This window comes from Quercus suber, unplaced genomic scaffold (assembly GCF_002906115.3).
Source record: "Quercus suber isolate HL8 unplaced genomic scaffold, Cork oak 2.0 scaffold_395, whole genome shotgun sequence".
NCBI lineage: Eukaryota > Viridiplantae > Streptophyta > Magnoliopsida > Fagales > Fagaceae > Quercus > Quercus suber.
This window is the reverse complement of record NW_027069847.1, coordinates 411742-483830: the sequence shown is the minus strand read 5'-3', so window position 1 is coordinate 483830 and position 72089 is coordinate 411742. Positions and strand designations below refer to the sequence as shown.

Below are 72089 nucleotides of genomic sequence, written 5' to 3'. Positions count from 1 at the left end.
GGCGGAGTAGGCTTAGTATTAGCAACAACAGCAGTAGATTTGTTACAACAGTAACAATTTTCAATGGTGTGGCCAGGACGCTTGCAATAATTGCAGAACTTTTTGTTGGTCTACTTGCGACGATTGCTAGAGTCAGAGAAATCACCTGATTGCTGAGGTTGCTCAATGGGAGGAGCAGAGGAGTAATAGCCAAAACATTGAACTTATTCTGGGCTTGAAGGGTTGCAAGCTGAGCTTCTTCTCTAACCAACTCGTTTACAGCAGTATCAAGAGAGGGAGGAGGACTGCGATTAAGAAGCTGACCTCAGATAGGCTCAAAGTCCTTGTGAAGTGACATCAAGAATTCATAGAGACGAAATTCATCTCTAACTGTAGCATATTGCTGAGCATCCTTTGAGCATGCCCAAATTGGATCAGAAAGGTCAATTTGGTCCCAAATGAAGCGAAGCTGATCATAGTAATCATTGATGGATTGCCTTGGTTCTTGTCAAAGTTGATGCAATTCAACTACTAACTGATATTTCATGGATCCGTGAGTAGTAGAGTACCTCTTAGCCAACATATCCCATACTGATTTTGCATCATCAAAGCTGCCCAACAGACGGGAGATGGAGGGAATAGAAGTGTTTTGAATCCATGTGGTTGTGACTATCCCACTCAATCATGCAATTGAGGAAGGTAGCATCTTCTTCACTTGCCCCCTTGACATGAATAGTAATTGCACTAGTACAATAATGCTAGAGCATGCGACCCTTAAGAAAACTGCGCATAGCTTGAGACCAAGATAAGTAATTCTTATTCCCCTCTAATATAGTATTGATGGGGCGAGGAAGAAAAATATACTTTTTATCCATTTAGAGACACAATATGCAAAAATTAACTGCAAAAATGAAATCTACGCAAAAAACTAGGTAAGGAGAACCTGGATTGCAAAAGTCAACCCTGTAAAAAAGTCAACAGTCAAGATCAACGGTGACGTTAGCTTCACGTGGTGGGTGACGTCAGCAGAAGGGTGGATGATGACATCAGCCCTAGGTGATGTGGCAGTATGACGTCACTGATGACGTCAGCAGGATCTGAAGGTGGCGCATGAGGTGCGTGGCTAAAGTGCTACTCCTTTAGGCCATGTGTGAGGGCGTGTGTAGGCTCCGATACTTGCGAGACTTCCACGATTGTTTAGATCGAGGCGAGCCGATCACTGTGGTACCTGCAAAAAAGTTATCGGAGCAAGATGCACAACGGAGACGGTGATTGCAGTGGTCTGTATGGTGCGGGACTCCTCAACGACGGCGGCTACAGGCCCAAAACCCAAGGACAATGGCTTAGAGACGTCGGAGGTTCAACGGTGAGTGGCTGCAGCAGCTGTTGTGACAGTGGAAGCGATAAAGGTGGAGTAACACCAAAAGAGACAAGACTGCTAAGAGAAAGGTCAGAGCAGTAGCTCTGATACCATGTTAGAAATACTAAATGCGAAAGTATTGTATTTCTTGATGAAAAAATGTACATATGTGCCTTTATGTAGGAGGCATATGTGTGCAGTACAAGTAAATATGTGTGCAATACAAGTAAATAAGTATGCTATACAAGTAACCTAACTGGGCTTAAAGCCCACAATATTATACACGTTATCACTTGTAAACAACTAAATTTCGAGTTTGACAAAAAAATCAAATAAGTGAAATAGTTTTGCAAATGTAAATTTGTACTGATGAATGAGTGGTACAATTCTCTGTGATTACAAAAAAGTGATCCTGTAATTCGATCTCCTTGAAAGATTTGTTGATTGGTATTGTAAGAATGTGATTTTGAATCGAATATCAAATATCCTTCAATTTATTTGAGGAATGGATCGAAGATCTTCAAAATAGAATTACAACAAATTTCTGGCTATGAGTTTGTTAGAAATCCTTTGTTCTTTGGATTTTTCTTCTTTGAAGATTTGTGGTGGAAGTTTCTCAGGACTTTAGAGGCTTGAATCCATAGAGTTTCACCGATTTGTAGTTTCTTAAAGTTTCTAAAGGCTTTTGAACTTGATTCTAATGAACTTTGAAATCTAGGAAGATGATTTGGAAGATTTCTCTATAAATGTTCTTCATATTTGAAGGTTGAAGTTCTTGAAGTTCCTAGAGGCTTTAGGGCTTAATTCCATCAGAGCTTTGGTACTTTTGAATCTTCTCGATGCTGCTTGTTGTGTGGATGTCTTCCTTGATATGTTCTTAGATGTGTAAAAATGCTTTAAGAAGGCTTCTATTTATAGGAGTTTAAGGGTGGTTGAGCGACATTCAACGGAATCAAATTGGTGACACATGGCACGATTTGACTGAAGGAGTTTTAAAACTTTTTTCTCCAGGACACATGGCATCATTTGATCGGCCTAAATGTCTTAACTTTCTAGATGACACATGTCAGCACTCGACTAGATTGCTTGGGTTATTTCCAACACGTGTTAACATGTGATTGGCTCTTGCATGCCTTTATGCTTTTGTTTCAGTGACACTAGACAAATTTCTATTGGTCTCTAAATAGTGACAACAGAACCCATTAGTAGTACGTGGCACTTTGTAATTTGCAGTGCTTTGTGAACTTGGTAATATGATGTAATAGCTTGTAATAAATTGAGAATTTACCCTCTTTACAAACCTAACACTAGCAAAATGAGAAGTTAGTGCAGATGAAACATGTTTAGACCCCAAAGTTAATGGCAGGTGTAAAATGATAATCAGAAATATGATATGTGACATTTATTTGATTTTTAAATTATATATATCTTAAATCTAAATAAAAATTTGAGCAAATTAAAAGTGTTTGTTCGTTTCGACCCCTAAAACCAGATTGTTTAACCTATTATATTAACCTGGTGATTACTTAGATTAATTATTCAGATCTAGGTAAATCATATCATGTAAAGATGCAGAAAAGTAAATAACACCACGATATGATAACCTAAAAAAACCAATTAAACAACCTGGAGAGGATTTTAACTAGCTATCCTCATGGTAAAACAAATCTACTATAAGAAAATTGAAGTTTTTACAATCAGATTTAACCCTAAATCTATTGCTACCTCCAGTGGTAACTTACTAACACGACCACGTGCAAGCCCCAAATTCACGGACTCCTTCTCTTCTTGGATTTACACCAACACAAGCTGCCTTGCTTATGACTTGAAGATCCCACTCAAAGATTTTAGATCACCATCAGTAATGATTATGATGCGGCAACTATATTCTACCAACACTTGATTATAGTTTTGGCTCCAGTAGATTCTTGTATAGTTAGAAGGTATAAAATCTCTCAAATCTCACAAAGAGTAACACACAAGTCTTCTAAGCATCTTCAAAATGTGGCTAGGGTTTGCCTTTTATATGTGGAGAAGTTTAGCTGAAAACCTAAACGTTTTCACGAGCTTGGGCTTGTTCAAAAATTTTGTAGAAAAACTATGCCTGTGATTTTCGATCGGTCAAGCCTAATTCTCAATCGGTCGAGCAAGGCTGAACCTCACTTTCTTTTTCTGCAATCAGCTGGACTTGAACCTTGAAACAACCACTTTTAAGCATTGCCTAAAAACCTAGACTAGACATGTTTTGTTTTTGGTTTGCCAACACAATAAAAACATGATTCTAAATATTTAAATCTAAATCTTTAGAACCTAACAATCTCCCACTTTGGCAATCTGTGACAAAACACACATAAACAAAGAAATGCTTAAATTTAAATACCAGCCCAAATACAAGTTATTGCCCTAATACAATCCTTACACAACTACTAACTATTAGTTACTAGTATAGATAGCAGCTGTTGAAAGAATTAACCTGTAAATTCCTGAAACACTGAAAACAAACCATAAACACGTGTGGAAAATACAAGTACCATAATCTAAGTAAAAAAAAACTAAACTTTAATTTGCAAAACATATAAAGAGATAGTGAACACACCAATAATGAATAACCTCATCATCAACAAATATCATAACCAATAAGCACATCAATTTTTGTGAATCAAGAACATAAACACTGAACAGATATAAACAACGAAAATATAAACAACAAAACCAAAGAAAAAAAAAATACATCAAACTCCCCCTGAATACAATAAATCTACTCCCCCTACGAACAAAAAATCCTAAAACTACTTCTCCTTTTTGTTACGAATTGCCAAAGGCAAAATTAGTCCTCAAAGGGTGAAGGAGGTGGAAAGGTACTCCTGTACTCCGTAAAATCTGCTTTTGAGGAAGCAACCTCCGTTAACAACTCATCGAGAAGATACCCATGAGTCGCATGTGTAGTCATGAAAGACTTCATCATAGCACAAAGTGAGAGAGGAGGGCCAACAGTAGGGTTTGCATCGTCAGCACCACCAGAAGGATCCACAGCAGCAATCAGATTCACAAAAGTCTCCTCAGCAGCAGGCATAGCACCAAAGGCAGGAGTTGTAGTAGAAGTTGCTCCTCGTGATCTCTTAGACGACCCAGTGCTTGGCTTAGCACTCTTCATCTGTGTCTGTCGCTGTCTAAGATAAGTGGCTTCTATAGGAGCAGTGATGTGAACTAACTCTAAGGGAGGAAAATCTAACAACCCTAGAAACTTCAAAATCCTATATATGTACATGGGGAAGAACAACTTTTAAGCTATACTAGTACTCCTATAGATATCAACAATGGTTTGAATAAACATAGAGGGAAAACACATAGAACCATTAGTGACAAGAGCATAAAGAAATGCACACCTATCTATGGGAATAGTATGAACATGAGAAATAGGATATATGTTATGACAAGATCAATCCTTAAGTACAAAGAATTAAGCTCAGTGAATTCACAAGAATTGATTCTTGGTTTAGTACCCCAAGAAATAGGACGACCACAAAGAAGTGACATCATGTCATCAATAGCAAGAAAATCAGTGTATGGGTATGTGGGTTTATGAACTACAGGCACTCCTAAAGCTTTAGAAACTGTTTGCTTATTTATGGTAAACTCCTCTGATTCAGGAAGTCAAATAGTGACCACCCGTCATTTCAGGATAGATAGAGAGATTTGAATAAAACTCTCTAATCAAAGTTGCAGAAGGAGGATCAGACACCTCACACAAAGAAAAATAGTTCCTAGACACAAAGTTCCTATGAATGGATGGATCTAGCTCACTTAAGATAATCTCCCTTTCACCCCAAATAGAACTATATTTAGTTAAGGTCTCATAAGTCTCTTCACACTTATCAATGAGAAAACTAACTCAATCAGAATAAGCTAAACCAGAAGAAGATGAACCAGGATTCTTATTTGCTCTAGTTTTGAACTTCCTACAAACCTTAGGAGCCATGACTAAGGACAGAAACAAAGAAAACACAACAAAAACCAAGGGCAGACTGCATTAAGAAGGGTTAGAGACAAGATAACATGCAAATTTGAAAAACTATATGATGCATGATATTAGAATGCATATAATGCATGATCTAATGCTCTAAACAGTCTAAAATCATCATAAGTTTGAAAATTGACCAAGAAATTTAAGAATTATAGAAAATCACCAATTTTGAAAACCTAATTTTTGAAAACAACTTGATTTTGATCAATTAAACAACATAACGAGCACAAAACATGTTATAATCACTCAATCTATCAATCACACAAGTCAATTTTGTCCAATTTAGCTCAATTTCACACAAGTCAATTTTGTCTAATTTAGCTCAATTTCACAAAATCCCCAAATCTCTCAAGAACATTAGAACCCTAATTTCGAAAATTTCAATCAAACATAAAATTTTGAAATTAAAGCATGTGAATCATGTTTATACGATGCATGAACAAAAACCCATGATTTAGTTTTGATCAAAAAGCCCAAAAATATCAAAAACCCCAAATTTTGAAAAGTGCAAAAATCCCAAAAAAAAAATGCATGAAAACATTTAATATGATCAAAAAGAAAGGGCAAAAGTGTCTTACCTTAGGATTAGGAAGAAAACCTTTGATACTTTGACCAAGAAAAAAAAAATTGAGAGAAGGGATCAAGAGAGGAATCGAAGAGATAGATAAAAATAAAAAACTTTTGGAAAAGTTAGATCTAATTCCTATATGTTTTTAAAAATTGAAATCCAATCGGTCGAGAGGAATCAGGCAAGAATTGAAATGTACATGAAGAAAGGTTTGACTGGTTGAAAGAAGTCGGGAAGGAATTGAATGGACCTAAGACTTTAAATCAAAAACCTGTTTTTCTTCTTCACATTTCGATCGGTCGAAAAATAGACTCGATCAATCGTATTCTAAAGGAGCATAAATTTTGAAAAATTCAGGAAATTTTTTTCCTGCAGTATCATTTGAAAAACTGTTTTTGTGATATGACATGCATATTCGTGACTTCAAATGATTTTCAAAACCAAACTTTTCAAAGAAAAATTCAACCTTTATCAAATTTCTTTAATCTTTTCTTTCCTCACTCCCCAAAATGCATTAAACACATCAAGAAGTTTAATTTTTGCTTGTGGTGTGTGCAACTAGTAAGTGTATGAGATACTTACAAGGTGATATGTAAACAAAGAATAAACAAACTTTTTACATTATTCATCACATACGTTTAAAAGTGATTATCACCTAAAGAGTTACATAATATAACTCCCACATCTCCTAGAAAACAAGCTTGCAACCATGCATTTTTTTTTTTTTTGGCTTTTTCTTTTTCTTTTGAAGCAAATATTTCTTTGTTTTTCATTTTTCTTTTTGCCTCTTTTAGCTAATGTACAATAACACCTTAAGTATTTTGTTGTGCAAGTGCTACACCTTACCGAACACGACTTTTATGATTTGTACATAGGTGTTCATAATTGGCAAGTAATAGTGCTGAAATAATTATTTATGCCTTTCTCCTAGAATTTTTTAGCCATTACAATCAAAAGAATGTGACTTCAAAATCAAGAGCATGTATTAAAAACCATAAGCAACTCACACAATATAAGCACTACATAGCACAAACTAGTAAAGTGTAAAAAGAGTAAAGCTCCTCAAAGCTAAACAAGGTACACAGTCATGAAATGTAAATTTCATAGGCCAACTGCAATTACACATCTTGAAGATGTATAATACAAAAACCCTTTTTTTTTGTTTATTTTCTGATTTTTTTTTAATTAAAAAACACAAAAACAAACCTAGAATGCAATGTATGAATGTTATGCAAATGCAAACCTAAAGAAAAACAATTTTGGTCACAGGAAGAAAGAATTAACACAAGGACCATGTCAGACAAACTCACTGAGGCTGAGTCTTTTGCATCCAGACCTTTTTAGATGCAAACTTGGAGTTGGGGTTTCTATTAGAATTGACCCTAATTTCAGCTCCAGTATTGATATAAAGGTTAAGAACCTTTACCAACTTATGAATAAGTGCCATAGGATCTTGTGCTTTTGGCATAAGCACTTCTTGTTTAGAAACTTGCTTTAAAGCTTGCAATTTAAAGCAATTTGGTCTAGTATGCCCAGCTCCACCATAAAAGTGACAAAACCACTGAGGTTTGTAGTTTTTCTTGCTTCCAGATTTATTGGGATTCTTAGGTTTAGAATCTCTCAAATCTACCTTAGTTCTTCTAAAAGCTAGAACTACATCCTTCTGTACCTTACTTCAAAGGGAGTTGGACAAACATTAGAAGATGATGTAGCAGGTACAGACTTAGGAGGATTCACCACAGTAGTAGATCCACTCTCAACAAACCCTAAACCTATCTTATCAGAAACAGACTTTTGAACATGTAACATCTCATCTAGTTTAGAGGTAGAAGTTCTATCTATCTGTTCTCTAGCCACAGATAATTCTAATTCTAAAATTTAACCTTTTTAAGCAAAACATGTTCTCAATCTTAACAGAGTTTAAGAGTTCATTAGCATCAAATAACTTTAGCAGCAAATTCTTCTTTTCTTGTTCACGAGTGTTTATCTTTTTCAACCCTGATTCAACACTCATAGCATCTTTAGCTACTATCTTGTAAAGCTTGTTGTAAGCTTCTTACAAATCTATATTCTTAGAGAGTTCCCCATCAGAAAGGTTCTCATTAACAATCTCAATTTCACTTACTACAATAGTAGCAGTGAAAGTTATGAAGTTTCCTTCTTGATCACTTTTAGACCCATGATCTAAAACTTCATTATCACTCAGAGTGACAGCTATAGGTTTACCTTTTGACCTCATGAAAGTTGGACACTCAGATTTTAGATGACCATAACCCTAACAACCATAAGACTGTTGTCCTAAAGAACTATTTGAAGATTGACCTACTTTAACTTTTAATTTTTCAGAGCTATTGTTTTTGGCAGTGTCATTCTTCTTAACATTCTTAATATCAACATTGTTTCTATTTCTTGCCCTCCTATTATTGTTTCTCAGAAAATTTTTAAAATTCTTGGAAAGATAAACAATCTCAGTAGATGAGAGTTTATCATCAAATCCACAATCATCAACAGATTTCAAAGCCATAGATTTGAATTTATTAGTTTTTGGTAAGTCAAATTCATAGGACTGAAGAGATCCTACAAGTTCATCTACAGGGATAGAATCAACATCTTTACTTTCAGTTATGGCAATTACTTTAAGTCTAAAATCCCCAGTTAATGATCTAAGAATTTTCTTAACAATTTTTGGTTGATCATATTCTTCACCCAAATTAAAAGCAGAATTGACAATATCATTCAACTTAGCATTGAATTCATCAAAAGATTCATCATCAGACATTCTAATACTTTTAAATCTAGAGGTCAACTGCTACAATTTATTGATTTTTACTGCCTTAGTGCCTTCATGAACTATTTGCAAGATGTTCCCAGCGATGTGAGCAATCTCCACATTTAAGATCCTCTTAAATTATTCCATGGAAACAGCATTGAATATCGCATTTATAGCCTTACTATTAAAGTTTGCTGCTTCCTTTTGGGCAGTAGTCCATTCACCAATAGCAGTGGTTGGTCTTTCCTAACCGTTCTCAATAAATAGCCACACTCTCTCATCAATGTATTTCAAGAAAGCTTTCATCCTAATCTTCCAGTGACCATGTTCCACTGCAGCAGGGGTCAAGGATCAACTCTAGGTTAAGAAACCTACAAACAAAAGCTAACCTACTCTGATACCACTTATTTGTTCATTTAGACCCCTAAAACTAAATTGTTTAACCTATTATATTAACCCAGTAATTACTTAGATTAATTATTTAGATCTAGATTAAACACAAATAAATCATATCATGCAGAGATGTGGAAAAGTAAATAACACCGCGATATGGTAATCCAAGAAAACCAATTAAACGAACCGTTTCAAGGTAAAAATCTGGAAAAGATTTGACCTAACTATCATTAAGGTAAAACAAATCCACTATAAGAGAATTGAAGTTTTTACAATCAGATTTAACCCTAAATCTATTGCTACCTCTAGTAGTAACTTACTAACACGACCATGTATAAGCTTCGAATCCACAAACTCCTTCTTTTCTTAGATTTACACCAACACAAGCTGCCTTGCTTGTGACTTTGAGATCTCACTCAAAAGTTTCAAATCACTGTCAATAATGATCTTGATGCAGCAATTATGTTCTACCAACGCTTGATTATAGTTTTGGCACCGGTAGATTCTTGTGTAGTTAGAATGTACAAAACCTCTCAGATCTCACAGAGTAACACACAAGTCTTCTAAGCATCTTCAAAATATGGCTAGGGTTTTCCTTTTATATGTGGAGAAGTTTAGATGAAACCCTAAACATTTTCACGAGCTTGGGCCTGTTCAAAAATTCTACGGAAAAATTGTGCCTACGATTTTCGATCGGTCGAGCCTAATTCTCTATCAGTCAAGTAAGGCAGAACCTCACTTCCTTTTTTTGTAATCAGCTGGACTTGAACCTTGAAACAACCACTTTTAAGCATTGCCTAAAAACCTAGACTAGACATGTTTTGTTCTCGGTTTGCCAACACAATAAAAACATGATTCTAAATATTTAAATTTAAATCTTTAGTACCCAACAAGAAGATTCAATGAGAGGAATCTTATCCTATTGTATTATGTCTTTGCTTACTTCTATCTTTCGCATTTGGATGTTTGAAGAAGCAGAAATTACCTTAAGTTTCCCTGTGAGTAATGAAGAGAATGGCAGCATAAAGGAGAAGCAAAGGAATAAATTCAGACTGTTCGGGGCCATTTTTTGTTTGCCCAACCACATGTGATTTGTTGGAGGGATGACCTTACTAGGCTCAGATTCTTTTTGGGGAGTTGCGCCCGGAACTCAACATTGGGCCACGTGGTCCAACGGCTACTAGTGTATTATTAAGCCTAACAATCATTAAGGCCAAAATCTAAGAATCACGATAATTGTTAAGTAAATATGTAATATGTGTTTGATATGATGGCTTTGATTAGCTGTAATAATAGTTGAAATAAAGTAGTATTTATTTAGAGATAAAGTAATCATGTACTCAATTATGTAAATTTAAAGATATTAAAGTAAAGTCACTTATCTTTGTATGGTTTATAGCCCAGCTGTGTAGTATCAGTGAGCTGATAGGATTCCAGCAGAATGCCAACGATAGAGGCTAGATAAGCTTGCCCCTTCTATCATGCATTTAAATGAATTTAAACCTTGGTTAATAGTTGTAATAGTAGTTGGAATAAAGTACTATGTATTTAAATGTGGAGCAATCATATATCAATAATGTAAATTTAAAGATGAGGAAGCAAAGTCACTTATCTCTGAAGGTTTGCAGTCCCAACTGTACAGTTTCTGTGAGTTGATAATATCCCAGCAGAATGACCCCAGAGGTAGAGAGACAGTTTGCCATGATAATTTCAAGATTGATGGGGGAAAATGGGTGCAACTGGAGGGAGAGAGAGTATGCCCAGCTGTGTGTAGATGCTGGTTAAGCTTGCCCCTCTTATCATGCACTTAAATGAGTTTTTTCCCTTGACAATGCTCTTTTAGTTGTTATAAAGTTATGAATAGTATTGCCTTCCATGAGAAGGGCTTTTGTATGAAATACTTGTGCCTTCTAAGGGAAGGGCTTTATGTAAGAAGTAATTGTGCCTTCTAAGAGAAGGGCTTTTGATATGAGATCTTAGTGTCTTCTAGGAGAAGGGCTTTACGTAAGAAGTAGTGGTGTCTTTTAAGAGAATGGCTTTTGATATGAGATTTTGTTGCCTTTTAGGAAAATGGTTTTATGTAAGAAGTAGTGGTGCCTTCTAAGAGAAGGGCTTTGATATGAGATCTTGGTGCCTTCTAGGAGAAGGACTTTAGTAATAGAAATTCATGCCTTCCATGAGAAGGTCTTGTAGTATGAGTGTTTAGCATCTCTTTAGAAGTATTGAGATGGTAAAATATATAGATGTGTTGTGAGATGTAGTGTTTGTAAGATGTGTGATATATGGAAGTATGAGAGATATAGTGGTTAAAGATAGTAAAAATATGAGTTCATAACTACTGGAGAAGTTGTAAAGATGGCTTTCCAAGATAAAATATTTTTGTAAAAGAAGAGCATGGAGATGTATTTAGGTATTTGGAGATAGGAGCAATGAGATAGGTGTATTTTCTAAGTATGTAGAATAAGAGAATGAGTATAAGAGAAGTAGTGTTGTAGTGTGTTTAGCAAAGCTGCTGGGATTTTCTATTGGGATTGTATGAAGGCTTATGAAGTGCATTTATGAGATAAAGGCTGAAGAGTTTAGTTGCTAATTTGGAAACTAAAAACTCAGAAGTTCAGCACTTCATTGAGAGCTTCCCCCAGGTAATTAGAGGGAGAGAGAAGTTTATGAGTGAGTTCTCCCCCTTTGGTGTCCCCCCTTGAGGTGTTGATGAAATGTCTCTTTTAGTTGAGTTTAAAGCGGTATTTTTGCAAAGAATATCAACCAAAATATATCCCAAATAGCAATGAATTTTCAGAGAATCCATCTTAAGATTTGGCCAAAAATGGTATGTTTAGTTTTAAGGTATTCTTGCTATTTCAGGTAAGAGTTAATGGGGAAAAAGTAGCAGAAAAGGAAAGTATTTTAGTAAGAGAAAGGTAGTTTCAATAGTTGGTTTTGGTTTTAGCCAAAAGTGGAAAAATCAGTAATGCTTAGGCTGCTAGTTCAGCTGTCACAGCTGTTCTGAAAAGGCTATCCCAGCTATCAGGAAAAGTTGTGACAGCTATCATAAAAAAGCTGTTTACTTTGGGCAGAACCAATGAGGTCAGATGGGTCATTTCAGACTGCTAGAGAGGTCATTTCTAGGATTTGGCTGAAAAATGGTAAGATCTCTTTAGAAGGTATCTTGCTATTTTTGGTATAACAGTTGGCTGCTGGGATTTCGGCATTAAATGGCTGATGATATCACTCCCAGCCAGGTGTCAAGTTCTGAACACACTGCTGGGATTTAGCTGGAAATGCTTCCTTCTTTGGGTGTTTATGTTTTTGGTGCAAGGTTCCATTACAATACATTTCTAGTAAATAATAGAAGGATTGGTTGAAAGATAATGAAGCTTTAGAGATTTAGTCAAGGTCTCATTGTGTTATGATATAATCTTGGTGAGCAAGAAGAGTATTTAATGCTCTGCTCTGGCAACTGGCAGAGAAATATATGGTCAGATTGTGGCAGACAACAGCTGGGTATTCAAAGATATCGTGAATATTTTGCGTAGAGAGAGATTAAAGATAACCAATCAGACTAGGCCATGTGTTTGAGCTGGATTTTAGCTAAAAGAAGTAATGAGATTTATGTAGAATAATATAATGAAGTTTCTAAATATGTATAGCAATAGCTGGGGATTGAATGAACAGTAATCTTCCCAGTAGTTAGATGGCTAGAGATATTGAGTATTTGTCATATGATGAATATCAAATTTTTAGGAAAAGAGCAATGGGGAATTTTATCATCTAAAGTACTACATGATAAGAGATGCTTACCATATGTTACCCACTACACATGGACTCGTCAGAGTTTAGGGAGTTGAAGAAGACACGCCAAGCAACATGTTTTTTTTATCAACTTTAAACTGCTGGAGCTTTACTAAATATACCTCTTGGCCCTCCAAACCACGACTCCCAAAGTTTCCCCAAAGAGACTTATGTGCTTGGATCATAAACCAAAGATGAGATGAAGTGCCTCGGGTTTTGTTGTCATTTTGTGTAAATATGGGCTCTTGTTGAAGAAGCCACTTGCCATGAGTGTAAGAGAGGTAATATGGGCCATAAGCTTTGATTCATTGCTTAAGCTCGATCCATATGTTGATGTTGATGATGTCATGGGGTTATGATCCCAATTGATGAAGAGGAAATGTGGACCATGGACCTGTCTCGTGAAGTAAGGATCTCGTGGGCCATGTGAGCCCAATCCATATAGTTGAATGAGATATGAACTTATTTTGGGCTTTAAATAAATTTACCCATAAAATCAATAATATGTTGATGTGGCATGGGTTGCCAATGAAGTAATGCCATGTGGGCTGAAAAAATGGTCCTCAACACAAACCTAAAAGTGTTTTTAACTACTATTCCATAGTACTATTATTCTATACTCAGATATATTATTTCAAAATTACTTGTTGATATTTAAATTTATAAAATGACTTGAATTTAGGTCAAAATCAAATTAATTTTGTTCCTTAAACTATGCATCAGATCTCAATTTCATTCGGTATCATATTCAAGTTCAACTTAGTACTTATTTCTCAATAAAAAGGTTCAACTTAGTACTAGTGAATATTGGACCTGATGGTAAGCCCTATCCCAAATGTACCCAGAAAAAAAATCTCGGTAAGCCTAATAATATGGGCGCCTCTTTTCTTTTTAAAGAATATTGGCATGTAGAAGGTGACATTATTAGTATTATGAAAAATGTATTGTCAACTATTCAACTTGAAGTTTCAAAAAAAAAAAAAAACTATTCAACTTGAACTTTTACGATTCTCTAAAAAATAATAATAATAATTTTAGTCTTTTTTTTTTCCCTAAATAATTTTAGTCATTTGCTTGAAAACAAAAAACGTTACATATATGCTTAATGTATTAGTCAACCAACCCACCCAAAAAAAAAAAAAAACCCTTCCTCATCTTAGCTACTTTTGAGATAATTAATTATATTAAAAACAAGCGTACGAGATCAATAGATCATAAGGCTGTAAAATTTAACAGAGGCAACGTTTATGATAAGATTGAATGGTCCTTTTGCAAATAATAATAATAATAATAAATTGGATTTTCATGATAAATGGACTTCTTTGACTATGTAGAGTGTTTGGATATCATTTATTTGCTAAAAATTGAAAATTTATTACTGAAAATATTGTAGCAAAATAATTTTTAAATATATAAATAATATTGTGAAACTTAAATTTATATTGAAATTTATATTTGAATGATTTGTGTAGTCTGTAAATAGTACCTATAAGTCCCACGGATAAAACAGAGAAAGCAAGGATTAGGCAAAACGCACCATCCAAACTCATGCTGTGCATGCATTAAAATTAGAGGCGTTGACAGGTTAGTCAAACTCGAATTTGGCAACAAAGTGACATCCGACCTGAAAATGGTGATTCTGAAAACTACAAACCTATTGAGTCAAAACTGATAAGGCTTGATCTTTAATGGCACCAACCAGATCTAGTAGAAATCGCACACGAGATTTGACAAAGATCTAACCAAAATCTAACTGAGATCTTGTGGAATCTAGCTTAGATCTCCTCAAAACTCTTAGTCAAAGCGTGAGTAGTGACTCATGGCAACACTGGCGAAGCACCAGCATACTTGAAACGTCACATATATAGGTAAAAGTCATTGGTTCTTCAAGCGAGGAACCCACCACTGGAACTGATATTGCTGGTTTTGATATACAGTGGGGAAACATTGTCAGCCAATTCAACTCCTTGATCCAGTACTGGTTTTTGGTTCGGGTATCACCATGTCGAATGGATTTATTGGGTCTAGGTCTGGTTGGAAACTTCTACTTAGAAGGGTGAGGTACTCCATTTTAATTACTAGTGCACCCAAAGATTACATTAACCCATTAAGGAAATTACAATAGGGAGGCCTTCTCTCCTTACCATTTGTTTTTCTATGTGAAAAAGGTCAAGCATCGATGGAGAATAGTTTGCTGTTTTTGCTGATAACAGTGCTGTTTTGCCAAATATATATAAAAAAATAAAAATAAATAAAAAGATGCCAAGAAATTTAAGATATTTCGAGCAAATATGAAGTAGCATTGGGGCATAAGATAAATGGAGAGAGGACCTTATTATTCTTTAGTTAGACACAAGACATAAGACTTAAGAAGGAAAATATATATGGAGCATAAGTTGATCAAGCAACATGAGAAATATCTAGGACTCTCATCAATTATAGGTACATCAAAGAAGCAAACATTTTTAGAGTTTGTTTAAAAGATTCAATTTCAAGGCTAGAAAGTGAGGTGGTTGTCCAAAGTTGGTAGAGGAAAACTCATCAAAGTGGTGGCAGAAGCGATTCCAACGTATGTGACGAGTGTTTTCAAGCTCCCAACTACGTTAAAGTAAGGAGTTAAATGCCTTGATTAGCATATTCTGATACGGACAAATTAAGAAAAGATGAGAAAAGAACTCATTAGGTGAAATGGGACCGTTTGAATGACTCAATAAAGCATGGGGGTATGGGCTTCCAAGACTTACAAGCTTTCAACCTTTGCCATTTAACTAAACAAGATGGAGACTTGTGTACAACCATGATTCTCCAAAGTTTTAGAAGCTAATTAAGTACTATAAAAATGCTTCATATATTTGTAGTATTTTGGACGTGAGGAAACTACTCCATGAGAAAGCAACAATGACAATGATGGTCTGTTGGGGATTCTCTTATTTTACTGAAACTGAAAACTTTTTATTAAAAATATTATAAATAAAAGTAAAAATTTGCTGAAATAGTACAGTTAGACCTATAAATAATATCAAAAATTACAATATGACTCATAAATAGTAGCAAAAAAAACTGAATAATAAAATAAACGGGCTTTTTAATTTGGAGCCAAATGCACACTGTGTTTGGCTCCAAATTAATAAGCAAGCTTATTTTACTATTCAGCTTATTTTTGCTACTGTTCATGACCCCACTACACTTTTTGGTACTATTCATAAGTCTTTGTACTATTTCATCTAATTTTTACCTTTATTTACAGACTTTCAGCAAAAAAAATTTCAGTTTCAATAAAATAAGTGAATTTCAAATAGACCCTGATTCTGAAATCAACGTGTGGAAAACTGATATATTAGAGTTCATTTGTTTGCCATTTGAAGTAAACGATAATTGGGAGATAATGTTTAGTTCTGAATTGCCTATTCATAAATTGATTAATTGTAAACTCTAGTAGAAAATTTATGGTGAATAGTGTGTATAATATCAATATGTGGCAAAAATATGTGGAACTCAGTGGATCCAAGACATTGTGATCGACGAAAAAATCTATTAAGATAATAATAAATAAATAAAATAAGGGTACATACGTTGAGATATTTTTTGATTCTAAGACTAAATTATGACGATCAACAATTCAAAAGACCAAATTGGAACCTAACTTATAGAACAAGGAACAAAAAATCATAGTTTGACCATTGATTCGATGTAATAGGTATCATCGAGCTAAATATCCATTAGCAATATGTTTCTGTAAAATTGGTGCACAAAGTCACAGATTCCCTAATTGATTACACGTCTTATATTGGTAATTGGTGTCATAATATGACTTTCATTAGCATCGATGTGCTCTATTTTTCGCACCATCTTTCTATAAAGCTAGTAATGATGTGCGGTTCCGAATTAGGACTAACAAATTAAAAAATTGGAACCAACTTACCAACCCACCCACACACACACATGCATATCTAGCCTCCAAAGTTGTCACATTCTGCCAAATGTCATGCAGATTGCAATATTTTAACCCTTAAAGAGTTCAACTATGAACAGGAAAAAGAGTTCAGCTATGAAGAGGAAAATATGAGCGGACTATTTTGCATGATTATGCCTATTACCGACCAACCCCACCAAGCATCAAATTTTGGTGGTTCATGTTTCTTCCTTCTTTCTTTCTTTCATCTATAAAATATTTGTAATTTCTTTAATCTTTTTCTCTTTTTTTTTTTAAAAACATCTCTTTAATATTTTTTAGGTGATAATCAGCTACTTATTTTTATCAATTACGTTGTTGAATTGTGCATCTTATTAATCCTAGATGATGCGTATTTGGGAACATATTATAAGCCAGATTTTTGTTTTTGAGTTTTTATGTACAATTTTTTTTAAATCTCAAATTTTTTTCTCATTTTTTTAAATTACAAATAAACTTTAGCACATTTTCAGCAAAAAGCTAAATAAACTGTTCTCAAACGAATTTGTCTATAACCATATACTTAGTCTGGTACAAAAATCATGGAACCTATTAACTTTTGACAAAATTAAGGGTCCTAAATCTCCCAATTGTGAAATGTACTACAAAAATCTGGGTCTATAGCCGCGTTTGAAAAACGCGGCTATAGACCCCAAAAACGCGGCTACAGGCTGGAGCCGCGTTTCCTGTAGCCGCGTTTGTGAACGCGGCCTAAGTACAGCAGCTCCAGACCTGTAGCCGCGTTTTCCGGTCTGGACAGGGGAACCGGCTCCGCAGGCCTATGGCCGCGTTTTGTAAAAAACGCGGCTACAGGATTAGCTGGAGCCGCGTTTTACGGAACGCGGCTACGGTATCAGACCTGAACGCGGCTACAGCTCGCACTTGAGCCGCGTTTTGTAATGCGCGGCTACGGCAACGGACCTATAGCCGCGTTTTTAAAACGCGGCTATAGGTTTTTTTTTTTTTTTTTTTCCCCACCTCCCCTCTTAAACAGCTGCTTCCTCCCATATTGATATCTCCCAATTGTGAAATGTACTGGGAACAGAAATTGATAATGATAGAAAGTAGAATTTCCAACAGACATGACTAAGTAATGGTGCCTTGATGATGACTCTAAAGGAAAAATGTTAGTCCTAAGAACCTTTCCCCGACATGTACTAGTGGAAATAACATGTGCTGTATGGGTTCATGAAAGAATGGAGGTAGATAAAACAAGGACAAGTAATATACCGACAAAGTTTTAGCTTTAAGCCAATATGAGAAATTTTCTCTAATCTACCATGCGATGTATAAGGCAATTTATGTACATTATTTAAACAAGTTGCATAGCTCATCAAAAAAGTCATGGGACTAAAACTATACATAAATAGTCTCTTTAATAGTCACATAGCAAGTTTGGACAAAAATAAATTTAAATTACAAAGGGTTCTCGAAAATAAAATAAAATTTTAAAAAAAAATAATAATATAGGTCCTATTAATTCAGTTCTGCTATTATTTTGCAGACACAAACCCAACCCAAACACTAGGCCCAACCGCCTGTCAATTAGGTATAAAATCACCAGGTAACAAAGTTCTTGAATACCCATTGACATCCTTACTCTGACCCAGCATAAAGGTCAAATGCCAAAGACGGCTCATTTCTCTTGGAAATTCCCACTACATTTTCCATTTCTTTTTTGATAATTAAATTCCCACTACCATTTCTTCTTTCTCAAGCTTCCTATAAACAACATTATCATATCCATTATGTCACTTTACCCACATCTATTAAAACCTAGGGAGACTTAACTCTTGAGGTGGGATGCCTAGAAGTCAACAGAATTTTTCTCAAAGTTTGATCAATTAAAAGTCAACCTACTTCTAGGAAAGTTTATCTTTATACAACCAGCTAAAATATTGCTATCCATCTCACCTTGAAGTTGAAGGCATAGATCTCTACAATCACTATTCCATCCAGCGGAGACCATGCATTTCACTTGTTCCGTGCAGTATGAAAATGTGAAGTTTCTATTTGACACTGCAACCAATCACAGCTCTCCCATGTGTGTCTATGCACAACCCTTAAGAACCTCCTTCCCCGCGCCCCCACCCCCTCTCCCTCTTAATGGCTAGTTTGGGCGGAGGAGTAAAGTACAATTAGTTGAAAATTGGCCGGATATAATGGAAGGAAATATAATAGCTATTATTTATGAGATGGGTTCAAGTTACACCCGGTGTAACTCTTTAGAGTTACATCTTTTTTAAACCGTTGGATTTAAATAGATCCAACGATTAAAAAAATATCATCATTATTACAAATATTCTTATTAGGATCTCATTAATTACCCTTATTTATTACATTCTAAACCTATCTTTAAATCAAAAAACGTTTGATGTTTGACTCTCTCTTTCTCTCTGTTTCTCTCTCCCTGTCTCCTTCACCATGTTCCACCTCTACAGGTTGCCAGCAGAAGAAAAAAAAAAAACCGGTTGCCATTTTCTACTCTTGCGACCTTGCTAATTCAAAGACGTCACAAATAGAAATAGAGTTACCAAGTGCCAAGTGCCAACACGAAGGCTTTCACCTCAGCAATGACCTCTGCCTATGTCCACATAGCGTGCAACCATCAATCGTCGAACAGCCATTGCCAAGGACTAATGAGAGTCCTACATTATTTTTTACACTCGCCGTACACATAGTCCTACGTTATTGAAATCATGTTTTTAATCACAATATTAAAAGATGAGTAAAATTTCAAAAGATTGGTAAAATTTTCTCTATATATTCTCATTTGGGACTAAACATATTCCTTCACTTCAGCCTAGCTATAACACACCTCTCTTTCTATTCCATTGGATTTCCATGACAATCATCGGACAATAGGACAATCGCATTCAATCGAAGAAATTTTAATGCTGGGCGTAGAAAAAAAATGGAGAACAAGACAAATAATGCTTTATTTGGATTATGGAAATAATTAACACTTATGGAAATTATGAACTGCAGTGTGCAAGTACAGCCACAAAACAATTACCTACTCTATCTACCTTGTTCATTGTTTGGCTTGTTGTAGAGGTGGAACAATGGTGGTGGAGGTGAGAGAGAGAGAGAGAGAAACATAGAGGGAGAGAGAGTCAGACATTAGAACGTTTTTAGATTTAGAGATAGGTTTAAAATGTAATAAATGAAGGTAATTAATGATATCCTAATAATAATATTTGTAATAATGATGGTCTTTTTTTAACCGTTAAATCTATTTAAATCTAACGGTTTAAAAAAGGTGTAACTCTAAAGAGTTACACCGGGTGTAACTTGAACCCATCTCGTAATATAATTATATTTCTTAATAGAGATGGGTTCAAGTTACACTTGGTGTAACTCTTTAGAGTAACATCTTTTTTGAACCATTGAATTTAAGTAGATTTAACGGTCAAAAAAAGACCCTCATTAATGCTAATAGTGTGATTAGGATCTCATTAATTATCCTTCATTTATTACATTTTATATTTATCTCTAAATCCAAAAATATTTGACTCTCTCTCTCTACGTTTCTCTCTCTATCTCTTTCTCCTCCACTGATGTTCCACCTCCATGAATAAATTGAACTAATTTTGCACAGGATCTCAAGGGTGGCTGATACTTCAGCGTTCAAATTTCCTACTTACATTCTAGAAAAAAAACTACTATTACAAACTTGAACCCATATATCAACAATTTAACCAATAACCACATATGACGTGGAACCGGTCTTGCCAAGTGAAATATTACATCGATCTGTGAGAAGACAAACTGATCAATCAATATGCTACCATTGTTTAGAAAGACAACATTTTCATGACGGCAGAATTGTTAATATGCAACATATGACGGCAAAATTGTTAATATAGGCTTCCTCCAAAATGTTTTCATTATTAGTATACCCCATATTACTAATTTTTATGAAAACAATCCATCTATTACATCTTCAAAACTTTAAAAAATAATATACAATCTTCAACTATATGCTCTGAAATCAACTTGATAAAACGTGGAGATAGAGAACAACTAAAAGCAATAGTTGTGTTATTCAACAAAGTCTGACGGTTGTGGTTTTTTTTTTTTTTTTTTGTTGGTTACTACCGGTGACTTGGCCATGGAGATGGAAGAGCCATGGAGGAGATAGAGAGAGAAATGTGCAAAGAGAAGGAGAGAGAGAGTCAAACGTATAAATTTTTTTGGGTTTAAAAATAAGTATGGAATGTATTAAATAAGTGATAATAAATGAGATCAATTAGAATATTAGCATTAATGAGAGTCTATTTTTGACCATTGGATCTACTTAAATCCAATGGTTTAAAAAATATTACTAATTTTTATGAAAACAATCCATCTATTACATCTTCAAAACTTTAAAAAATAATATACAATCTTCAACTATATGCTCTGAAATCAACTTGATAAAACGTGGAGATAGAGAACAACTAAAAGCAATAGTTGTGTTATTCAACAAAGTCTGACGGTTGTGGTTTTTTTTTTTTTTTTTTGTTGGTTACTACCGGTGACTTGGCCATGGAGATGGAAGAGCCATGGAGGAGATAGAGAGAGAAATGTGCAAAGAGAAGGAGAGAGAGAGTCAAACGTATAAATTTTTTTGGGTTTAAAAATAAGTATGGAATGTATTAAATAAGTGATAATAAATGAGATCAATTAGAATATTAGCATTAATGAGAGTCTATTTTTGACCATTGGATCTACTTAAATCCAATGGTTTAAAAAATGTGTAACTTGAACTCATCTCTTCTTAATATATTGATTATATTCTCCTACCTAACCCTAGGCATATCCTAACAGATATATAAACTCATAATCCTACTTGCTTGTAAGCAATTCTAAAATCCTTTCTACCACTTAAGAGTGTCATTGTTGAAGAGTCAACAAAAACAACAGTGAATTTTTACTAGAAAAAATTATTAAATAATCAAAATACTATGAAAATGAGGTCTTCTTAGAACAAAATCAAGAACTTGCATGGTTTGGTTGGCCTGCCTTGCCTTTAACCTAGACTTCCCTTGCTCTCTTGCATATTAATTTCGAAAAACCTAAAAAGATTAAAAAAAATGGCTTGTTGACATATTATCAAAGATCTTGCATATTATGATTAGGTTTTATGCCTAAATTGGGGATTTTGTATTTTGTCTATCAATTTATTAAATTTTATTGACAAATGTAATTAAGGGTACTAACTAAAGATTTAAACTCCTCATTTCGCTAGAATTTGGCTATAGCGAGGTGATTCAATAAAATAGGTGTTTTTTTTAGTAATTGGATAATTGTGAAAATTAGATTTTTTCCAATCTGGTTAGGGTTTAATTAACTAAATTGGATGGAATAATGTATAATTAGGACATTTAATTCGTTTTTTTTAAGCACCAATTGGGTAAAGCCATTATAGATTTGGGCTTAATCAAATAATTATAAACATTTAATTAAGGACTTAAGCCAACTCTGGTGGTTTTGATGTTGTTAATTTTTTTATGTCAATTGAAGGTGCACTTATCAAATTAAGATACCTAATTAGTAATTATAGGTCTTCAATATCTAATTGGGCGAGGTGATCAATGGTTATGATTTTACAAGGGAAAGCTACTGGTAGAATTAGAAGTCTACACTACTTTCCTTTTATCCATACCTTAATTTTTACTACTAAAGGAAGATATATGTTTCCAAACTACTAAATGGTTACTTTGTTCCCCACATCACAGCTATTTAATTGTCTTTTTAGTTGAGTATGTATTACTGAAAGTTTGTTTCTTTTGATCATCTACATATTTTTTTTGAATAATTGATAATGTTAATTTTTACTAATCACATGATATTTTATTTTCACCTGTTAATTTTTACTAATCACATGATATTTTTATTTTCACCGTTCACTTATTTGGTTGTCTCTCTGTATAACATCAAAAGCCTTTCACATACATTTGACATCCGGAATATGCACAATTTAAGTCCTAGAGTAAGGTAGTCAATAAAATTAAGGACTAATGCCTTCTACGTCAATATCAGTGAAAAACATAAGTGTGGCATCATATCATGAAAACAAATAAACGTAGAGAACTTATAAATTATAGCAATTAAATATTAAAAAGAAAAAATAGTATTATTCAATAGACCAATTAATAAGATAGTGAAAAACAAAGGTGAGTCTTTTACACACATTCACTAGCTTCAATTATTTAAGTCAACATATGTAGTGCATATGTGTAAGTTAAATGTACCAGACTGGAGGAGCAAAGTAAGAGAGGGATTCCCCTCGGTAATGCTGCTTAATGTTGCCATCTTCCATGCTAAATACACCCATGTCATACCCTCCACCATTTAAGGTAGAGAGAAAGAAGGCAAAATTGTCATCTGTAAAATAGATACAATTTGCTTTGCATCCATTAAAGCTTGATGCAGACAAAGAAACTGATGAATTGCCACCCACAAACAATGCTTGATCACCCAAGCTGTCAACGTTCACCCACTCGTATTCATTTTTGTTTTTCACTTCATTAGAACATTCTAATTTTAGAACTGTGAACCCAAGTGTCACATAAGGATTTTCATCTTCAGACTCATCGTTAATGAATTAATTGTCCTGATAATGAGTGCCGCCTTGTATGCGTGAAACCAACAAAAGATCCCCCGATGATTCAACAAGATACTTATGGATATAATCCTCATTTTCCTTGTAGATTGCAATACGTTCAGCGAATGCAATATCATCCTCAATGTGACAAACGAAAACGTCGCCATGATTGTTTACGGCATAAAATTTGTCCTTGTAGAATGTAATGTCATAAAAATTTCGAGAATCACATTTTATATCAATCCAAGCTTTATATCCCGGTCTAGTGAAGGCCAATGTTTTATAATTAGTATGGACAACCATGATTATGCAATCACGATCATATTCATGAGTTACTGAGTTCCATGGATTCCTTGATAAAACACACTTGTAAAGAAAGATATCACTGTAATCTATAGGATCGAGTTCAAAATTGCGATTACAACCTTCCCAAACATATGGATGAGGCGGAAGACTTAACTGGTGTTTAGACAATGGATGAAAGAGATTCATCTGGAAATCGGTGCCTACACTGAGCAACCATCTAAAAGATGTTCCAATGCATATTTTTCCAGCAAGCTCAGGCAATTTGAAGTTGTAAAATTCATCGTCAAATAAGTTGTAAAAGACGCGGGTATGACTTTTTTGTTCCTTTTCTTCTGCAAGGAGAAGCCAAGGGCACGTAGGAGATAACGGAGGATTTTCCATTGAATAGACACTCTACCATGACTTAGACATGATGTTATGTTGTAAGAGACTGAAAAACAATAATAAATAAACAAACAAGATTTTAGAATTTGTCAATCTAAAATTTTAGTAAATCATAGCAAATTTTTTTTTTTTTATTATTATTATTGGCTAAATGTAATATACTAAATAATAAATTATACAGGAATTAAAGTTGTGCAGAGAATTCCTAGTTTCAAAACCTTCGTGATTTATGCATGTGCTTAAGAGTTAAGAGTTGCGGCTACCTTACACATAATATATATGGGGATTCTAGCCTTTTACCCCTATTTTTAAAATATTTGGCAATATGTCCCTATTTTGAAACTATTTAGGTCCGTACTCCTGTTTCGAAACTAGATTTTACTAAAATCGAGTTTCAATCAAAAAACTCGATTGGTAGAAAATCAAGTATGGTGCGATCAAACTAAAAAAAAAAAAAAAATTGCATGGAACTCGAGTTCATGGAGCTCGAGTTCAACGCAATTTTTTTTTTTTTTTAAAGTTTGATCAGCCCAAACCTATACCTGCGTTCAGGAAGACTTATTGCAGCATTTTAAATAGAACTCAAGCTCCATGAACTCGAGTTCCATGCTTTTTTCTTCTTTTTTTTTTTTTTTTTTTTTTTTTTTTTTTTAGTTTGATCAACCCAAACCTATAGCTGCATTCAGGAAGACCTATAACAACATTTTAAATGGAACTCGAGCTCCATGAACTCGAGTTCCATGCAATTTTTTTTTTCTTAAGTTTGATCGGGCATAACTCGATTTTAAACCAATTGAGTTCTTCATTGAAACTCAATTTTGAGAAAATCAAGTTTCAAAACAGGGGCATGGACCTAAATAGTTTGGAAAGATTTTTAAAAATATGGGTAAAAGGCTAGAATCCCCTAATATATATACCTTAAATAGAAAAGAAGATTTAATTTTTATTGAAAAAAAAAAAGCAATTTGAAGAATATTAACAAAAGTACTCACTAACCAACATTAACAAAAGAAAAAGAAAAGTAATTTTCTGAGGGAAGAAACAGAAACTTACGTAGTACTTTGTTTGGTTTGGAGGCAGACCTTGGAAGAAAAGTAATTTGTTAAGAGAGAGAGAATTATTAAGAGAATTAGGGTTTCGTTAAAAACACTATTAACTCAGTTTGAGACTATAGCCCATATTATATACTGCCATTATTATATACTTTGTTCTAGTAGAATAAGGATTCTTGGATTCTAAAAAAATAAAAAAAAATAAGGATTCTTGTTTTTCTTGGTTAGGTTAGGTAGAGACGTAGGAGTACATGTATTCACATTTTGTTCCTTTTCACTTTTTAATTTTTTAATTTTATTTATTCAAAGATTGAGACTAAAAATTGTTTTTTTACCCCTTTTAATTTCAGCCAGAGCTATTGCATAAGTTTATCTCAACTCAAGAAGTAGGGAACACGAACACCATGTCACAACTCAAAGACAAACTAATTTTCATAGGACATATCAAACTAATAAAGCACTAAGGCCAGAATTGACATTCGGTCTGGGTCTCTTGATACAGCTGCAACGGTTGGCCCTACTACAACTTTGCCAAGGGGGACGGCCCATTCTTCATACTTAATGCAATTTTTTTTTTCTTTCTAATTAGATACGATCTTCATCCAAATTTTTTTGTTAATCTTTTGTTTGAATTATTTAGTCATTTCAATTCCAAAAATAGGATTTGGAGACGACCCAAAAATTTTCAGTTATTTTAAAATTATACCTTGTGCAATTAAAAATTATCATGGCTATTAAATTTCTTTTTTGAGAAATATCATGGCTATTAATTTAACAATAATAAATATATACTATTTTTAAGATGAGTAATTCTTAGGAACTCTCGAAGTATGGTAAATATTGTTTCCTCCTCTCACATTTATGATAGGGTTCACTTATTAAATTTATGGTGAGATTCACATTTATGATGAGATTCACTTATTAAATTTCACTATGCTTCAAGAGTACTTAAAATTTTCTCCCATTAACAAGACTCTCTATCTTTATGTCCAATTTTGAGAAGTTCGAATACTCTTAGGGCACGTTTGGTACACTATAATAATTATTACAATGTAATAGGAATAAGTATTACAAGTAATATAGAAAGTTGGAATGGCATTAGGGGTGGCGATTCGTGTTTGCGTGTCGGGTTCGTGTCGTATCGACTTATGAGTGTCCGACTATATGGGTCAACATTAACCCAACATGTTTATTAAATGGGTCAAAATTCCTCAACTCTAACACGACTCATTTATTAAACGGGCTAGTCGTGTCAACTTAATTATCAAATTTTATAAAAAAACAAAAAAAAAAAAAAACAAAAACAAAAACAAAACAAGAAAAAAAAAAACAAAACTATAAGTAGCTACATCACAAATAATCATTCAAAACTAAAACATATTTCAATATTACAAATAATCAATCATAATATGTCAAACAAAATAAACAACAACAACTAAGGGTTTGAAGGGTATATTGGTAAAATATCATCTAATTAAACGGGTCAAACAGGTCAAATGGGTTTCATGTGATGGACACTAACCTAACCTATTTATTAAATAGGTCAATCATGTCAACCCGAATATGATACTAACCCATTAAGCCTCAACTCATAACCTGCTAATTTCATGCAATGTTGTGTCGGGTTCGAGGGTCATGTCCAATTTTGCCACTCTTAAATGGCATAAATATTCATATTCATTTGTTTGGTGATAATACTGTAATTGAAGCCTGAATCTATGTTAGGATAGTAGAATGTCATTATATTTTTGTTAAATTTCCTAAAAGAACATTTTTAGAAAAGATATATAATTTAATTGATTAGTATTATTTTCATAAATTAATCTTAATATATATATATATATATATATAAATTTAACATCATCTCACACTAATATATTTATTTTTATTAGAACATATACATACCAATTTATAAATACAAACAATATAAAAACTAAATACAATTTATAATTTTCAAAATTTTAATACCAAATCATAACAAAGAACATGATAGCACAGTGGGTTCTTTTGACTCTTTTCACATCATTGAGCTTTGAATGTAGAACCAACAGTGAGAATAAGGAAGAAAAAAAAGTATAAAAAAATTGTGATTGATTCATGAGCGAGAGAGAGTTATTAGGGTTGGGGGTTGTTTAGGAAATTTTGTTTTTGTATTTATTATGCAAGTTAAGGAATGGTTATTATAACAATTTTGGTAAGGAATAGTTATTCTTCATTTTAAAAAATAGATATTCTAAATAAATGACTATTACTTGTAATAAAAACACAATCAAACAATTGAATAATTATTTCTAAAGAATAGCTATTACATTACAGAGTCTATTACAATGTACCAAATATACCCTTACACTTGGTTTATAAAGTCCTAAGAAGAGTTAAAATAGTAGTATTAAATTAGTAATATTCGTAGTTAATTGAAAATATAACAATATATAAAAGTCATTTTTCGGAAAACTGACTGTTCTACAAAACTGATTTAAATAATAAATTATTTAAAAAAGAATATTGATTATAAAGAATATTATTATTAGTGGGCAACATGAAATATGCTAAATAATAAATCATATAGGAATTCAAGTTATAAAGAGAATTTTTAGTTTCAAAGGCTTCATGACCTATGCATGAGCACGGAGTCATCGACAAGAAGACATGAATTTTTATTTTTATTTTTTTAAGACATGAATATTTGTAAGATAAATAAAAGAGTTAACATTGATATGATCAGCAAAGAAAATAAAAACAAAAGTAATTTGAAGAATATTGTATAAGTAAATTACCCACTAACTAAAATCAACAAAAGAAAAAAGAGAAGTAATTTACTGAAGAGAGAGAGAGAGAGTAAGATAAATAAAAGAGTTAACATTGATATGATCAGCAAAGAAAATAAAAACAAAAGTAATTTGAAGAATATTGTATAAGTAAATTACCCACTAACTAAAATCAACAAAAGAAAAAAGAGAAGTAATTTACTGAAGAGAGAGAGAGAGAGGGAGAGAGAGAGAGAGAGTCTCCCTGCCACCTACTGACTCTGGGTCTCCGGTGTAAAGAAAGAGTCTAGGCCAATATACTAATGGACTTGGGTGAAAAGTTTTGGGCCTACTCCAACCTCATTCACCAAGGAAGACAACCCAGGCTCCACGGAATTTTTAAATACTACTTTCATCCAAATTCTTTTGTTAACCACTTAACTTTCTCTCTTTAAATAGGATTTTAGTTCAACCCAAAATTTTTTGGTTAGTTTATTTTTTATTTTTATTTTTTACCATAAAGAGTTTTGCTCTTATGAAAGTTGTGCAAAATGAACTTCCTCATATCTAATTGGATAATTACTTATACACGCATACTAAGAGCCTTGTAATTTAACACATTGTTTCCAACTTGGAGACATTCAACTCAAAGTTTAAATATCTTATTTCCAACTATCAAATTATATATATATATACACACACACACATATATATATATAATTTATTAATGTACACATGATAAAATCAAAATAAAATAAATATATTTGAGTTTAAATTTTTACATCTAAACTAATTATATTTTTATATTCCTCCACCCTAACCCCCTAGGCGCCAATATATTTCCCTTTTAAGTTTAGATTTTTATATCTAAAATAAAATATTTTCTAATATATTCCCGACCCTAATGCCCTAGGCACTAACATATTTCCCTTTAGGATTTGTTTGGTTGAGAGGATGGAAAGATGATGAAAAGGTTAAAAAAAAAAAAAAAAGGAAAAAAAGTAAGAGGAAATAAAATAAAAATTGAGTTTTGTATCATGTGTGCTTTTGTAGATGACACGAAAATGTGGAATGATTGAAAGCAAATATAAATTTATTTTGTTTTGTTGAGAAGAAATTATAGAGAGGACAGAAAGTTTTGTGTCTAGGAAGTTATTATTATGCCATACTATATAAGGAATTTTATTTTTACGCATCGGGTACAAAAAAAGGGAAGATGGTGCTCAATGTGTGTAAAGCAAGTGAGTTTTAGTGTGAGAGTTAGAGTATAGGTGTCCAAAGAGTGATGTGCGATTGAATATATATATATATATATATATATTGAAAGGATTGAAAATGTATGTAAGAAATTATTGTTTCCATTCTTATATAAGAAAAAATAATGTCAGTAGCTAAAGTAGCAGTGATGAAACATCAGATTTCTTATTTTCTTTATCCATTTTTATATAAGAAACAAAATGTGATTAGCTCAATTAGTTACAAACTTACAAAGCCCACTTATAAAAATAAACACATTACATTTATGATTTTTGGTGGTCTCTGTATAACATCAAAGGCCTTCCTCATAAATATGCACACTCTTTAAGTCCTAGAATCAAAGATATATCATTATGACAATTACATATGCATGCTGACCCTAAACTTCACAATTGGAAAGCTATATGATGAAAAGAAACAATTATTGTCTCACCTGTTGTCTTCAGAATATTCTAATGAGTATATGACAAGCTTGTAGAAGCAAAAGAAATAAGAAATAAATCATTTAAGAGTTGCAAGGTCTCAAGCCATTTCATGACATCTACCAATGTCACTTGGCCATCCAAACTTGAGGCATTTTTATTAGTGAAACTAACAAATTGCAGCAGAAAAGAAGAGTATCACAGATCAGGCTTTTGATCCACAGGCAATGTTCATGAATATTGAAGGTACCTGAAATCTGAAGGGTTTCTTAGACATTTTGAGAAACATACACCTCCCAGATAGAATAGAATAAACCTATATAATTGTTGTTTTGAGATCAATCATAGTTGCAATATGCCCTTGTTAGTCTTCTAAAGTGTTAGTGTACTCATAAATCAGTCAATTGTTTGCAGGAAGCAAAAGCAAGAGAAGACAGTAGTCTTGGATACTAAATTTAAAAAGGTTAGTCTTCTCATAAATGAAATATCAAAAAGACTTGCAGAACTTATGTCAAATGAAAGCCATCTGGTACTTACAGCTTGTTACCTTTCTTTTCTGCTTTCTTATAGTTTTTTGGCCTCTTTAATATTTTGTCACACAATTGTATTTCTTCTGTTGCCTTCAATATTCATTTACATTTGGGGTGCAAGTATGAGGAAAATATAAATAAATGGAATACCTGAGGAAGCAAGAAGAATCTCGTCAACAAAGAATCATTAAAGCTAAAGAAGAGCTTGCTGCTGCCAAAGTAGAACTTGATAATCTGCCTCCATATGAACCTCCAAAAGATGGACTTGTAAGTAACTTTTCTAACCAATTATTGATTTTTTCCTGCAGTGTGGCTTATTATATGTGAGTTTATTTACCACTTTCATTATGTGGAACTGATTTTTGTGGTTAACTATCTTGAAGTATCTTGAAAAAGCTATGGTTTCTCTTATTTTGCTATCATCAAATGTATTGGTGTACCTATCCAAAAAAAAAGAAAAATCAATTGCATTGGTGCAAGTATAATCTACTAAATTTTTCTGTATTAGTTTTCCTATAAGTAAATTGGAAAACAATGATAAGTAAATTGGCGTGTTTTTTATTGATGATAATTAACTTGATCACTTTTATTAAAGTCAGTAATTACTATTTGGTTGCTATTCTTTTGATTTGGTTGATACCTTCATTGTTATTACTGAATAAATTTCTACATCAGACATATTTAAAGGCTCAAATCCTGGAGCTAAAAGTTTCAGTTAATAATAAGAGGAATCAAAAGTCAGAGAGGGAAAGACTTTTAGCTCAAAAGAAAATGAGCCTCAGGGATATTCTAGACAGGTTGAAGGATATGGAGAATACACACAACAAATGTCTCCAGGCATTAATGAAATCTGGAACTGAGAAGATCATTGAGGCTTATCATTGGTTGCAAGAACATCACAATGAGTTCAATAAAGAAGTGCATGGTCCTGTTTTGCTTGAGTTATGTATTTTATGGTTCAGATTGTAGCTTTATGAATTAATTTTTCTAAAATTATGAATCAAGACTTCATTCAGAAAGGCTGCTTCAAATAATTTATCCAAAAACAAAAGAATGGATATATTAAGAACTAATGCCTTCCACATCAATAGACAAAAATAAGGTCAAAAGCTCAGCTGTTCATCATATTGATGAAAAATGTAAGTGTGGCATCATATCATGAAAACAAACAAACAAAGGATACTCATACATTATAGCAATTAAAAAAAAACAGCATTATTCAATAAACCGATTAATAAGAGACCGAGAAACAAAGGCAAAGGCAGGTCTTTTACACGCATTCACTAGCTTCAATTATTTAAACCAACATAAAATAGACCAATGCTAAATATACCAAAGTGGGGTAGAGAAGTTAAGAGTAGGATTCGCCTCGGTAATGTTGATTAATATTTCCATCTTCCATGCTAAATACACCAATGTCGAACCATCCACCATTTAAGGTTGAAGAAAAACCTTTCTTATAGTCATCTGTAAAATAGACACAATTAGCTTTGCATCCATTGAAGCTTGATGGAGACGAAGACATTGATGAACTGTCACCCACAAACAATACTTGATCACCCAAGTTGTCAACCATCACCCGCTTGTATTTATATTTGCTTCTCACTTTAGTAGAACATTCTAATTTTAGAATTGTGAACCCAATTGTCAAATAGGTATTACCATTGATTTGTTCATCTTCATGAATGTTCTCATCCTGATTATCATCTTCATTAATGAATTCCTCATCCATGAAATCAAAACCTCCTCGAAAGCATGAAACAACCAAAAGATTTTCCAATGATTCAACAATATACTTTTTGGATATAATCCTTAGTTTCTAATTGTCATGGCGCAACACATTCAGTGAATGCAATACCATCATCAATGTGACAAACAAAAACTTCACCCGTACCGTTTACAGCATAAAATTTTCCCTTGTAGAATGCAATGTCATAAAAATATGGATCACTTGTTATATCAATCCAAGCATCATATCCAGGTGACCAGGTCTAGTGAATGCCAATATGTTATTACTACTATAGATAACCATGATTATGCAAATCATTATCATATTCATTAGTTGCTAAGTTCTACAGGTTACTTGACAAAACACACTTCTCAACTTAGATATCTTTGTAACGACGTAATCTATAGGGTCAGGTTCATAATTGAGACCAGCTTCATCCCAAAAATGAGGTTGAGGCGGAAGACTTGATAGGAGACAATGGATGAAAGAGATTGATTTGGAGATCGATGCCTATACTGAACAACCATCTGAAAGATGTTCCAAAGCATTTTTTTCCTAACAAGCTCAAGCAACTTGAAGTTGTAAACTTTATTATCAAAACAATATATATATATATATATCATGTACTATATAATAAAAGTTGGGCTTAGAAGCTGTGGTTGTGCCACGTGACTTTACCAAATTGTAAAATTTTTGTTAGATTCTTAAAAATATATGTAACTAACATTATGCCCGTGCGATGCACGATATAATCAAAATTCATATGTAGATAATTTTAAAATTAATTTACTTAAAATTAAATAATAAAATAGAAAATAAAAATAAATGAATATTTTCCTTTTAAGTTATATAATGAATGTGTATTGTGTGAGACTAAAATAACAACAACAACAACAACAACAATAATAATAATAATACCCAAAATGAGATGAATACAATTCATAAATTATTTTTTTTTGTGAAGTTAATTATATATTAATGATGGGGCTGGCTTCAAAAAGAAATCAAGTAAACAAAATGATGGCATTGCAATCCATTTATTTTGGAGATAGGATTTTATTTGCTCTTAATAATAAAAGGATTAGATGAAGATTTTGGATTGTAATCCAATTTATCAACTTAGAAATTATAGGAGAAGAAGATAAGAAAAAAAAAATTATATCTTTTTTTAATAAAAGAAAGTACAAAAATTGTTTAGTAAAAGATTCAATTAAAAAAAATTATAATAAAATTTTTTTCTATAAATCTAAAATAGAAAAAACTTATTTCATTTAAATATTTTATATGGTTCCAAAGAGATTTTATCTCTAACCTAATTAATTTCATTAAATTAGAGAACTAAAATTTTTCCGCTTACATCATTTAGTATTTTTTTAAGTAATATTTAAACTTAAGAAATAGTAAATAAATAGATTTATTTACTTAATTAAATCATTATATATAATTAGATATAGTCTAAGAGAATTATATAAGTTTATTTATTTTAAGATCATTATTACATTTATATTTGAAAAAAATTGGTAATGATTAATACCTTGATGCTACCATCTAATGGTCCTCTTCCTCCTCTTGTTCTTCCTCCTAATCATTGGATCAAGCTTGTGGCAATTGTGTTGCATTGTTTATATTGGGAACTACTTGAGTTCATTAAAAAAAAAAATCAAACTCGGCTTATTTGTACTCTTTTTCAAATTCAAATATTCATTTTTTTCTTTACCTCATCCTCACACCCAAAAAATAAAAATAAAAAATAAAAGAAGGGTGGGTGTACCTGACTCATATGTTGAAATCCTATATCCAAAAATTGGTTCAAAGAATCAAAGATTCAAAAGTTTTAGTGCTCATAACCCCACCACCACTATTCTTTGTCAACGTATTCTTGTTCTTCGAGTTGATTACTGTTTTAAGCCATTGCATTGCATTTTATAGATTTTTGTGATGGGCGAAGTTAATTAGCTTTTTTGTGGGGGTAAGCTCACATAATGACAGGAGTACTAAATAGCTTAGTGTGTAGGAATATTAGTAGATCTGGGATAAATTGCTTAATGATAAGAATCATATGTAACTTACTGTTTTAAGCCATTGCATTGCATTTTATAGATTTTTGTGATGGGCGAAGTTAATTAGCTTTTTTGTGGGGGTAAGCTCACATAATGACAGGAGTACTAAATAGCTTAGTGTGTAGGAATATTAGTAGATCTGGGATAAATTGCTTAATGATAAGAATCATATGTAACTTAAATAAAATATAACAACAACTAAGTATTTGTATTTATCTAAAAATTGATAGAGATGTATTAAAAAAATCAATAAGAAAAATTATAATTTTGCTATCCATGAGGAGTTTAAAAAAAAATAAAAAATAGAATTAAAGGTTGATATTAGTAGTTGTATACATGTACTATGATTTTTTTTTTTAAATTAACGTTGATATGAACAATTAGTGTGAAACCAAAAACATATATATATACACACACACACACACACACACACACATATATATATATATTTTAAATCTAACAAAATTTCTACAATTTGGTGAAGCCACGTGGTGCAACCATGACTTCTAAATCCAACTTTTATTATATAGTATATGATATGTAATGTCTATGCGTTGCATGGTTTTATGTTAAAATTTGTAGAATATATATAATTATTATAACCAAATAAGTAATTATTAGAACAAAAGGAATAAATTGCCCCCTCAAAAAAAGAAAACAAATAAGGAAATTACCCCCTCATGAGGGTAATTACAAATACTTAGTTGTTGTTATCTTTTATTTAAGTTACATATGATTCTTATCATTAAGCAATTTATCTCATGAGGATTCTAATTCATAAAGAAATTACCCCCTCAAAAAAAGAAAAAAAAAATTAGCTTAAACAAAAGGCAACAAATACACAAAACATATTTAATTGATTATAATAGGAAATTAGAGTAAAAAATACATACCTACATGATTGTAGGTAGAAAAATGGAAGCCTAAATAAAAAAAACTATACAATAAGTTGGAGAATGAAAAACTACACCAACTAACAGTGCACATATATACATACTCCACCTAGAAAAGGAGTCCAAGTAAAAATCAAATACTTTAAACTCTTTGAAGTTACCTAATCAAAAAGTTTAGGTTAATTACATATTAGTTTTTTTTTTAATACTTTATCCCAAAAAAATAATTAACGTTATTAGTTAGATTGTTATTAGTTTTTTTTTATTTTATTTTGTTTTTTGTTTTTTGTTTACGTTAAAGATACAATGTTTTTTTTTAAAGAGATACACTTACTTTATGATAAAATGAATTAAAGTCCTGATTAATCTAATATTAATTTGCAATTTTTTATTTCATTTTTTTAGAGATACACTTACTTTATAATAATAATGAATTAGCGATAAGAATGAATTAGAGTCCTGATTAATCTAATATTAATTTACCTACAATCTTACATGAAGCAATTAAAAAAAAAAAAAAAATCAAAGATGTAAGGAACAAAACACAAAAGGGAGCTTCTTTACCACTCCAATGGTAATCACATTCAAACAAAGAAGAAGCAAGAAAATCTTCCCAGCCTTCATCTTCATACTCTCATGCAAACTCCTCTGTAATATATATTAACAAAGGAATTTTAGAATAACCGATCATCAGTCAACAAACAAAGAGTCACACACCCATGTAAATTCAGGAAATACCAAGATCAAATTTAATGCATAAAACCTCACACACACAATCAAACTCTCATAATTATTATAACAGAAAATCCAACAAAAGATAAACAAAACTCTATATATATATATATATATATAGAGAGAGAGAGAGAGAGAGAGAGAGAGAAACTCACAAATAGAAACTGGCTTTTGGGTTCAGCTTCGATTGGAATAGGAACACGTGAGTCTATTTTAGTAATGTTAGTTAAATAGATATACTTGACTGAGAAGTAGTAGTAGATAAGTATCAAGGTAATTATTCAGCTAAAAAAAATTGTAAAAAATTAATAATAATATCTGTATATTTTTTTATTAATCTAATATTAATCTATACTTACTATCTTACATGAAGCAGCCGTGAAGCATTTTTTTATTTCTTTAATTTTTTTTAAAGAGATAAACTACTTGATGATAAAAATGAATTAGAGTCCTGGTAGTATAGTATTTCTTTTTAATTTTTTAAAAACTTAAAAATTTAATAAAATTTCTACAATTTGGTGAAGCCATGTGGCGTAACCATGGCGTCTAAACCCAACTTTTATTATATATAATATGATATGATATGATATTGATTGATGTGTGGCATCATCTCCATTAGAAATGGATTCATGAGTGTGGGGCATATTGTAATTCACTATCTAAATGACCTACGAAAGAATGCTAAGATTAATACCTATATAGTCTTTTGGCATTTGGCACAAATATAATATGGTAAGAATAATTAAAAGGCTAGAATTTGCTCACCTCTGCATCACTTTGCAGCAAATTACTCCACCTTTGAAAAATTTAATCAAACTGCCCCTCTTACCCTTCACAGCTCAACCAACCTTACCCCTTTACCTCTTTTCGGCCTAAAAACTCCATACACTCTATCCATCCATTATGCAGGTCGTCCCCACTGCTTTCTAGTGATTAATAAAAAAGAACACGTGTAATGTTGCCCAATGTTCGAACAGAGTCTGCACGACCAAAAGTTAAGAAGCAAAGGTTATTTCTTTAGGAGGTAGAAAAATAGACAAAATTTCAAAGACATAGAAAATGAAAAGAACAATGATGTTATCCTCAAGTCTTAATTGGAACTCAAGTGAAATGAAAAACCTTAATTAGTAATATTTAATTGAGTAACAAATAAGAATTCAATTCAATCCAATCCAATCTACCATAAAATTTGTGCATGAACGCAAAATTAGACTCTGTTCAGTCATTCTTGTGTTTTTTTCTGACTTAAAAAAATCAAGTCTTCACACCAACATGTGAGAAAGCAAAAATATATTCTCAAAAAAAAAAAAAAAAAAAAGTTAACCACCAAAATACCTTTATAGTAAGTTGATTCCTTGGAGTGTTAGTTGCCTGGTCCTATTCCTCCCTTCAAAATTCTACCAAATTTGCTACAATTCTGCAATTATTAGGAAGCAAATATATATGTTGTAAGGTTGAATTTAATCAACCATCTAATTGGCTTTATTCCGTGACCAATTTGCTTGTAATTTAGCACTTAGTAACCCTGTATTTAGGTGGGAAAATTGTAAGGGTAATGTGTGAGAAGATGTGATGAAAAGCTCAAGAGTGTGCAACCTCGTTGGAGCAGGAAGCTTGGAGGGCTTAGGTACTTGGGTAGATTAGGCTTGGAGGGTTTATTGTTGTTCATGTATCCCAACTACATTTTCTAGTGGATTATTGACCGCTTGGAGGGTGGCGGAGAGGTTTTAGGCCGAGGGCTTCGTAAAAAAAAAAAAAAAAAAAAGTTAACCACCAAAATACCTTTATAGTAAGTTGATTCCTTGGAGTGTTAGTTGCCTGGTCCTATTCCTCCCTTCAAAATTCTACCAAATTTGCTACAATTCTGCAATTATTAGGAAGCAAATATATATGTTGTAAGGTTGAATTTAATCAACCATCTAATTGGCTTTATTCCGTGACCAATTTGCTTGTAATTTAGCACTTAGTAACCCTGTATTTAGGTGGGAAAATTGTAAGGGTAATGTGTGAGAAGATGTGATGAAAAGCTCAAGAGTGTGCAACCTCGTTGGAGCAGGAAGCTTGGAGGGCTTAGGTACTTGGGTAGATTAGGCTTGGAGGGTTTATTGTTGTTCATGTATCCCAACTACATTTTCTAGTGGATTATTGACCGCTTGGAGGGTGGCGGAGAGGTTTTAGGCCGAGGGCTTCGGTTTCCTCTTCAATAATACATCGAGTGTTGTCCTTGTGTTTGCATTTCTCTTTCCTTTATCTTTACCATTTAATTACTGCTGTGTGTGTGATTATTTATGGTTTAGATTGTGTCTCTATTCCGGTATTAGCTATTTATCATTTTCCGCACATACGTTGTCTGTTATATAGCTTGTATTGGTATTTTTGTATTTGGGGGTCTAAACGTTCAAGGGTGTTTCATACCCATATTGAACTTTCATATGTCATTTCACCAACACAGGCTTAGATACAATGATAAAAATCATTAGAATAAAAGAACAAATGGAAGAATTTCTAGTTATTCCTTTTTATTCTCCTAATAATTTGAAGAAATCATGCATCTAATTGAAGTCTTGGTGGGGAAAAAAAATTGAGATTTCTTTTTTATTTTTAAATTTTAAAGAAGATTGACTTTGAGTCCAGACTGTACTTGCCAGCAAAATCTCAAAAAGCAGAATGAAAAAGAACAAAAAAATTGGTTTTCAGTTCTGCATAAAAAGCAAGATACCTGAAGTAGTTAAACCACAATTTGTAATTATATTCTATTAATAGATAAAAATTCAATTCAAACTATCTTTGAACTAGTGCATGTATGAACAGATTAGGCTCACTCGGTCATTCTCTTGTTCTTTTTTCACTTTTTAAAGCAAGTATACACACAGATATGCGACAAGTATTTTGGTTTAATCATCTCATGAAAAGCATTTAGTAGACACATGTTGGAAACTTTTATGCCTCCCCAAAAAAAATATTTAACTACCAAAATACCGGTTTAGTAAGCTAATCCCAGCAGTGTTAGTTGCCTGGTCAAGTCCTCCCTTCAAAGTTCTAGGAAATTTGCAATGATTCTGTAATTATGAACAAGAAACCATATATGTCATTTCATTAACACAAGTTTAGATGAAAAGATATAAATCATTAGAATAAAAGAACAAATGATAGTACAGTTATTCTTTGTTATTCTCCTAATAATTTGAAGAAATCTTGCGTCTTATAAAAGTTTTGATGGGAAAAAGGGAAAATAATGATTACCACTGGGTTCTTGACCTGCTCCACAATTGCACTTTTTGAATAGGTTCCGAATTTTGTACCCCAGCTTGTTCTTTGCCTCAGTTGGTTTTGCATAAGAAGTCAAATGACTAAAGTTCTCCAAAATATGACAAACCTCAAAAGGGGGAAACGTAAGCAAAATGAGGCAACCTCAAGTCTTAGTAATATTATCCCATAAAAAAAAAAAACTAATTAAGCCTTGGTTATTTTCTCTAGATCAGTCGTTAAAAAAGAGGATTTTTAAATCAATCTTATAGACCCCAAAAAAAGAGAGTGAACCAACAAAATACCTGGAAAAGAAATTGTTTCCTGCAGTGCTAGTTGCTCAGTCAAGTCCTTTTCTTGACAAATTGACTCTGACTCTGACTCAGATTCTGCAATTATTAAGAAGCAACCATACAAACATCATATTATCAACATGCTCTTAGGTACAAATATATAAATCATTAGAATTAAAAGAAAGAAAAAAAAAAGAGGATGGATTACATAATCCTAATTTTTCTTGTTGAAATAACTTTGTGAAGAAATCGTGTGTCTAATTAACATTTTATAGACAAGAAAAAGGAAAAATACCGAAAAAGAGAGAGAGAGTTTTAAATTGGTTCGGTTCAGCATAAGAAAAGAAGTTGAATAGTTTTAGAAGTAGTTAATTTTAAATTTGGGATTAAACAATAGATGAGATGCATACCTGAAGAATTACTTCTTGTTGGTTCTAATCATCCACATATACGATTAGGACATGGGCAATGAAGGGCAAATTTTCACCTATTTGCCTCTTGCATCTTTGCCGTAAGAGGGGACAATCAGAAATTGATAAATATGTTAAAGAGGTGAGATTGCAAATCTCTTGAGGAAGTGATGTCAGATTGTGACATCCCTTAATTTCAAGGGTTTGTAGTGATGTGAGGCTGCCTATCCAAGGAAGAGAAACCAGTTCATCGTAGCATCATAGAGAGTTGCTGGAGAGAAACGAGGTTCCGAAGCCACTCCTCTGGAAGAGATTCTAAATCATTAATCTCCTCTAATCGTAATTCCTGTAATTGAGAGAGATGAAAGTAGGTTGATGTGGTTGCTGCTCCCATTTTCATTTTCATATTCATTGTCTGCTCCAATACTTTCCAGCTACACCCACTCAATTCCAGCCTTTCTTTCAAATATGGAAACGGGGGCATATAAGTCAGGTTAGGGCATTTGTTAATCACTAATGTAGAAAGATAAGGAGGAAATGATGGCAGTAAGAGATGGTGTGGCTCATTGTCGTCATCATCATCTGAATTCGTCCACCATCCCTTCAGTTTTGAAAGAAAAATGAGAAGGAAGAATAAAAATAAAGGGTAGGATTTTTCGTTTTGAAATACTTGGAGACGAAAGAAAGGATTTAAGTGGCTGTTGGAGGTAGAGGAAAAGCCAAAAATCACTAGGAAACCAAAAAAATTATGACTGTGTGATTCTCTAGGCATTAAAAATCTAACATATAAAAACAGATAAAGAAGAAAGAAAATTGAAAGCGCCAATGGTTTTGTTCAAAATGTTTAACATCTAATTAGAAGTATTTAATTATTAGGAGATAAGAAATGCACAACTCAGATAAATATTATCTCTAGATTTGTGAATGTCTGCATTGGTAGACCTCAATCTTTGTTCTGCTTTTGACTAAAACAAAGTCTCCAAAATAAAATAAAAAAAATTTGAGAAAAGAAAGAATTCATTCACCAATTATCCCATCAAAAATAGTAATTAAACCATTAGTTATTTTCCATATACCAATAGTTCAAATGAGAATTTTAAAATTAATCTTAATAAATATATAGACCCCAAAAAAGAAAAAAAGAAATAAATAAAAGAGAGTGAAACAACGAAATACCTGTAATATAATCTAAATCTTGCAATGGTTGTTGCAAGATTAATTCTTCCTCTGGAAGTAAACAAACCGACTCCGATTCTAAATCAGATTCTGCAACAATTAAGAAGCAACCATGCTCTTAGGTGCAAAGATATAAATCATTAGAATTAAAAGAAAGAAAAAAAAAGGGATGGAATACATTATCCTAATTTTTCTTGTTCAAATAACTTTGTGAAGAAATCAAGTGTCTAATTAACATCCTATAGACAGGAAAAAGAAAAATACCGAAAAGAAGGAAAGAGAGTTTTAAACTGGTTCAGTTCAGCATAAAAAAGAGGTTGAATAGTTTAAAAGTTGTCCAAAATTTAAAAACCCTTAAAAACCCAATAGTTGATTTTAAATTTGGGATTAAAAGATAGATAGGCAAGATGCATCCCTGAAGAAATTGTTTCTTCTTGCTGGTTCTGAAAATCCACATCTATGACTAGGACATGGGCAATGAACGACCAATCTTCACCCTTTTGCCCTAAGAGGAGACAATCAGAAATTTTCAACCTTTTTAAAGAGGTGAGATTGCGAATCTCTTGAGGAAGTGAAGTCAGATTGTGACATCCCCAGATTTCAAGGGTTTGTAGTGATGTGAAGCTGCCTATCCAAGGGAGAAAAACCAGTCCATCGCAGCTTGTATAATGAGTTCCCGGAGAGAAAAGAGGTTTCGCAGCCCCTCCTCTGGAAGAGATTCGAAATCGTTCATCTTAGATAAGTGTAATTGCTGTAATTGAGAGAGAGGAAAGTAGGTTGATGGGGTTGCTGCTCCCATTTTCATTTTCATTTTCATTGTTTGTTCTAATACCTTCCAGCTACACCCACACAATAATAACATTTCTTTCAAATATGGAAATGGGGGCATGGAAGTCAGGTTAGGGCATCCCCAAATATATAATTCTGAAAGAGAAGGAGGAAATGATGGAAGTAAGAGATGGTGTGGCTTATTATCATCATCATCATCTGAATTCCTCCACCATCCCTTCAGTTTTGGGCAACCCCTAATATTTAGAAAAGATAAGAATGGGAAGAATGGTGTTTTTGAAGAAGAAGAAGAAGAGGAACCACCCAACACGTTAGTAACACTCTCTTCATCTATCCATATGTATTCAAGCGCTTCCATATGTTCAAGATAGACAAACTTGAGAAAAGGGAGTTGATTTAACGGTGGGATGTGCTGCAATCTCCTATTTTGATCTAATAGAAAATGAACAAGATTAGTGAGAGAAGAGACCTAACTTGGAATTCTCATACCCATATAATTCCGCAATTCCAACCCTTTGAGATTTGGATGTGGCTGGAGGCCTTCCAGTGACATTTCATCGTGACATTCGGTTTCTCCATCATCCTGCTTGTAATCCCACCGTAATCTCAGCTCTTGAAGATGTTGTTTGTCCTTCAAATTTGTGGTGATAGGCCAGAATTCATTGATCTCTTGTGATAAATTAACCAATTGATTTAGCCAAGTTAATTAATTAATTCAATTAACATGCAACACGCGTGGTAGCACAAACAAATCACCAATTAACTAAATTGCAGCGAAAATTAAATTGACACGGTGATTTGTTTATGAATGGGGAAAACTTACACGGCAAAAATCCTACTGGGTAATTTTAAGATCACCATTCCCGAGAATCTACTATTATCAAAACAAGCGGTTACAAGTAAATGAATCTTAGTACCTTATACCAACCTACAGTTGAATCCTTACCCCAATACCCAATTGGACTTGTTTTGTAATGACAATCTCTCATTTCAATGTACGGCTTCCAGTGCGTGACTAACCAATAGATGCGCGGATCCCAGTACATGACTTAATCACTAACTTGAGAAGGATGTTGACTGCAAAGTTCTTCAGTTCATCACACGATGAAGATCAAGAAGCTCCTTGGTCACAAAACCCTATGGTGTACAAAAACAGCAGCTTCTTCAAGAAAAAGATGAACTAGGGCAAATTCTATCTCCGATCACAATTTGCATGAACAAAACTTTGCTCTACACTCGCGCAACTTGTGTCATCTTTTACGGCCCTTAAAATAATCCTTATATATGTTTAGAGTTGTGAGAAAAGAAAATCTAAACACATACTCACAGATTTAAGTGAAACCAGCTCTGAAAAACTGAATTTCATAAACCTTGATAGATAGCTTATCTATCGAGCTAGCTGTCGAGCATCGAGCTTCAGCAGCTCTTTAAACCTCAATAGATACTAGCTGTCGAGGTTTAAAATCCAGCACTTCTTCACTTGTTTCTTGGATAGACTTGCATGGCTTTAACATTTGATCTTGAAATCTTGTTCCCATGAAGCATTAAACACATCCTAGATCTATCCAATTACAAGTAAAGTGTGTTTTGTCAAAGGATTAGCCAATTACATAAAATATTGACATATGTTCCTAACATGATTCACATATATCCTAACATGTGGCTTTACATTCTACCATGTCATCTTCTCCATGTCCCAAATTTTTAATGACTAGACTTCCTCCCAAATTGCTCAGCTCCTTCAATTCACCTTGCCCACCACCAGACCTAGCCTATTTTTTCTTATGCCAATTACATGAGCTAGCCTTCAAATCCTCTTGCCTCACAGCAAACTTTGTTAGTATCTCAAGAAAAGTAAGATGCCCAAGTCCAAGGGGCATATGCATCAATACGTCGCAATGACTAATGTCTAAATGTCTGAGATTGACCAAATTCTTAAGGCGCTAGGGTAATTCTTTAAGTGAGCGACAAAAGCTTAGTTTTAGCGTCCACAAATTTAGCAGCTTTGTAATGGAATTAGGGGGGTATTTAATTTGTTAATTTACAGAAAGATCAAGATATCTTAAATGTTTCAATTCGCCAATTGAATGGGGCACAACATGTATGTCTAATTCACTCAAATCCAATGTACGTAAATAGTTGAAATTTGAAATGAGTGCATCACAAGTTAAGTTACCCAATGTCCACCTTATACTAGCTACAAGAATTGTTCGTATCTTCCTTTTATTAGGCATGAGGATTGAAAATTGTCTCGATGAATCCACAAGACCAAATGATACATGATGAACTTTTTCAATAACATTTTCCCCGCTTAAATTTAATATGACACTTTCCGTTCCAGACACAAGAATTGCAAGATCATGTATGAGATCATGCATCTTACATGATATTATATTGTCCAAATTTTCATTTTGTATGTCTTGAAAAAATGACCTCCAAAGTAATTCCATAAAATATTTTCTGCTAATATTCACAAAACGCTGCCTAGAACCTTCTAACACAATAAAGCCTCGTGCTACCCAAAGATTAATAAGTGTATTTACATCAATCCTATAATCTTTTGGAAACAATCTACAATAAGCAAAACATTGTTTCAAGTGTGACGGGAGGTGATCATAACTCAACTTAAAAGTTTATGGGATCTTATTTTCTTGTTGAGTTAATTTTGAGAGTTCATCATCTAAAAAAGATTGCCACTCATTCTCATAGGTTTTACCATACAATAAGCTTCCTATTGTTCTTATAGCAAGAGGCAATCCATCACACTTTTCAACAATCTTATTTCCTATTTTTGAGATTTTATTATTTTTTGGTTCTTGACCGTGTTCAAATGCCATTTTTACAAATAAACTCCAAACCTTTTCTTTAGGTAGACCTTTTAGAGGACACCATGTATTTGTGGCAGTTATCTTCGCAACATTTTTGGAACGCGTGGTTATCACTATCCTACTTTCCATTGCACCACCTATTAATAACTTTTTCAACAAGATCCATTTATCTCTATCCTTATTCCACACATTGTCCAAGACGAGGATTTTTTTTTTTTTTTTTTTTCCCATTAAGTTTTTCTCAAAAACGGTTTCATAAATTCTCCAAGTTTTTATCAAGGTTCTCTTCATTCAAAGTTTCTAAAATTTGTTTGACAATCTTTTTTACATCAAAGTTATCAGATACACAAATCCACAACTTCAACTCAAAATGTGCTTTGACATTTTCGTCATTGTAAATGAGTTGAGCTAGTGCAGTTTTCCCTAGGCCTCCAATTCCAACTATTGGAATAATTGAAACATTATCTTCAACATTGGTATCCAAAAGTAATTTTATAATTTTTTGTTTATCCTCCTCTCTCCTAACAACTTCATCTTGAGGTATAAAAGAACAAGTTTCCCTGTTGTCCCTATTCTTGACTTGTGGCTCAATAGAGCCTTTTATAAAGGAGCACTTCGTCATATCATTTGCAATGACATCTAGTCTCAATGTGACAAAAGTAAGGGAACCATCTAATGTGACAAAAGAACTGTTATATGTGATATTGAAACTGCACAATGTGAGGATGGAATCGTCAGATGTGAGAAAAAAAACTGTCACATGCGATATTAGAACTACACAATGTGAGGATGGAACCGTCAAGTGTGAAAAAAAGTAAGGAAACCACACAATATGACAAAAGAACTGTCATATGTGATATTGGAACTGCATAATGTGAGGATGGAACCGTCAAGTGTGAGAAAAAAGTAAGGGAACCACCCAATGTGACAAAAGAACTGTCATATGTGATATTGGAACCACACCATGTGAGGATGGAACCATCAAATGTGAGACAAAAAAATTAAGGGAACCACAAAATGTGAAAAAAGAACTGTCATATGTGATGTTAGAATTGCACAATGCGAGGATGGAACCGTCAAATGTGAGAAAAAAAGTAAGGGAACCACCAAATGTGAGAAAAGAACTGTCATATGTGATGTTAGAATTGCACAATGCGAGGATGGAACCGTCAAGTGTGAGAAAAAAGTAAGGGAACCACCAAATGTGAGAAAAGAATTGTCACATGTGATGTTGGAACTGCACAATGTGAGAATGAAACCATCAAGTGTGAGAAAAAAGTAAGGGAACCACCCAATGTGATAAAAGAACTGTTACATATGATATTGGAATCACACAATGTGTGGATGAAATCGTCAAATGTTAAAAAAAGAGAGTAAGGGAACTACCAAATGTGAGAAAAAATTATCACATGTGATATTGGAACTGCACAATGTGAGGATAAAATCGGCAAATGTGAGAAAAAAGAAAGTAAGAAAACCATAAAATGTGAAAAAAAAACTGTCACATGTGATGTTGGAACTACATAATGTGAGGATGGAACCGTCAAGTATGAGAAAAAAGTAAGGGAACCATGTGATGTTGGAACTGCACAATGTGAGGATGAAACCGTCAAATGTGAGAAAAAAAAAGTAAGAAAACCACCAAATGTGAAAAAAAAAACTGTCACATGTGATGTTGGAACTACATAATGTGAGGATGGAACCGTCAAGTGTGAGAAAAAAAGTAAGGGAGCCATCCAATATGAAAAAAAACTATCATATGTGATATTGGAGCTGTACAATGTGAGAATGAAATCGTCTAATGTGAGAAAAAAAGTAAGGGAACCACCAAATGTGAAAAAAAAATTGACACATGTGATATTAGAACTGCACAATGTGAAGATGAAACCGACAAATGTGAGAAAAAAGTAAGGAAGTCACTAAATGTGAGAAAAGAACTGTCACATGTGATGTTGGAACTGCATAATATGAGAATGAAATCGTCAAGTGTAAGAAAAAAGTAAAGGAACCACCAAATGTGACAAAAGAACTGTCATATGTGATGTTGGAATCACACAATGTGAAGATGGAACTATCAAATGTTAGGAAAAAAAAAAAAAAAGCAAGAGAACCAGCAAATATGAGAAAAAATGTTACATGTGATGTTGAAACTGCATAATGTGAGGATGAAACCGTCATATGTGAGAAAAAAAAAAAAAAAAAGAACCACCAAATGTGAAAAAAAAGATGTCACATGTGATGTTGGAATTGCATAATGTGAGGATGAAACCGTCAAATATGAGAAAAAAGTAAGGGAACCAGTAAATGTGAGAAAAGAACTATCACATGTGATGTTGGAACTGTACAATATGAGGATAGAATTGTCAAATGTGAGAAAAAGTAAAGGAACCACCCAATGTGACAAAAGAACTGTAATATTTAATGTTGAAACCGCACAATGTGAGGATTGAATTGTCAAATGTTAGAAAAAAAAAGTAAGGGAACTACAAATGTGAGAAAAAAACTGTTACATGTGATATTGGAACTACATAATGTTAGGATGAAACCGTCAAATATGAGAAAAAAGTAAGAGAACCACCAAATGTGAGAAAAAAATTGTCATATGTGATATTGGAACTGCACAATATAGGGATGGAACCGCCAAATGTGAGAAAAAAGTAAGGAAACCACCAAATGTGAGAAAAGAACTATCACATGTGATGTTGGAACTGCACAATGTGAGGATGAAACCGTCAAATGTGAGAAAAAAGTAACTTGGTGTAGGAGGTTACCTATTAATCAAGAAGTACATCTTTGATTGTGTAAACTGTGCTCTTTAGATTTTCAAGCTCAGCTTTCACCATAGTTTTCAAACTCGGACCGGACCGACGGTCTGACCGGGTTAAGCAGGAACCGGATAGAAATCTGGTTTTTTAAGCTTCAAGAACCAGGTGGTCCAACCTTGGTTCAAGCATGCCTCTTAAATAAGAAAAAAATTTGAAAATGCGCTTACCAGTATTAGAACCCATGCACGGTCAGATATGTAGCTGGAGCCTAACCACTTAGCCAAGCTTGCAAGTTGGTGCTCAACAATAACAAAAAAAAAAAAAATACTTGAAGTAAACTTAATGCAATTTTTTTTTCTTTTTTTATAAAAACAACTTAACACAATTCTATTCTACTTAATTAAATTATCCATCTCTTTCAAAGAATATAAAAAAATTATAATTAAAATCCTTCAAAGATATTCAACTTTACTTCAAAAATTAATCATAAATTTTAATGTTTTCATGGTTATTATTTTATTTTATTAACTTTCTTATTTAATTATTAAATATATTCTTGAAAATCATTAAATTTCCTAAAAAAAAAAAAAAAAAGAATAATGCTAGTACCAACGAAATTTGCACAATTTTGTGCCACAACTCACCACATGGCGAGTTGTGATTGATGAAGGTGTGTCCCCACATGGCCCTCTAACACACCTTCACCAATCACAACTCGCCATGTATAATGGCGAGTTGTGGCACAAAGTTGTGCCAATTTTGGTGATACTAGCATTACTCAAAAATAAATTATGCTTATATCTAAAACTTATCATTTTTATTTCTAAATTATAATAGATGTAAATTACTAACATTTTCCACAAAAAAATAAAAGAATCTCTGAGCACAAGAGGATTTCCCTATTTCAATTGTACTTTTATGTGGTTCAAAAATGCCTTTATGAATGAAGAGTAACTTCATTTAGAAATAGAGTAATAAATGTTAAATAACAAATTTCATTTTGAATTTAGAAAAAGAAATTTTAAAATTTAGGATTTTTTTTCCTTCATGTTCGAAAGAGAAATTACAGTTAAACTTTATTTTTTTTATTTGTTTGAAAATATATATATATATATATATATTTCTAAATTATAATAAATGCAAATTACTAAGTTTTATCCAAAAAATGGAAGAACCTTTAAGCACACGCAACATGTGTGCTGAGAGGCTAGTATATATATAATTAGGTTCAAGCTACACCAAGTAATATTATTCAACTCAATATTTTTTAGTATTTTTTAATTAAATATGAATTTTGATAAATTCACAATTGGATTACATTATTTTCGTTAAGCACACGCAATGTGCATGCTAAGAGGCTAGCATATATATATAATGGGGTTCAAGCTACACCAAGAAATGTTATATAACTCAATATTTTTTAGTATTTTTTAATTAAATGTGAATTTTGATAAATTCATAATTGGATTACATTATCTTCGTATATTTTCCTTATTTATAAAATTTAAAGATAATCAAAGACCAATAACTATGTCATCAATCAATTGTTCAAATTCAAATTTCCAATTTTTTGAAATAACACATAAATTATGATTTTATGGATCAGGGAGATAAGACTTTTGGAATCCTGGCAAAAGTGTAAAGATTCTTCTTAAGATTCAAGGGAAAAAAAAAAAAAAAGATTGAGACTAGCTTATTGACCGCTTGTGTCACCAAATCCGCACCTCTCTTATCTTTCCAAGTTTGTCTCAAGAGTCTCAAATATCATTTTTCAATAAAATATGCTGGGAAAAAGGCAGCGGGCCAGCCATGATGATAGGACCGCTTACCAATTATTTTAAACTAGTATGTAACCTCGTGCTACCGCACGGGATTGGTTAATTGTAATAATGCTATTGGCCAATTGTTTTGTTTTTTTTTTTTTTTTTGGTTTATCACACGGATGATAGAGTTAAATCAAACAATGAAAAATATATATTGCATTTTATTATTTAAGTAATGCTATTGGTCTTTTTTTTTTTTTTTTTTTTTTATCATACATAGGATTTATTGGTTTTTTTTTTTTTTTTTTTTTTTTATCATACATAGGATAGCATTAGATAAAACAATAAATAAATAAAAGAGAATATTGCATTTTATTATTTAAGTGATGCTACAGTGAAGAAAAAAGAGAATATTGCATTTTATTATTTAAAATATATAAAGGGACATTAAAAAATAAAAACTGATCATTGAGCTTGGAATCTTCTTGGAGGCGCCAATGAAGCGCTAATGTATGAGAGTGTGAAGTAAGGAAGAGTGGGATTGAACGTTGTGTTTGAACCCGGCCTTGCTCTGAGAAATCCGTAAGGATGAGGAGTGGGTAGTGTGTGGATCTAGTTGGTAGAGGTTGAGAGAGGAGGAGAGATGGGATGAAGATATGAAATTAGGAGGAGATGACGTTTTACTTTTATAGTTTATCTCGTTGGACTCCTTGGTTCTGGTTGTAGGATTAGAAGAGCTCCAGAATCTATTGAGATCACCCATAAAAGTGTGCAGGTAAGATGTATTTGCTTAGGCTAATGAGTATTATCATTGTGGCTTTCTTGGCTTCCGTGTTAAATGTTAATACATCATTTATTTTGGTACAAAAATTAGAAAATTTAGATAAGCTACATGACACAAAATTAGAGTCTAATTTATAATCTCCATAAAAGTGTGCAGGTAAGATGTTTTTGTTTAGGCTAATGAGCATTATCATTGTAATTTTCTTGACTTTTGTGTTAAATGTTAATGCATCATTTATTTGGGTACAAAAATTAGAAAATTTAGATAAGATACATGACACAAAATTGGAGTCAAATTTATAATTTAATTAGAATTTTTTTTTTTTTTTTGAGTTTTGGTTAGGACAAGTGGCGCAAAATTAAGAATCCAATTAAAATCTAATTAAATTTTCTCTCTGTTTCACCTATTTTATATATATATATATATATATAGATAAGAGAGCTCCTTGTCAAAATTATACCACATGAAACTAGGATTTTATTTTGATAAATTGTAAAGAGTGTGATCAATTTAACGTATAAATAGTGTGATTGGTCATGTAGTAAAATTCTACATTTTTTTTTTTTGAGAATACTAAATATTTTTTAACACATACATACAGGGAGAGAGAATAATTTTTTAAAAGAAACTTACAGTGGTGTATATCTAAAATGACCAAACTCTTAGATACACAGCAAAATTAAGTAGTTAGTATAATATATAATTAGATTTAAAATCTTGTTATTACATTTGTCAGTCAAGTGTCTATCAATATATTATATGATTTATATCTCCCAATTTTATTATTTTGTAGTGCATCAAACATTCAAACACATGGAGGTTGGTTTAGCAAAGAAAAAAGCAAAAAGAGGTGCCGAAGCGTCATATATTTTTAGTAAAAAGATAAATATATATACACACTTTTTTTTTTTTTTTGAAAGGGGATACTCATTCAATTAAAGTAGAGAAAAATCACGGTACAAGGCTTCAACTGCTGGTGGGGGAGAGTCCTCCATCCAGTAAACATCCTCATCTAAACAATTTCTAGCATATTGGTTCAATACATGTGCCACATGATTCCCACCCCTCCTAATACAGCAGACACTAACCCATTGCAAACTCCGCAGCAAGTGACGAATGTCATCCACAACATTGCCAACATGAGAAATGTTTTCCACAGAAGAAGAAATAACTTGAATAACATTGATATTGTCTCCTTCAACAATCATCCTCGAAAATCCAGCATCTACTGCAAATTCTATGGCTCTTCGGCATGCAAGAAATTCTGCTTCATCACTTGTGCGCACCATCAGACCACTAGCACTCATAACGGCCATTACCTCCCCTTTTTCATTTCGGATAATTGCACCATAGCCTATTTTTCCTAACTCCGAAAACATGGCTGCATCAAAATTTATTTTGAACTCTCTTGGTGGCGGTGGCTACCATGTATCTCCAGTTGGTTGTTGTGCTCGTTGTACTCCAAGCCGAGATTGCACTTCTCTGAACTCTAAAATATACTCCTCAACCCGCTTATTCAAACTACTTGGCACCTTCAGTTGTCCTCCATGCAGCAGGTAGTTACGTTGGTTCCAAACAATCCATGCTTGGGTCTAAAATAATTCAAGTTCATCTTGAGAAAGTCGTTCCAGTAGCTCCTCCATTAGGTGCACCATATCAGTCTGGCTGTGTTTAGCTTTCTGCAGCTTTCGTGAACTTCCAGCCCATATATCTTGGACTGATGCACAATCCCAAAAGGCATGAATAGTAGTCTCCGTTTCCCTTGTACACACTGAACATCTGTCATCATAAAGCACCTTTCTTCTGGTCAAATTCGCCGAAGTAGGAAGGATCTCATGGCATGCTCTCCAGGCAAAAACTTGTATTTTGTTTGGAAGTTGAAGCTTCCAAATTGCCTTCCAAGTATTGTTTACAGCACCCTCCATTGATGTTCCACCTCGGTTAGCATCAATTAAAAGCCTCCTCACCACGTGATATGCGGACTTAACACTAAACATCCCCCTTGAATTATGCAGCCAAAAAACAGAGTCAGGTACATTTCTTCGACTCAAGGGAATTTGGCAAATGGCTTCAACTTCATCCGCATGAAATATGGCCCTTATATCCTCATGTTTCCATAAGTTCAGCTCTGGATTAATTAAATCTGCCACTTTCATCTCTCCCAAATTTCCCTGAACCAAATTAAGGACTTTGTTTGTTGGGAAATTAGGCAGCCACCTATCTTTCAAAGCATTGATTGAAAGTCCATTCCCAACCCTCCAACAGTGACCGGCTTGAATGATTGGTTGTGCTGCCATCAAGCTCCTCCACACATATGAGCAATTAGGAGATTCCTTAGCCTCTAGGAATGATGATCTTGGAAAGTACCTTGCCTTAAAGCATCGATAGAGCAGCGAATCGTTTCCATTCACCATCCTCCACCCTTGCTTGGCTAACATAGCCAAATTAAAGGCTTTCAAATCTCTAAATCCCATTCCACCCTCTTTCTTTGAAACCGTTAGCTTATCCCAACTCCTTCAATGAATTTTTCATTCATTGCCAACTTCACCCCACCAAAATCTTGCACACAACGTTTCTAGTTCAGAGCACAATTTCAAAGGGATTTGGAATACACTCATAGTGTATGTGGGTATGGATTGAGCCACAGCCTTAATAAGGATTTCCTTTCCAGCCCTAGACAACATCATGCCCTTCCATCCTTGGAGCTTCTTCCAAACTCTGTCCTTCAAATAAGAGAAGGTGTTATACTTAGCCCGACCAATCAAAGTTGGTAGACCCAAATATTTTTCAAATCGATTCACCTCCTATACTCCCAGAATTTCCAAAATCTGGCCCTTCTGCCTTTCCGAAGTATTACTACTGAAATAAGCTGAAGACTTTTCCAAATTGATACTTTGCCTAGAAGCTTTCGCATAAGTTTGGAGGATTTCTGCTATGGTTTCTCCTTCAGCCCAAATCGCCTGGCAAAATAGTAATGAATCATCTGCAAACATAAGATTAGTAATCTTTGGTACTCCTCTACAAATTGAAACTCCCTTAATCCTCCCTTTTGATTCCACTTTTTTCAACAAAGCAGTAAGGCCTTCAGCACACAATAGGAATAAGTATGGTGAGATTGGATCTCCTTGACGGATACCCCTAGATAGCTGAATCATACCGTAAGGTTTCCCATTCACCAGTATAGAAAAGGATGGTGTTGTAACACAGTTCATCACCCTCACAATCCAACCAGCTGGGAACCCCATCTTCTCCATAATACTTTGCAGGAAGTGCCACTCTACCCGGTCATAGGCCTTGCTGATATCAAGCTTCAATGCTACAGAGCCCTTTTCACCTTTTTCCCTTTTTTCTTGGCATGCAATGTATGAAGTGTCTCATAGGCCACCAATACATTATCAGTGATCAGTCGTCCCAGTACAAAGACCTAAACTTAGACATTCTCTCTGGATTTTGTACTTTAGGAATAAGCACAATATTTGTATGATTAATATCTGGAAACATGTTACCATTATTTAAAAAATCCAAAGTAGCTAAAACAACAAAATCACCCACAATATGCCAGAATTTTTGATAAAAAAAGGGCATTCATACCATCGGGTCCTGGAGCTTTTGTTGGTCCCATTTGAAAGAGGGCCACCTGCACTTCTTCAGCAGTAAATTGAGTTGATAAAAATTCCTGCATGTCCTCTGTTACCCTGCTCTCCACTGCATTGAAACACTCATCCATCTGATCACCCGCGCCTGCCTGAAAAAGGTCATCAAAGTAATCTGAGGCTACCTAACCCAACTCCTCCAAATTCTCCACTCACTGTCCCTGTGAATTCTGGATGCCTCTTATATAATTTTTTCTTCTTCTTTGTGACGCTTTGGCATGGAAAAATTTAGTATTCCTATCACCATGTTGCAACCAATTTATTCTAGACCATTGAGCCCAGTAGATTTCTTACTTTTGTAGAAGTTCATCCATTTTCTTGCTCAATCTCAAAAATTCAGCTTTGGAATCTTCAGTAAGTTCAGCCTCATTCAACCTGTCTAGCTGCTTCTGAGTTTCCTTGATGGCCACCGTATCTGGGTCAGTTATTGATGAACCCCAGGCCATAAGGTCCGCCCCACAAGCCTTTATTTTTTCTTGTACAGCAACCAAACCAACTCTACCCACACCTGCATTCCCCTATGCCTCCTGAATAACATCTACACATTCAGCCCGAAGCAACCATGACTCCTCAAACCTGAAACTTCTCCCACTGTGCTGCCTTGGTTGTGAGAAGGACTGGATATGCAATAAAAGTGGAAGGTGATCTGATGCATGAGATGACAAATGCACAACTCTACTCAACTGAAATCTGTCAATCCATTCTTTATTAGCTACCCCCCTATCAAGCCGAATCTTAGTATTAGCTTCACCAGGCCTCTTATTACTCCAAGTGTAGGGATAACCCTTATATCCAAGGTCATGCAATTGACAATGGCTCAAAGCCACCCTAAAAGCTTCAATCTGTGAAAATTGCAGCTGCCTTGCACTCTTCTTTTCAGCTGCATGTAAAAAGGCATTAAAGTCTCCAATCACCATCCATGGACCCACAACAAATGTTTGTAAATATTTTAACAATCTCCATGAATTTTCCTTTTGCTGAGCATCCGGCCACCCATAAAACCCAGTCAGGAACCATACAAATCCGTCTTCTTCAATTACTTTAGCTAATACATGGTTAGCAGTGAAATTGACAACCTCCAACCTCACATCATTCTTCCACAAAAATGCCAAACCTCCCCCAGAATCTGGGTGTTTAACAATAATCTTATTCTGAAACGGTAAATCTTCGTACGACTTTTCAAACCCTTCCTTGTTAAGTCTAGTCTCCATCAAGAAACATACCGTGGGAACTTGCTCCCTCACAATCTTGCGAAGGCTTCGACCTGTCCAAGGGTTCCCAAGCCCTTGGCAGTTCCAGCTTAATAGCCTCATTGCTCCTGGCAAGGGTGGTTCTCCACCCCCGCCAGTACATGTTCATTGCTTTCCTCATCATTGATCAATTTTCCTTTCTTACAGGTTTGCTCATCAACCTGCCCTTCATATGCTTCACGTGACTCTCTCTTTCCCAATCTAGGTAGCATAATAGCCTTACTAAAACCTCCCAAGCCAAAGTCCATTCTATTTATATGGGTCCAAGAACCTTTGGGCTTGACAATGTAAGGCCCACTCTTATCCGGGCTTAAAGTAGACATATCCAGCCCTGGCCCTTGAGTTTGTATCATCACATCCACCAAATCATCCTCAGTGGATTTAGAATTGGCCCCCACATTCCCATCCTCTCCAATTAATTCCTTACTGAGCTGTCCATACTCCTTATTTTCCTTACTCGTTCCTTCATTAACTGAGTTTGCTCCCTTCACGTTTGCATGGGAGTAAATACACTCATTATTATTGAGCGTGATTTTAGCAACCGTTCTAGGAAACATAGCCTTAGAGTTAATCATGCTGCTAGGGTTTCCAACATCTCTAGGGCTTCCAACGTCACCCATGCTTGCCACCGTCGCCATTGCATTCATCGGATCACCCAGCACTCCTTTTCTCGATCTCTTCTCTACTGCATTTCCCGCTTCCTCCTCTGAACCTGCCATCTGACCTGAGACTTTAGGCAATGGAACTCTTGGACGACCACCCACTACCCTGAGGAAATCACCATACTGATACTCAATTCAGTCACCCTTTTTCTCCACTAAATAATGTGTTGCATTGTGCCTCAAATCATGGCCTAAGACTCCACAGTAGTGACAAAAGATGGGCAATCTCTCATACTTAAAAGACACCCATGTTTTAACACCATCCGACCCAGCAATAAACTTTCCTCGACGAATAGGTTTTGAAATTGGTAAGGCTACCCGGACTCTCATGAACATACTTATATCATCTTTCCGCTTCTTCCATTCCACCTCCTCAACCTCACCCAAGCGACTTCCCACTTCCTTTGCAACTTGCGGGGAAACCATATCGAATGGTGCATCCCATATTTGAACCCAAAGGGATGCCGATTCCAATCGAATGTTTCCCACGGTCATACCCTTCTTCCACTGCTGAAGTAATAGTAGCTGATTATCAAAAGACCAAGGGCCTCCTCTCAAGATCCTATCCAAGTCAAACTTTGATTGGAATTTGAATTGGAAGAGATTTGGCCCTACTTCAAGAATCTGCATTGATTCATTCAATCCCCATGCTTGCCTAATCATATTCTTCGCTGCTACCTTATTAAATGATTTACATGTTAGGAATTTTCCAATCAAACTCAGAGTATAACTTTCAATAGCATCCAATTTGCCCTCATCCGATATGGTTATAGTTTCCTCCTCTTCAGTAGTTAACTTCATCTTGTCAAGTTTATCACACACAGCATCATCCATTTTGCCTAGAATACCACTGGACAATTACCCTTCGCACACAGCCAAGGCAGGGAGTACTTGCACAAGAACGAGAGAGAGAGCTCCACGAGAGGAAGCGTCATATATTTAGTATAACAACTTCACAAGAATTTGTTATTTTTTAAAATATTCAAGAAACATAGTAATCCATGCAAATAAACATTGCAAAGACATCTAAAGTTGACCGACAAGCTTAATACCAAGATTTTAAATCTAATTATATATAGTTGATACCAAGCTTAATACTAATATATAGTTGATACTTCATGACATTTTCAAGACATTTAGAGTTCAAATCGCCCGTTCTCTATTGTTAATATCGAATTTTCCCAAAAAAGAAAAAAATAATTTTCAGTTGTTAAACCAAAGTTTACATGAACAGCGTTTGGCTTACAACTTAAAACCGCTAATAATCTGAACTATCCTTATTTCATTAGATGGCTTAATGATTCATGTACATTCTAAATATATGACTAATTTCCTAACCATGAAAATTTTAAATAAATAAAACATTGATGTTGTTGCTTTTAGAAGTATATGTGGAACTTTTGTAGGGAATTACCTAACTTTTGAAAATTTTTAAAAAAACTCAATAAGAGTTAAAAGGGCAAAGCTTGAAAAAGATGAATTAATTGTTAAATTGAATAAAACCAATAAATTAAAATAAAAATTTTAAAACCTAATATGCCTCTCAAGTGGACTTGATTAAAAGCTTGTACAAGTATTGTTTAGAAAATTAGGACAAAGGGAAATAAGACACTAATCTTTTCACTACTTTTTTATAATAGAAGATAGAGAAACTTTTTACTTAGGGTGTGCATAAATTGGGTCAGATTGAATTTGATTTAAGGTATTTTCAATCCAACCCAATTTCATCATATTAAAAATTTTAAAAACCAACCCAACCGATGGTAGCCATAAAAAGAAAACTAAATCTAATCTAGCTAGGTATGACAACCCTATCATAAATAGCAAGCTACTATGATAATACCCCATGAGTAAGTAATAATAACTAATTCGAACATAACCAATGCATCGAATGTGTTAAGGACATATGTTATGTAGTTGGCTAATCCTTTGACAAAACGCACTTTACTTGTAATTGGGTAGATCTAAGATGTGTTTAATACTTGAAAAAACATGTTGTTCAAGTCTAGTATTAAAGCCATAAAGATTGGACCAAGAAACAAGTGAAGAAAATGTATTCAATAAAGTTGGACAGATAGCTCGACTCCTCTGGACAGATAGCTCAGAAGCTGCTCGACACCTTTCGACAGCTGGCTATCTATCGAGATCTTAAGGTGTTTTCTTATCGCAATCTCAACACCTCCTGGACACCTGGTGGATCGATCGAGAAAGTTTCTGTCTCCTTGACACCTCTTCGATAGCTGTATCTGTCGAGCCTCATTAAACCTCGACACCTCCTCGACACCTACTATCTATCGAGGTTATGGAAATTAGAATTTTCATATCTAATTTTTGGGCCAGGTTTTTGTATTTGTGTAGGGTTTCTTTTCTCACAACCTTAGACCTATATAAGGCTTATTTTAAAGGCCGTTACAAAAGAGAATACAAGGAGAACATATGCAAAAAGTGACTGATACCTTATTCTCTCTAAAAGAAGCTACTACGTCTTTGCGCCTTAGGGTTTTGTAACCAAGTGTTTCTTGATCTTCATTGTTGATGAAGTGAAGAACTTTGTAGCCAACATTCTTCTTCCTCAAGTTGGTAAGTGAGTCACGTACTGGGATTTGTGTAAAGGAGTTAGTCACGTACTAGGATCCGTGCAACATAAAAAGGGTGGCGTTCATATATTGAAGAGTTCAGAGGTTCTGAAGCAGTAGAAGGTTTCTGCTGTGAGTTCATCTACGGGGATTGTAGAGTGTAGGAATAAAGGTTTTGTACTAGATTTGAAACTTCTCTTTACTATAGTGGATTGCTTTTTGGGAAGATTTTCCCCCAGGTTTTTTACTGTGAAACTGGTTGGTTTCATTGGTTTTCCTGAGTCATCATATCTTGTCTTATTTATTTTTTCCGCTGTATGATTTTGACATGATATTGATGTTTATTTGTTTTAACAAGTTTTATTCATAATAAATCTAATTAACAACTTAGGTTTAAAACTTGTTAATTCTATTAACTGGAGTCTAAATTTCCAAACAAAATGAAATTTTAAAAAACTAAAATGCCTCTCAAATGGAGAAGATTAAAAGCTTGGACAATTATTGTTTAGAAAATCAGAACAAAGGTAAATAACTACAAGAAAAATGCCTATTTGCAAGGGTAAAACTTTCTAGTAAAATATTAAATATCATCACAAAAGGTTACTATCAATGGCATATGACCCTACAAAGTTGTTGTATTTGCTCTTGTTGCTAAAAGGAATTTTGCGGCAAAACCTTTACTAATAGTTAATTTACAAGGGTAGTTCATTGTTGTTACTTAACAAATCTACCCTCACAAATATATTACTAAACAACGAGAAAAGTCAACAACTTATTTTTGGCAAGGGGATGCAGTCGTCTTTAACAACTATTTGTGTGGGCCTTTATGGCCTTGCAATTTGTTATTTGTAAATTTCAAATTGACAAATTATTTTTTAGCAACCAATAATGATGTTGTTGAAATTGTTTGTGAGGGCAAAACGGCTCTCACAAAAGCTATTTGCAACATATTAGAAACAATAGTGAAGTTGCACTTAAAATGTTTTTGCAAGAGGTTAACCCCACAACTAAACCCCTCTCCCCATTAACCCCACAGCTAGACCCCTCTCCCCCTGAACCCAAAGTACTTTATGTATAGGGGTAGCTCCACATTCAAGTTAGGGTATTCACATGACTACCCTCACTTGAAAAAAAAATGTATAAATACTTGCAAAATATAAATTTATATACTAAATTAACTTATTTTGGCCAACATAAAGAAAGTATTGAACATCCTAACTTGATAATCACAAGAATTTAGGTTCAACAAATATAAGAGTAATGCTATATCTACAACATTTTTACAGTAATTTCATAATAAATTCTAAGTGATAAGCTGTTATTGATTTTAATTTGGATTCAATATTGATATATATTTTTTTTATCTACCAATAACAGTTTGTCATATAAGATTTATTATGAAAATGTTATGGACATAGTATTACTTCAAAATATAATTATGGCTTGCCAAACATAATCCTTGACCCCTTTAAAAAAAAGGCTCTCAAATAACAAGTGAAAAAATTATCCAACAAAAAGCCTATTCAAAAATAAAAAATGAAAATCCCTAATCATTCAAAATCTATAACTCGTTCCACGTATTACATAAAAATAATTCATAATTTCATTATTCTTAAAAAAAAAATACAATGAGAAATATTATGATCATGATTTCTCCTTGGCGATGTCGGTTGCTTTGCTCTCTTCAACTTTGCAATCACAACAACTTCGCGCTCCTCAGCAACTCGGTTAACAGTTGTAGCAAATATCATCTATTGCTCTCTCTCTCCCTTTCAAATTTTTTTTTTCTTCTCTATTACCATTATAAGCTCTCTTTCACTTTATTTCTCTTATCTCAGCATTTTCAATTCCCACTTTATCTCTTACCAATCCTATTTTTTTCTTTTTCTTTTTGTTAGTAGAATGATATTGTAATACTTCATGTATTCGCTAGGGGTTTTTTTTGGTGGCGTTGATGTATTTAAGGATGTGCCAATTGAACTACAAGACTTTTGACACTTTGCATTATAAGGACATTTATTGCTACAATACCAAACTGATAATTGGCACACATGCAATTCTTATTTTTGGCAAAACCAAAATTCCTCAGTAGGGTCGGCTCAACAAATTTGGGGGCCTTAGGCGAAAGTTTAGGTGAGGCTTTTTTCAATTATTTAAATATTAATTAAATAATATTTATTTAACTTTTGATTTTTTTATTATTTTGAATCTATTTATCATTCTCTTTAAGATGCAAAATTATTAATTAAATTTTTACATTCAAGTTTCATTAACATTTCTGTCGGGACTGGGCTTGAGCACTTCTTCTGATTGACGAGTGGACTCAGACCCAACTAGCCCAATACAATGAATTTGTAGAGAGTGGGCCAAAGAATTAGACTTTAGTGCGTGGACAACGATCAATATGGCGTTCGTAACCATCAAACCGAGATGAACTTGAGATTGTCCAAGAGAGTTTGTCCTCGGCATTATCCGAGGAGCTTCCTCTAATAATTAGGGAATCTCCATTCCCCCCCTTCGAAAGAGCCCCTTTTTCATGGTTAGTTTTTCCTCTTATATAGTCCTCCCTAGATGATCCTTGCCTTCCACTTGTTGATCATCCAAGACTGTGCCTGACTGCCTGTTCCATCAGCCACCTTATCAAACTTCTTGTGAGTTGCGGTATCCTAGACAACTCTGTTCAGGGGTCATTTTCTCATTAATGTGGCCAGAACGTTAGTTATGGGCATTTAATATGGAGGTGACAGTTTATCCTGGACTCGTTCCTCCACCATGCTTCCATGGCTGACACATTGTACTTGTCATTTCTCTTGAGATGCTATGGTAGGCTACCTTTGGTGGCGTGCCACTCTACCCTTCTATGATCTCAGCAAACCGAGGATAAGATTGTCCTCAGTAATATTTCTAGGCAACTTGGGCTTTCTTCTATCATCCTCGAATGTTTCTCCATTCTTGACATGGGCCTTGGGCTTGATGCAAACTGGGCTAGGGTTGCCAGATTCTTAGGCTCCACAATAGCCCCTTAAAATCCTGCTATTCGGCTCCTCGGACGGGGAGGAAGATTTTGATGTCCTCGGGCCTTTGTCATGGCTTGTCTGGTCTTGTCCAACGTCAGCGCTAGAGCCTTTTCACCTGTCCAATGCATGTTTCTAGCACTTTGGTATACAGTGCGCACCCTCATTAAATTCTGGCGGCTCTGTGCTCCCCACGTTTAACGGTGTGATGACGATCCAACAGTGGGGATCCTCTAGCTTTACGGGCGGGAAAATCCATACAGTTGTTCTAAATTGAAGGTATAAATACACATTTGAACAGATTTGCTTCTTTACTTTTGCATTCAAGAGCTCTTGCGCACGCACCCTGAATCCAGTCAAGTCTCCAACTCAACTCGCATCTCTTTGCAGCATACAAAGCCTGTCTTGGGAGCTTTTCCTCATTTCTGTAAGTTTTCTTCCTCGCGTTCTCTCCTTTCAAACCTTCTCTTCCCCTTATTCCTTTCTTTCTTTCGTTCTTCTCTGAGCCTTTTAGCCGTTCTTTCGGATGGGTAGGTTTAAGAAGTTGGTTGAGTCTGCAGAGACGATGGAGAAATTTATCGTCAATTATAGGATACCGAGTAATGTGGGTTTGAGGTACTGTGAAGAAGGGGATTGGTACATCAGGAGGGAGGTGGGTGAAGTAGTGATTTCCATAATCGCCTTTCTTGAAGGCGGTATGAGAATCCCTATGGGGCCAGTTATGAGGGACTACCTTAGGCACTTCCGATTAGCCCCTACCCAGTGCACCACTAACGTGTTTAGAATCCTGGGTTGCGTGGATGCCTTAAACGAGAAGATGGGATTGAGGTTAACCCATCATGACGTAAATTGGTGCTATGACCTCCAACACCTGAAGGGTAAGTCCTATTACATAAAGACGAAGGAAGATAAAGTTCGGCTTATTTAGTGCCTTCCCGAGTCTAGTAAGGGGCTAAATAAGGACTTTCTCATTGTGTCCGAGGAGTGGCACGACAGCCTTCACTGTCCCACAGAAGAGGGGACACCAAGTGGGGTATTTAAAGTAGGAGAGGATTTGGTCCTTTGTGTCATCGCGGTTTGCATCGTTTAGTTGCTAATAAGAATATGCTTCCTTTTTACAAATCCACACGCCTTTGAACGACACTTCCATTTGGTCAATAAGGAAGACTTGGAAACCGTACTAAGGGCGGAGATCTTTGTGAACGAAGCTGACAATCAAATTAGGGCTACTCATAAGATCCTTGGGTATGATCCAATCCAAAAGTCGTTCTTAGCTCCGAAGTACGTGATCAGAGCCAAAGATTCTCAACTTCACAAAATCACCGTAGCGGAGCATGGGTTTTTACTCCCTGAAGGGTCTCCTATCCCAAAGGGTGTCCTATTGTCAGGCACTTCTTCATCACATCAAGCCGCAGAGGCCAAGGGAGAAAGAGCAGTGAGGGAAGAAGAAGTCACTGATTTGGGTCCGTCCGAGGACGAATTTGGCTCTTTCGAACGAGTGAATCTATTCGAGGACCCCTCTGGTGACCCAGGTGACCCCAACTCGACCAAAGCAGATATCTTGTCAGAAGGGGTTTCTCCTCAGGCCAAAATGGATTTCAAGAGGAAGCCTCAGAACAGCCTGCTCGATCTGATTGAAAGCCAGCCAGGGAAGGACGTGCTAGGGAAGCAACAATCCAGGCTTCCTCCCCCTTTAATGGACGGCGCCTCCCTCAGAGACTTCCGAGGGGGAGAAGGCACCTATGTGGCCGACGCGCTGGAGAGGGCCTTGTTGCTTCCTAGGGACATGGCCGAGCTGGGGAACTTGAGGGGGCATGAGGTCTTCCTTAGCCTCAAAAGGTATTTGGGCATGGTAAGACATCCAATCCTTATGATTTTGCTGACTTTTGTTCCTTGGTCTCTAGCTTATCGTGTACTTGTTTCGATTGGTTGGCTGTCCAAGCCACCTTTAGATTAGAGGAGAAGGCCAACAATCAGAGCCGGGTCTTGGATTAGGAGCGCAACAAGTGCTTGGATGCTGCACAAACCCTTAAGAATTCCGAGACTAACCTCAAAAAGGCAAGGGAGAAATTGAAGGAGATGACGAGGGCTAGAGATAGCACGGTATCCGGCCTAGCTAGCGCTCAAAAACAGGCCAAGGACCAAACAGGGTGCCTGCGGGAGGCTAAGGATTAGCTGTAGATTGCCAATGAGGAGATTGCTAATTTGAAGAAGAAACTGGTTGAGGCAAAAGGAGCCAAAAATTTCACTAAGTGGGCTAGGGACGAGGCCCTGAAGGCTAAAGTAGAGGCTGAGTTCATAAGGACGGAGGCCGAAAGCTCTAAAAAGCAAGCTGAGGAGGAAGCTTTTGCTTCAAGAGTGGCTGATACCGAGGTCAATCTCAAGGCTCAGGTACCTAAGGTGTGCAGATGTTACTGCTCTCAGACTTGGAATGAAGCCCTTAAGCAAGCAAGAGTTGAGACTTCATCTGACATGTGGAAGGCGAAGCGCGTATACTACCCTTCTGCCATCCGTAAGGCTACACCTCCTAGTTTCGAGGCTGACTCCACCTCTAAGGTGACAAACGAAGGCCAGGCCAGTGCTACCCAGGATTCAATTTCAACTGATAAGCCTGTGGAGGAGACTAAGCACCAAAGGGCGATGGAGAAAGAGGAAACCAGTAACAAAGAAGCGCCCTAGGATGTGGTGAAGTCTCCTGCTAACTCCCAAGCCACACCTGCTGACTTGGCTCCTCCTACCGAGAAAGGGCTCTTCGAAGTTGCCCCTCCGAGCCAGGATCCCAAGGCGTCAGACGCAACCTCTCGACAAGCCCCCAAGGACAAGCTGTTTATCAAGTTGAAGAAGTAGGCCATCTTAACGGGCTATCTTATTTTGTCGACTTGGGCCATTTTAGCTTTCTTTTCTTTTCATTTTATTTTATTTTTTTCCTTGGTGATATTGTAATGAAACTATTTTTTGTGTGATATATCCAATTGTTTGCGTTTGTTTCTTTGAATGACGTTTCCCTTTATTTACCTTACTTTAATGCTTTGCTCAATACTCAGTTAATACTAGCGGTGTGCCAATAGTACTTGGATAATTGAAAATGATGGACCCATAATGTAAATCTTGCTTCAGGTTTTAATCAAAAACAGAACGGTCTCAGCAATGCAACTCGTTTCCCCTTTAGATGAATCACAAAGGATTCGGGTTTACAACGTACAATTTATACAAACATACGCCTTTCATGAACTTACTGAGCCTAAGAGAGCATTGCAACACATGAAATGCTTTAAGTGATGCTCACGGGCTTGCTTTCGCTTTACTTTTTTATTGAAGCAGGTTGGGGCAAATGGTCCAAGGCGCCAGACCCCCCTTTGGCTGCACTTGTAACTTAGGTGGATACTCTCGCTCCATTTTGTTGAAAGTAGTTAGTTTCCCCAAAGGTTTGGGTCCAAGAATCATGCAAGACCTTAGTTTTGTCTTTTGAAGTAACTAGTTTCCCCAAAGGTTTGAGTCCGAGGACCAGGCAAAACCTTGATTCTGTCTAGTACCTGGTCTTTTGAAGTAACTAGTTTCCCCATAGGTTTGAGTCCGAGGACCATGCAAGACCTTGGTTTTGTCTAGTACTTGGTCTTTTGAAGTAACTAGTTTCCCCATAGGTTTGAGTCCGAGGACCATGCAAGACCTTGGTTCTATTTAGTACTTGGTCTTTTGAAGTAACTAGTTTCCCCATCGGTTTGAGTCCGAGGACTATGCAAGACCTTGGTTCTGTTTAGTACTTAGTCTTTTGAAGTAACTAGTTTCCCCATAGGTTTTAGTCCGAGGACCATGTAAGACCTTGGTTTTGTCTAGTACTTCATTGTAATTTTTTGGAGTAAAGGAACTTGTTCTCAACATTGGAATGTTTGCTTCTAGAGCGATAACGGCCTTGGCCTTGCCTTGCCGAGGAGAGGTTCCTCCGCCTTTACATGTGATAGTAGCCCTATTGCGCCAATCTTTCGCCACTTCTAATTACGAGGTGTCTTTTGGCTGTTCGAGTTATATGCCTAGCATTTCGGTATGCGAGGCGCGCTCTCATTAATATCTTTATGAATTAACGTAGATCCTGCGGTTGGTGGCCTCTTTAGAAATTGGTCAGGATTAATGTTGCTAGTAATTCTTCCTTCGAATTCCATGCAGATTAATTCCCACTAACCCCCACCTTCTATATAAGGCTCTTTAAGGGAATCGTCCTTCCACGTTTCACGAATCTTTGAGTTCAACAGGAACTCTAGGCTCCTAACCCTCTAGGCATTTCCAAGAATTTTGCCAGGATCGTGTTCAAGGCTTAGGGGAATGGGATGGCCTTGGATGAGGGCAAGGCCAAAGAAGCCAAGCCCTTTCAAGAACCAAGGACACCGCTTAGACCTTGGACAATGCAGTTGAGGCAAAGGGGGCGGAGGCCAAAGATGTTCCTACCTTTCAACCGAGCAAGAAGGAAGGTCCTTCCTCTTCAATCGAGAGCTGAAGCGGGCGTAGATCTTGTTAGATTTTCGGTGCGGCAAAGTTTGGGTGTCATCCTGATGGTAGCACGCCTGGCAGTTAGGAGGGAGGTCCGTGAGGAACATAATATTTTTCTCCAATATGTGTCCATGCCTGCCCTTCAAGCTGGCAGTGATTTGTGCCTAGCTTACCCGCCGATGGAGTCTTGCAAGATTACGTTACGATCGGTACCCGGGTGTTGCCGCCTTCAATGCTTAATTATCATGAAGCTGGGAGAGCGTCAAGGGAACACCCTGGGATGGGGCCAACAAGCGCTTCCGTTTCTTCTCCTTTCCTGTCGCCAGTACCATCCATACGGACTCGGTCGTTGTTGGTAGCCTTAAAATAAGCCTGCCTCAGCCTCCCTTTTCTATGGTTAGCTTTAGAACAAGCCTGTCTAAGCCTCCTTTTGTATATTTAGCTTTAGAACAAGCCTGTCTAAGCCATTGTTTATATATTTAGCTTTAGATCAAGCTTGTCTAAGCCTTTAGTTGTATGATGTACTTTTCCTTCGTTTAATAAAAAGGCTGCACTGTTTACTTGCTTCATTCTCTGAATCTTTCATTTATCTGCAACAACTGTTTCTTGAGCCGGTGCTTTTTCTTTTTTTAACGGCACTCGAAATTGGTGTCGTTGGCAGCAACGAAAAATTGCCTAACTTTACGTAAGCTAGTAACATAGGAACAATTGACCATTGCACTCACTAATGCACGAGTTCTCCCCACAGACGGCGCTAATTGACGAGTGGACTCAAACCCAACTAGCCTAATACAATGAATTTGTAGACAATGGGCCAAAGAACTAGACTTTAATGCGTGGACAACGATCAATATGGTGTTCGTAACCATCAAACCGAGATGAACTTGAGATTGTCCAAGAGAGTTTGTCCTCGGCATTATCCGAGGAGCTTCCTCATATAATTAAGGAATCTCCATTCCCCCCCCCCCCTCCGAGAAAGCCCCCTTTTCATGGTTAGTTTTTCCTCTTATATAGTCCTCCCTAGACGATCCTTGCATTCCACTTGTTGATCATCTAAGACTGTGCCTGACTGCCTGTTCCATCAGCCACCTTATCAAACCTCCTGTGAGTTGCGGTATCCTAGACAACTCTGTTCAGGAGTCACTTCCTCATTAATGCGGCCAGAACATTAGTTGTGGGCATTTAATGTGTAGGTGACAGTTTATCGTGGAATCGTTCCTCCGCCATGCTTCCATGGCTGACACATTGTACTTGTCCTTTCTCTTGAGATGCTATGGAAGGCTACCTTTGATGGCGTGCCACTCTACCCTTTTATGATCTCGGCAAGCCGAAGACAAGATTGTCCTCGGTAATATTTCTGGGCAACTTAGGCTTTCTTCTATCATTCTCGGACGTTTCTCCATCCTCGGCATGGGCCTTAGGCTTGATGCAAAGTGGGCTGGGGTTGCCAGATTCTTAGACCCCACAATTTCCTTTTACTATCACTTAATCTTTTAGTAAACATTTATAATTAAAATAAAACACGATCTACGATAGAAAAATTATAAATTATCAGGAATAAAAAAATTAAAGTATTGAACAATATAACCTGGTTTATCAAAACACAATTGCAACCTTAGAAAATAATATGATCACTTTGCACTTTAAACTTGTACAAATAAAAAATTATTTATCACATATCTTAACATATTAATTTTAATATAAAATATATTATCCTAAACTTATAATTTTATTAAATTAAGATAACACTTGTACATATAACAAATTAATGACTTTCTAAATGAATGGGAAAAAAGAAAAAAAAAAATTACTAGATATTCATAGTCTAGATTTAGGTTGGATAAATAGAAGCACTAAAATAAAAACAAGTGACCGGCCAACTCATTATTAAAGCTCAAATTAAAACAAAAAATATATAAAAATTAATTTTCAAAAATTAATTAATTTTAAGAAACGTGTAACTATAGTTTGCAATTCACATGAGTTCTGATAACTCCTGCAGATTGACATGATAACTAATAGCATAGAAAAAAGTGGAATACTTCCCAGCCATAAACGTGTATACTTTGGACTTTGGAGAAAAATATTAAAATTTTTAAAAGTCTAATAAAAAGACCTGTGGTGGTGGCTACGACTAAAGAGTGTTTAGTTCCAATTCCTTAACAACAACAACAACACACACACACACACACACAAAAGAAGAAGAAGAAGAAAAAGAAGAAGAAGAAGAGAGAGAAACCCAAATCAGTGAAACTTAGCAACAAGTAAAAAAAGACAAAACTCAATAGCAACAAGAATAAAAAGAAAGGAAGAGCAAATAGAAGCAAACCTGAATGAAGATCAGAGAAGAGTAGCTAGCAAACAACGAAGAATGCTATAAAAATAGAATCAAGATGGAGACTAGAGAGAAGCAAGGTGAGTAGGGAAAAAAAAATACTAATCGATACTATATTTGATTTCTTGAGATTTGGGCCCATTTGGCAGAGGAATTTGAGTAATATTGTTTGTAATTTTTTGAAATACGTGTGGGTGAAAAAGTGTGTGGAAATGTGTGTAATGTTGTTTAAAAACAAAAAATATGTTGTTTAGATAGTATACCAAATAGGGCCCAAGAAGATGGAGAGAATATGTTTTTTCTATATATTTTTTCCTTAGATTCAAGCAATAAATGTTAGTTTTTATCAATGAAGTTATTTATGAACGGTTTTAGACCCCTTAGAACAACCAGATTGGTTAGCCTAGATTAATTAGCCAAGTTGTTACTTAGTCAAATTATGCAATTCTAGGTTAAAGCAATCAAATAATCATATCAAAATAATAAAGCAGCGGAATAATAAAAGACACAATGATATGATCACCCAGGAAACCACACGGTAAAAACCTGGGGAGGATTTGACCTAACTATCCTCAAGGTAAACCTGAATCCACTATGCGAAAGAATCGAAGTTCATACAAAAGGACTACAAGCTCCTCGCTTGACTTCCTAATGCTACCCACCAGTAGAACTTACTGACACGACCACGTGCAAGCTCTGAATCCACGGACTCCTTCTTTCTTGGATTCTTCAATCAGCTACAAGCACCCACGCTTGATATTCTTTAAGCTTCAATGGTAGCAACCAAGTTGATCATCAAGCTATTGATACCATCTCTAACTTGAAAACCCTAAACTTTGTGTAAAGGAAAGCTCTTCTAGATCTCACAAGAGATTTACACAAAACAGCAATGTATGAACAACAATACAACTTGGAGCAACACCCAAAACGTGGCTAGGGTTTTACCTTATATACCTAGGGCAAAAACATAAAACCCTAAACGTTTAATGAGTTAGGGCTGAGTTGGAAATTCTGCAGAAAACGCATTCAGGTCGATTTTCGATCGATCGAATCTATTCTTCGATCGATCAAGCCAGACTGAAATGCCCCAATGCATCTGCAGTCTCTCGATTCCAACTTTACAATAATTGAACAACTTTGAGCACACTATAACAAGACTAAACATATTGTTTTGATCATGGTTTGCCAACATTACAAATTAGAGTTTTAAATACATAAATTCCTAAACCTTTAGAACCTAACAAACTCCCCCTTTGGCAATCCGTGACAAAACCCTAATTAAAAGCTCAAAGTTTTACAAGTAAAAAGCTCTTTACAAAGATAATGCTCATAAACTTCAAATTCAACCCTAACTACTATCCATCGGTTGCAAGTGTAGACAGCAGCTTAGTTGAATCAACCTGTATATTCCTGAAATACTCAACAAACGCATAAACGCATGTGTGACAGAAAATAGTAAAACAACAGGTATAACATTCTTGTAAGATTCACATAACACAAAATAAAGACATATATGAATGAACAACTCATAAATATAAATCAATAAGCAGTGAATCACAAATCAACAAGAATCAATAAAAAACAACATGTATATCAAACAATGTTACTCCCCCTAATATGAATATCCCCAAAAATGATATACAAAGTGAAGCACCTAGATACAATCTAAAAACTCCACAAGCTCCTCTCAAAAAGTAACAAAAGAAATCTCTCCCCATAACTACAAAAACTCTCTACAAGTCAAAACTCCACTCCCCCTTTTTGTGACGGAATGCCAAAGGGCAATCAAAGGTCGTCATCAAAAGGAGGTGGTGAGGGTGAATGAAGTCACGCTAAGTCGGCTCGGAGAGCACGAATCTCATCTAGTAAGTCCACCAAAATCTAACCATGAGCCGCCTAAACGGTCACGACAGTCTCCAGAGTACGACGAACATCAAAGTCGGTCGAAGGAGGTGGAGGAACATCAGCAGCAGCAGCATCATCACCAACTGGATCAGGAACATCCTCACCAGCAAGACCTGTAGAAGAAGAAGGAGGAGGGGCGCTACTAGACGGCTCAGACCTAGGGTGTTTAGAACCAGCTCGAAGATGAGTGGCCCTCTGTCTAAGAAAAGACGCACATATGGGAGCTATCACATGAATGGGCTCAGAGGAATGGAAGTCACTAAGATCAAGATAGAGCAAAATCCTATGAATGAAAATAGGATGAACCAGAGCATGTGAAGTAAATGAACTCCTATAAACATCGTTCAAAGAACGAAGAAAGAGATGGGGAAAGCTAATAGGAGCATCAGTAACTAGAGCGTACAAAAATACACACCTCTCAAGAGGAATGGTGTGAACATGAGAAATGGGCCAGATGGAATGACATGCTATCCTAAAGAACAGATAGTGCAACCCGGAGAGCTCAGCAAAAGTGATCCTAGGATCAGAACCCCACTGGATAGAAGTCCCAGTGATGTAAGACAAAACGTCGCTCAACTCGGGAGACTCGTCATATGGATAGATAGGATTCCTAACTAACGGTACCCCTAGAGCATCAGCCACTACTTGAGGAGTAATGGTGTACTCTACGCCTCGTATCCAACTCTTTACTAAAGTGTTGGAATCATAGATACAGATAGAGATGTTCGAAAAGACCTTTCTAATCAAGGCAGAAGGTGGAGGAGGATCAGAAACATCCAACAAGGGTAACCAGCCCCGACGCTCAAAGTTAGCCCTAATGGCAGGATTAAGTTCATCTAACAGAACAGAACGCTCAGCCCAAATCTTTCTCTTAAGGTTAAGTTTCTCAAAAAGGTCTTGGTTTTTCTCACTCGGAAACCTCTCACGGTCAAAGGAATGAGAGGATGGAGAGGAAGAGGGAATAGTCCTACGGGCTCTAGTCTTCCTAGGCATGATGCTAAGGAAAGGACAGAGACACAAAGAGAAAACCAAAAGAACACAAGAAAACAAAACCAAAGACAGACTGCAAGTTAGCACAAAAAAAAAAAACAATAGAATGAAAATCTATATAATGCATGAACAGATGCAATGTCATGATGCATGTACTAATGCAGTAAGCAATTAAGTTCAATTGAGATTAAATTGACAAAATTGGCTTTGAGTAGGGAATTTCTAATCAAAAACCCCAAAAATTGAAAACCACTTGAAAATTTTTGAAACAAATTGATGAATTGAGCATTACAAAACACAGCATATAGGTTATAATGCTTAATTTCATCAATACAACAAGCCAATTTCATCAAATTCTACCCAATTTAACAAAAGCCCCAAATCGGATCAAGAACAAACCCTAGAATTTTCAAATTTTCAACAAACTCAAAATTGATCAAATTAACTGGTAAGAATCATGTTTATGATGTGTCCCCACAAAAACCCAATGATCAATTGCACAAAATAGAGCTTGAATCAATTAGAAAATCCCAATATGCAAAGTCCGAAAATCTCCCTTAAATGCATGGATTTATGCATGAAAACATGAAAATAAAATCAAAAGGAAGGGCAAAAGAGTCTCACCGGCTTGAGGAAAGAGAAACTTTGCAAAAACTTCGGAGGAAAATGACAAAAAACTGAACTATTTAGCTTGCCTCATCGGAGAGAGAAAAGAAAAGTTTGAAAAGGTTTTGAAAAGTGTTTGAAAAAGTCAGATCTGATCTTTTAAAAAAGCTTCTCCACGATTTTCAATCGATCGAAAAATACATTCGATCAATCGAATGAAACAGTCATTTTGAAACAAACTAGAGCACTTTTTCGATCGATCGAAAAACAGACTGGATCAATCGAGATGGGCAGAGGCTCACTAAATTTTGAGAAAAAAAAAACCAGTTTTGAAAAACACAAACCTAATTTTGAAAAAAAAACTCCTCAAAGCATTAAACAATGAAAGCAAAATGCATGAGTATGTGATGGAATGCTTTTTTCAAAAACCCAACTTTTTAAACCCAATTTTGTCAGAAACAAGTTTCAATCATTCTCCCATTGAATTTCTCAAGCAACAAATATGTTATGAACAAATCTCAAGATATTTTCAAACTTGGTTGGTCAGACTAAAAACACACACACTAGCATGTACAGTGTTTAACAAAGAGTAACTTGTGTAATGTGTGATACTAGCAAAAACTTGAGATACATGTGAGGAGATATGTGGATAGCAATCAAACACAAAGTCTACACAATTCATCACATAGAATTTAAAAGAAACTATCACCTAAAGAGTTACATCCTATAACTCCCACATCTCCTAGAACAAAAGCTTGCAATCATGTAAGTTTCTTGCATTTTTGCCTCTTATTTGTATGAAATGGCATTCAGCCTAATAGTACACACCGGTTTGAATTAAGTGAATTGGCATCAAGTATAATAGTACACACCAGTTTTAATTTAATTGAGGCTACACCTTATGTTCTTTTTGTGCATGTGCTACACTTTCTCGAGCACAAATTCTTATGATATGCATTAAGGTGTTCATGATTGGCTAGTGAACAGTGGTGAGATGGTTATTTATGCCTTTCTCAAAAGAAT

At 34.8% G+C, this 72089-nt stretch overlaps 4 protein-coding genes and 1 long non-coding RNA gene across 7 annotated transcripts; all 5 read right to left on the bottom strand.

Annotated features, from left to right (window-relative positions):
• Positions 1-31476: 31476 nt before the first annotated feature.
• Positions 31477-32402, bottom strand: LOC136062249 (F-box protein At2g26160-like). Its single transcript, XM_065761089.1, has 3 exons — positions 32283-32402; positions 31984-32116; positions 31477-31868 (listed from the first exon to the last, which is right to left on the bottom strand). The coding sequence occupies exons 1-3, from the start codon at positions 32400-32402 to the stop codon at positions 31477-31479; spliced, it is 645 nt and encodes a 214-aa protein (XP_065617161.1).
• A 3748-nt stretch (positions 32403-36150) lies between these two features.
• On the bottom strand, positions 36151-40108 carry LOC136062254 (uncharacterized). 3 transcript variants are annotated; one of them, XR_010624052.1, is made up of 5 exons: positions 39489-40108; positions 39091-39174; positions 38783-38915; positions 38519-38598; positions 37328-37403 (listed from the first exon to the last, which is right to left on the bottom strand). It is a non-coding gene; the product is annotated as an uncharacterized LOC136062254 (long non-coding RNA). The 3 variants fall into 3 exon arrangements; XR_010624051.1 differs by lacking the exons at positions 37328-37403; positions 39091-39174; positions 39489-40108 and adding an exon at positions 36151-36519 and having other exon boundaries at positions 38783-39043; XR_010624050.1 differs by lacking the exons at positions 39091-39174; positions 39489-40108 and having other exon boundaries at positions 38783-39044.
• Positions 40109-50528: 10420 nt separating this feature from the next.
• On the bottom strand, positions 50529-50972 carry LOC112017828 (uncharacterized). The gene has a single exon (XM_024050286.1). It carries the CDS (start codon positions 50970-50972, stop codon positions 50529-50531), a length of 444 nt encoding a protein of 147 aa, XP_023906054.1.
• Positions 50973-51185: 213 nt separating this feature from the next.
• Positions 51186-52067, bottom strand: LOC112017822 (uncharacterized). The gene has a single exon (XM_024050277.1). It carries the CDS (start codon positions 52065-52067, stop codon positions 51186-51188), a length of 882 nt encoding a protein of 293 aa, XP_023906045.1.
• A 1697-nt stretch (positions 52068-53764) lies between these two features.
• On the bottom strand, positions 53765-54559 carry LOC112017810 (uncharacterized). Its single transcript, XM_024050269.1, has one exon. It carries the CDS (start codon positions 54557-54559, stop codon positions 53765-53767), a length of 795 nt encoding a protein of 264 aa, XP_023906037.1.
• Between the last annotated feature and the right edge of the window lie 17530 nt (positions 54560-72089).

Coding starts and splice junctions, on each gene's coding strand:
- LOC136062249 (XM_065761089.1), bottom strand. CDS start 32,402: ATGCTTTGGAACATCTTTCAGATGGTTGTTCAGTATAGGCATCGATCT. Junction 32,117..32,282: donor TCATTTTTGGGATGAAGCTG/GTCTCAATTATG, acceptor GGCATTCACTAG/ACCTGGTCACCTGGATATGA. Junction 31,869..31,983: donor TGTTTGTCACATTGATGATG/GTATTGCATTCA, acceptor GCTTTCGAGGAG/GTTTTGATTTCATGGATGAG.
- LOC112017828 (XM_024050286.1), bottom strand. CDS start 50,972: ATGTTTTCGGAGTTAGGAAAAATAGGCTATGGTGCAATTATCCGAAAT.
- LOC112017822 (XM_024050277.1), bottom strand. CDS start 52,067: ATGGGATTTAGAGATTTGAAAGCCTTTAATTTGGCTATGTTAGCCAAG.
- LOC112017810 (XM_024050269.1), bottom strand. CDS start 54,559: ATGAGGCTATTAAGCTGGAACTGCCAAGGGCTTGGGAACCCTTGGACA.